Raw genomic sequence first — 72,089 nt, 5'->3', positions numbered from 1 at the left:
GGGCCAAAGGTAGACCAAAACAGATGATAATTTATCAGACCCTATTTGCAGACCCTATGTGTCAAGACATTTAGCTTTTTTCAATAGCTTCATCATATCATTTTAAACTTTGCTTTTAAGTGTTCTGCAACTTCCCGTATCTTAAGGAAAACACACTTTTCACCCAATTGTTTTCTCTTCAATTAATAATTTAAAAATCAAATACAATTATCTTATTTTTATTTGATTTATTGAGATTATTTAATCACTTTTTTCAAGTTTTAAAGTAATCTAGTATATCTACTAGAAACCCTCTATTTTTGACTATCTTTGCTCTCCTTCTTAAGTTATATGGACTTTTCTAAGCATATCTCTTTCATTAGTTCCTTGGCCTTTGCTGTTTTTCTCACAGTCCCTGTAGTTCAACTGTGAATATCTCTACTCACCATTTCTCTTGTTACTATTGTTTTTAAAGATTTTATTTATTCATGAGAGACACACACACAGAGAGGCAGAGACACAGGCAGAGGGAGAAGCAAGTTCCATGCAGGGAGCCCGACATGGGACTCCATCCCGGGACTCCAGGATCAGGCCCTGGGCCGAAGGCAGGCGCTAAACCGCTGAGCCAGCCAGGGATCCCCACCATTTCTCTTGTTATATGAAAGTATAGACTGTGTATGATTTTTACCCTCTTCAATAACTCTAGGAACGAGATCTAGTAATCTGCAGTACTCCTCACTCCATGAGTATATGTGTTAGATATTGACTCTAACTCACATAGTTATAAATAAAATCTACCAAAGCCAAATAATTTCCTCCCAAGTATCCTTTCCCAATTTAATTGCAATATTAATCTTTTTTTTGGTATTTATCCTAAATTGTATAGCTATAAAGCAGGGATGGCAAATACTTGGCAATAGCCTCTTGTCTATTATAGTACTTTTATAAGACTCAAGAAAATCCTGCAGCTTCTTCCCTACCTTTCAATAAACCTTCAACTTACTTCTCAGAAGTCAAAGTTCAGATCTTTAAGTTGTTCCTTCTGATATTTACCTTTGTATTTTTAAATAATACATGCTAGCTGATAGTAGTTTTTAGCTGTGATGATTTAGCTCTCAAACATCTCCTCAGGCATGCACATACTCTTCCTCCCCTCCACCATGCTGTGGTTATATCATAATGTGTGGTTATATCAATGATGAGTACTTAACTCTTAGGAGCATACAATTTTAATTCATAGCTAAGCCATATATTTCTCTATAGCTGTACTTTTTTTGTTCAGCTTTTTGTATTTTTTTACAATTAATATTGATCCTCTTTTTCATTTGCTTATTTTTAAAAATATTTTTACTTATTTATGAGAGAGAGATTGAGAGACAGCAAACAGGGGGAGTGGCAGAGGGACAGGGAGAAGCAGACTCCCTACTGAGCAGGGAACCTGATGTGGGGCTGATCCCAGGACCCTGATATCATGACCTGAGCCAAAGGCAGACACTAAACTGACTGAGCCACCCGGGTGCTTAGTTTTTATGCTGTTTGCTTAGTTTTTATGCTGAAAACATCACCAATATACTCCCAAACCCTGTCCACAGGAAAAAAATAATTCCCTATCAATACATTTAAATAGTTGCCTAATCTTTCAATTTTTTCTTCTAATTCAGGTACATCCCTCCTTAAGCCCTCTGTTCTGTGTATATACAGACACATATCGGTCATCTTGAGATTCCATATGCCTATGAGTCTAGGGCTTGTTTTCAATATTTATTTTCAAATACTCTGATTTCTATTTCTTGATTAACTTGTTCATTTTGTTGGACTGTCTTTCGCTAGTTTTTTGAGAAATTATACAAAGATGCTAAGTTTGAAGTCTTGCACATATAAAGAACTCTTTCATCTACCTTCAGACTTGATTGCTAGCTCATGGATCCTAGTGGGAAATCATATTTCCTTAGAATTGTGGAAATATTATATGGCAATGACATGCACTGCTTCATTTTCCTCTGGGCATCTGAATTTAGAATGAGCTGTGCCTGGAAGTAAGTGATATATGCCCTTTTCAGCCCTGGTTCCTTCAAATTCCTAAGGGGTTGCTAGTCTCCCCTTTTTCCCTTGGACTGTGTTGATGGTGTGTGTGTGTGTGTGTGAGGGGGTGTCCAGTGCAGAATTCTGAGTCCCTAAATGACAGCAGAGGTACTACATGATCGGACTTAGATTCTTGAATACTACCACTACAGGTAGGGCTGAGTCAGGAAAGAGAATTCAAAATTCCTCTGTTGAGCTACTGACATGAGAGTTGTTTGTTATAGAAATCAGCCTGTCTTGACTAATACACACATTCTGTTGTCTTCTAACTCCAAGATTTACTTGTAAGAAATCTAGTGCTACTCTGAGACTGATGTTTTGTATAAGACCTAATTAGTTTTCATTTCTTCCTTTGCTACATATTTTTTATGTCTCTTCTATATTCCTTACTCTGGGCAATGTGTGGGCCAGTTCATTTGAAGAATAATATCCTTCAACTTTTATACTTTTTCTTTAATTCTGCTCTCTCACATCTCTTTGTGTATACTATTAATTAGATGTTAGACTTCCTAGAATTATTTTTTTAATCTCTTCTTTGCAATTTTTATATCTCTTAGCTTTTTGTTGATACCTTGCAAGATGACCTCAAATTTATCTTCCACATTTTTTACTGCATTTATGATTTGGTCATGTGTTTAATTTTCCATATATATATATATATATATATTTTTTTTTTTTTTTGCCTCTGAATTTAACTTTTTAAACAACCTCTTCCTCTTATTTCTTAGTCAGGTTTATTTTTTTCAAAACCTGACTCTTTTACTTAGTATAAAAGCCAAATAAATTTTTCTGAAGTCCTTGTAAGACCTCATGCTATCTGACCATTTTCCCTCTCTGATTTCATGTCCCATTGACTTTCCTGTGCTGCCTGCATTTCATCTATACTGCCTTCCTTAGTGTTCCTTAAAACCTCCAGACAGGTTCTGACCTGAGTCCTTTGCATTTGCCATTTCCTCTTCCCCCAGAAATCCACATGACATGCTCCTTCATGTTCATTAGGACTTTCTCAGAGAAGCTTTTCAAAACAAACTAATTTAAAATTATAACCTCCACATCACAGTTGCCCTTCTCTGCTTTATTGTTCTCCATACCACTTGTTAATTTTTACTTATTATCTTATTGTCTTTTGTCCCCAATAGAATGCAAGTGTATTAGATTTATTTTTGTTTTTGTCTTTCTTGTTTTAGCTGCTAGCTCTCTAGTTCACAGAACTTTCTTGGAAAATATTGGTAGTCATCGAATATTTTTTTAAAATATTTTATTTATTTATTCATGAGAGATACACAGAGAGAGAGAGGCAGAGACACAGGTAGAGAGAGAAGCAGGTTCCGTGTGGGGAGCTGATATGGGACTCAATCCTGGGTCTCCAGGATCATGCCCTGAGCCAAAGGAGGCGCTCAACCACTGAGCCACCCAGGCATCCCATTATCAAATATTTTTGAATGGATCTTGAAATCGTATTTGTCTGTAATGCACATTAGGAAAGCTATCAGTTAAAACAAAACAAATAAATAAAAAAAAAGCTGTTTTGCTGAAAAATCTGCAAACCTTAAGGAGAACAATCAGTTTCTCTGTGGTGCTCCTTCAATAGAGATAACACGAATTCTTTACCATAATGGTTTTCTAGCTCTAAAGTTTGTTTATTTTGATCCTTATCTTCCAACACTGACTTTCTGCAGTCATCCTCAAGAATACGGTGTCATTGGACTCAGCATAGCATTCAGTCTTCCTTTGTTGTGGAGATGGCCTATCAAGAGATTAGCAGAACATTAATCACTTTATCCTTTTATTTTTGCTACTCTTTACATCCTTTATTTTTTATTTTTTTAAAAGATTTTATTTATTTATTCACAAGAGACATAGAGAGAGAGGCAGAGACATAGACACTTGACGGGGAGCCCGATGTGGGACTCGATCCCAGAAACCCAGGAGGATCACCACTTGAGCCAAAGGCAGATGCTTGACCACTGATCATCCAGGCATCCCTCTTTATGTCCCTTTAATTATATAATTTTTCCTTTTTCTCTTGCAGTTCTTTCTCAGTTATTCAGTCTCCATTCATGAGTGTTTATTGTTGAACAAATTCTGAGTTAGAATTGTGGAAGGAAGGAATGGAAATACAGAAGCAGCCAAAGAGATGATTTTTATTTTTTTCTTATGTTCCTTTCCTTGTCTAGGTGGTTATTTATTTATTTATTTATTTATTTTTAACAATCAGCCTAACTTCTCTGTGTCTAGAGGAATTTGTGTATTTGATTTCATCTACCTGTTTTGCTATAACGATAGACAATTGAATTAAATATTTCCTTTTACTTGCATGTTGCAAAACATACTTTTTTATTATTTTTTATTATTTTTATTATTATATTTTTTATTAATCATTCATTCCTCTGAGATGTAAAGTAGAACAAAACTGGAACATGTGTAAAGGTCATGTGGTATCAAGGTAATGCACATTTTTGGAATTGAGGGAAGACCCCTGTTGTGGAAACTGTGGTGTGTAACCTTGATCTCCCTCCAAGGGAAATCTTGTCCAGGTTCTGGGAAAACTGTTAGCTGAATGGCTACACCTGTCAGTTCCTTTAGGGATTACCTTGTCTGTAGGAAACCATCTTGACCAAGGCCAAATTCTTTTCCTTGGGTAGCCTGCATCCAATGACTGATGTGTGAGTTTAAAGGTCTGTTCATTTTGGTCCAACTCCAGATAATTCAGAAGGACCATGGAGTCAAGATATACTGGAGGGTCATGGAATCAGTGAAAACTGCCATTGAGCCTGCATGATATTTTGACTTCTCCTGCCCAGTCTCACTTACTTCCCATTCCTTCCACAGTTTTTGACACAAAAACACACAGAAGGCTTCAGAAATATTCAGCTGAGAGATATAAACTGAGAAGCTGGAGGTATATCAGGAAAAGCTTCCATAAGGAAGAGATGCTTCATTTAAATACTTAAGATTTACAATACTAGGCAGATTTCATTAGTCAGAGTAGGTTACACTGTGCTGTGGTGACAAATTAAGTGGCTCGGTACAATAAAGGTGTATTTCTTTTCCATGTTACATTCTGATATGGGGTGATGGCTCTTCAGGACAAATCTCCTCTGAAGAATCTAGTTTCCTTCAATAATGTGTCTTCACCATTTTAGAATCCATCCTTTTTAGCTGTGCAAGTTGGGAAGAACAAGAAAGACGGTGCAGTGTGTTTTCATCTAGACTTGAAAGTTGTATATATCACTTTGACCAAAATTGTTCGTCCTAAACTAGTCATGTGATCCAATCCTAATGCAGAAGAACAGACTGAGAAATATTTAGAAGGAAGAGGAAATGGAATTGAGGAGTGAATAGCCATTCTCAGCAACACAGTGTAAAAGTGAAAAATATTTCCAGTGGAAGGAAAAGCATTTACAAACACACAGTGTTAAGAAACAGCATGGCACAGGTAGCATAAAATGAGGTAAGGAAGGGCAGGGATGAGATCAAATAGACAATATAGATTCATCTCATAAAGGAAGTTGGTATACTAAACCATTTTGACTTTATGCTAGACATAAGATTTTCCATTAAATATTTGAAGCAAGAGATTAGAGTGATCAGAATTTTTGTTAGTAAGATTGCTTTAAGACTTTTGGAGGACAGAATGGGAGAAAACAGGATAGGGCAGCAAGCCTGGGGGCAGGGAAGTTAATAATAGTATACAATATGCTTTCTATCATATGCTTTGTTACCTGATATTAAATATGCAGCTAGATAACTGTTTTTTAACAGATACATTAAGTGGTCCTATAACTTGCATTATGGAGACATGATGTAGAACTACTTTATCTTATCAATTCATAATTTCTCTCATTGGAATGGTTTGTTACATACTGAACTCAATTAACTTGGTTAAGTTCAGCTTCATAAAAAATAATCTTAAGTAACAATGACTTAAGAGATGCCTATTCTGCCTTAGGTGAAATCTGTAAATTATCACAACACTGGCACGATAGTTCTATAGGGACCGGAAATCTGGGACTCCTTCCAGCCCTTTGCTTTCCATATTGGTCCAAAATGGCTATTGAAGCCTTAGCTGTCATGTTTGTTTTCCAAGCAATAGGAAATAAAGCAAGAGTTGAAAAGGGATATCCTTCTTCCATGCTTGTAAGAAGACTTTTTGGAAGTTTTATATCACGTGTTCACTTGTACCTCAGTGACGAAACTTACTCACTTACTCAAACCTAACTGAAAGGGAAGTAGGTCCTTTAGTTGTGCGACAGTGTGCTCAGCAAAACCAAAACTATTTTAATTTGTTAGAGAATTGGAAAAGAATATTTGATTGGCATCTGGAAATCTCTACTACTGCCTTCTCAAGTCACTACCATTACTCGTTCAAGTTTATTTCACTCACTACCCACTATTATAGTGTCTCTTTATAAAAAGTCCTATCCCATTTATTGTTTTACTAGGGAATACTAATTTTAGGAAAGAAACCATCTCCTTGACTTATGCTTCCATATGGAGAGCCCTCCCCACATGGCCTCTCTTCACACCATTCCCACTCTTTGGGGAAGGAATGAATTGCTAATTGTCCAAGTTTCTTTTTTGGACAGTGTTAATCTAAAAAGAAAATGAAAACCCTAGAAATTAGCATTCTTTTCTCTTCTCTCTGCCTGAGACCAATATGAAGCAAGTATCTTATGTGGGTCTGTTTCTTAGATCCTTGATTGGGCTATTTCATAGTCTACCCCATAGTCTACTTGGAGATGGGGTTCATGGTGGTGGGGACATTTGCAATCACATTTGGGCAGACATTTAGGGCCACACCTTTTCATCAGTTTTTGTTAAAGCTAAAGCTGGTATTTCTATCTTTGGTTTCTGGAATTTTTTCTTTCTCAATGGATTATGAGTTCAGGAGGGAATTGGCCCATAATTTACAAGCTCTCCATCATCCTGGAGATTCTCTCTAGAGATTCCAAAAAAGCATACCCATATCAGAGTCAGGTAAAGAACACGATGAATGAAGCTGCTTCACAAAAGAAGATAGACAAACTAGAGAGTCTTACTTATATAAAGAGGGAAACAGTTCCTCAGCTCTCTTCATGATAGCCAGATACCAATTCAGACTTACAGTTGTGGTAGTTTTAGTTTTTGAAGAAAAACTATAAACTGGATTTTCATATTAAATGATCTGTTTTTAAAATATTGGCTAAATTTCATGAACAAAGGAACACTAAGTGAATCATACAAAACCTGTCTACACACCCATGAACTGTCAGTTTATTCTAAAATCCTATCATTATCTGCAAATCCCAGTGTTTTCATTCTAACAGGCATGTTGCTATTCCTCTAGGTTAAAGAGGTTCAAATAACTGGGCCTGGACATGTTACATGAGAACAAAAAATGACTTTAGGGAGAACATCTCCCAGCCATGTGAAAATATTCAGGGCTAAAAGTAAGGGCTACTTAGTGCAGTTTGTATTTAATGCCACATACTAGCTAGAAAGATGATTTGCCCTTGAAGATATTTTGTTTGTTTGGATGTAGTGACTGAATTTTGTAAAATTCAAACTGAGAAAATGTTAATCTTTACAGTCTCTAAGCTTGCTTGCATACTGTGGATATCCAGGAAGTAGAAAAGAGGTAATAAGAATATTCTTACAGATGAAGCAGCCAGCTGGTGTCAGAGGCATAGTAGGACTTTAAAAATAGAAACCAGCTAAGGTATTGTCATAGGGAATATAGCTAAGATTCTGCTGTGCATTGACAACTCATAGAAGCAAAAAGAGGGATTTTTGGCTTTTACTCTCTGTTTTCTCTCTCCTATTTCTTCTAACAGAAAAAGTATATTTCCCAAGAGTCATTGCATAGTTTTTAAATTTCACCACACATTAGTGCATCAATGTCTTTTTATTTTTTTTTTCAACTTCAGGACACAGGGCTAAGTTTATTTTTTCAAATAATAGAGGTCAGGGGTAAGCCATAGAGGTTGCAGACTTGCCCTGGGAGGACTGCTCACATTTCATTACCATGTGACTTCAGTTAACAAAGTACAAAATTTAAGATTTTATATAAAATCTAGAATATTAATTTTACTCTATTTCTTTTTATTTTTTCTATTTCGTACTACATGTAACAATCCTGAAATGTAGAAGTTTTTAAAAAATAAAATGTGAGAATAAATCTGTAGAGTATATAATTGGTGGAATTCTAATCATTTTACCTTGAATTCTATAGAATTGGAACCAAACTTTCATCATTATTTATTAAATTAATTAAATTAAGTCCCTTATATCATTGCTAATACACTTAAAAAAAAAGACTTTCAGTTCATCCAATGTGACCTAATGTTGAAAATACTGTCATCAAGTATGTAACATTGTTTTTTTGTTCCTATTTCACAAATGAGCACTTCGTTTTCAATTATTATTATTCTCAAATTTTATGTAAGACATAGGAACAGTGAAATCTCTTGTTATCTTTAAGATCATTCTATTGTTTTGTTCTTCATCTCACCTGGACAACTAAAGGACAATAACCATTTAATGATTGAAAAGCTTGTCATGTTGAATAAAAAAATAAAGGACTCTATTTTGGTGGGTGGGGGAAGCAGGACATTTTATACTCATACCCTCCTGAGGCATAACATAATGAAGAAATTCAGGCATCTTATGCTGTTAGTGCCAGGCAATGAGGTCAATTTTACTACGAGGTGGACCCTCTCAGCATAGATTTGGGGATTGTTGGACATTTTAAAAGCAGACAGTCATTTATTCATATATCTGGTCAGTACTTATTCCCAGCAGATAGGACTGTCATATTCAGCAGCTCCCAAGAGATATCTACCAGATGGCCTATTAAATTTATCCTGCCTTAGCATGTCAGGACGTCAGGAAAGATCTTCAGGTTCTATTTCTTGCCACCTTTCAGAATTTGCATGCTACCTGAACCAATAAGAACAACTTTTGAAATGACAATTCACTGGACATCTTTCACAACTTCTCCTTCAGCTTGTGATACTGTCTTCTGGGATGTGTTTTGGCATCATATTTATACCTTCTTAGATGGGCCCTCTCTTCCCTATTTATCCATATATGTGCAGGTCTATTTCTAGAATCAATATCCTCTTTTATTTAACTATTTGTCTATCTGTATACCAATAAAATATTATCTTGATTACCATAGTTATATAATAAAGTCTTCCGACAATTTTAATTTTTTTCAAAGTTATGCATTTCATGGCTCAATGCATGTCCATATGTACTTTAGAAGTAGTCAGTCTTTATGTACAGAAAAACTCACTGAGATTTTGATTAGTACTGCATTTAATCTATAGATCAATTTAGGGAGAGTTCATAGCTTAAAAATATTAAGTCTTCCAACCCATAAACATGATATATCTCTGTAGTTATTTATTTATGCTTTCCTTAATTTCCCTCAGCAATGTACAGGTTTTTGGCTCCTTTTGTCACAACATTTTTTTTTTTTAAATATATATCTGGGGATCTCTGGGTGGCTCAGCGGTTTGGTGCCTGCCTTTGGCCCAGGGTGCGATCCTGGAGTCCTGGAATCGAGTCCCACGTCAGGCGTCTGGCATGGAGCCTGCTTCTCCCTCTGCCTGTGTCTCTGCCTCTCTCTCTCTGTCTATCATGAATAAATAAATAAAATCTTTAAAAAATATATATATATATATGCTTTTTTTTTTTTTAAGTAAGCTCTACCCTCAGCATGGGGTGTGAACGCACAACCCTGAGATCAAGAGTCACATGATCTACTGACAGAACCAGTCAGGCGCCTTGTCATAGTTTTTTCTATTTGATATTTTTGATGCTATTGTACATGATGTGTTTCTGTTTCTGACTATCTCTATCTCTCTTCCTCTCAAAGCCTTTGTTTTGAAGGAATCAAACTCTCCCTAGATGGAAGGACCTCTGCAAGATTTGTTGTTTCAGGCCAATAGTCAGTGAGAACTTGAAACTTGACAATATTTACATGAGTGAGCTTAGAAGTAGATTCTCCTTCAGGCAAGAATCAAAATGACTATCCTAATCAACACTTTGATGTAGTCTTGTGAGTGACCCAGAGTTAGAGGCACCCAGCCAAGCCATACCACATTATATGGTCCACAGAAAGTAGGATATAATAAGTATCTATTATTTTAATGCACTAAATTTTAGAGTAACTTGTTATACAATAATGTATATCTAAAGCAATGGTTTGCATTTACACAAATATCACTGTATATTTTCTGTATAACATATTAAGATAAACATACTACTTTTTACTGTTTTAATGCTGATTTAAATTAATTAAAATTAATATTTTAGTCGATCAGTCTCATGTTCCACATTTTAATGAGTCAATCACCACATGTGGCTTGTGGTGATCAGTGTACTAAACAGAGCAGTCTAACAGTGTGTTATGCTAGAAGGCACTAGCACACTGATAGATGGTTAGGTGTGTTGATAGAATTTTTTTAAGATCACAGAGCAAAACAAAGATTCAGAGACTGAAGTCAGATCTCCTTTTTCTTGTCCCATGTTATTATGCATTAATTTACCCAGCTAGTACTGTATTGTGTGTGTATGTGCACGCAGGCACAAATGTGCATGTGTGATCTGATAGTAAACTAAAGCCTCTGCTACATATAGTAAAGAAGAATTTCTAATTCTTCTCAACTGCAAAAAGGCAAACTGCTCAAAGCAAGGCAGGCTCAAAGACAATGATGGGCAGATGTAATTTTCAAGAACCTTCTTGTTTGGAAAGAACATAAGCAGATGTTATAGGGCTCACAAAGGCTAATATTCCATGGCAAAAAGACAATTTGTCTTATTCCTCATGTTCTACACAGCACTTTCTGAGCAAAGATTTCTTGCACAGGTTATGTGTCTCTCTTGTTCAGGTCAGACTTTGTAGTGCTTGTGGCATTAATTTAATAGTAAGAGAACATGCTGGAATTCTCTAATGCTATTCTCCTCTAGAAAAAAAAAAGCAATGCATCACAGTTTAGTGCTTTTATGGTACTGTCTTATTTGGCCAGATAATCATTGTTTAAAGAACACATTGACACTTTTTATGTGAAAGCTGTCAATGTACTCTATTTGGGTCATATCCACATGAGAAATGTGAAGTTTAAAGTTGCACAATTATTTTAAAATTCTAGGACATAATAGATTTTTTCTTTAACTTTAAAAATTTAATCAAAATTGCATCAATGTTTCTTCTTTAATTTCACATCCAAAATACAGGTAAAATTATCTGTGTTTAGAAACAAATGATGTAGAGTCAAATACAAGTGACATGCAGGCACAAAAATGTGAATTTATTTTAATTAACTGAACTGAATTGGCTCATGAAATCCCCCATCGTAATTCAATATTTAGGAATTCAAGATTTAAACCTAGTCACTACCCAATTTAGAAAATAATCTCTTTTAAGTTATTTGAGACCATTACAGGTTTCCCCTATTCAACCCTGTTTTCTTCATGGCTCCCCAACTGTCATGTGAACATGGGATGATGGACAGGTTTCCCTGAGGATTTGGAGACAGATATCTCTGCCCCACTTCTTTCCGCTACATCCTCACAGTGAAATCCTTCCTGGCCTCCCTGATAGATAGTCAGCCTCCCCCTCACTCAAGAATGTTTTGTGGGATTTGCTGTTGATGACCTCCATCTCTCACAGGGTCTCCACCTGCAAGGAGGACACTGTGCGTTCGTTGTCTTGAGAGCACAGCCACCTTGTCACTTTCATCAGTGCTCTCAACACTTTGAAATCCTCTGTAATATCTTTATGAAAATTCTAATCTTCCTTAATGCCATATGACTTTGATGAGGAATTCTGGAGGATGGTAGGTGTGAAGTACGTTTCAGATATTTATCTAATATATCGTGCCACTATTTTTATTCTACTCTCTCCACTCATTTTTTTGGCAAATGACAACCTGCAAGGAATTTTTTTTTCCAGAGTTCCAAACCAGAAGAGTATCACAACTCTCTCTACTTTTGTTAATCACCTCAACTTATTGCAGATTTCTATTATCTTGCTCTTCCCCTGACCTTAGGTTTATAGGAATGAACGCACTAGATCTTTTCTTAGTGACTTCAAGGCATTTGGACTCTAATCTTGTCTATGACATATTAACCCAGTTACTTCCTAATAGGCCAGAAAGGGTTTTATTCCTTCCTAGATTTCAGATTATTTCTAGAGTTGATCTCTTTGTCTTATGTTATCTGTATCTTCAACCTGACAAAACAAGGGTCATTGCTCAAATAAGTAGAAAGCCCCAGGATAAGTAGGCAGTAGGGATAATGTCAAGAAATAAAAAGAATTAAAGAAAAGGGCTCAGAAAAACAAACAAACCAACCAACAAACCAACAAACCTTTATACTAGATCTCCAAAGTAGCTGATTATTTAGAAGTGGAAGGACAGTTATGAGAGTGGATAGTCTTTGAAAAAATGCAAAGTCTTCCAAAAGTGGGAAGTTAGAGAACACAACAGATAAAATCTGGAGAGGTACACAGAAGGGTGCCAAGAGGTCATTAAAGCAATATGACTGAGTATGTTATGGAGACTTGTCTGGAGCCTCTGGGAGGAAGAACTACAAGTATTTTCTAAAGAAACAGGAGAACTTTCATTATACCAGCCAAGAGAGAAATTAATCAAGACAAGAAAGACACATCAAACAGAAGTCAGTGAATATATTCCTTCTCCCATACCACAAAACACATCCACCCAAGAAATTATCCCCTGATGATTAGGGCAGGAAATATGGGAATAAGAAAACACTGTTGAAATTAATACTTAAAGCCAAAGTCTCAGGTTTTTTTTTTTCCTTTAGTTTTTGTTTTTATCTTTGTCTTTATGAGACTTATTCAAAGGAAAAAAAGTTCCTTTTTTTAAGGGCAGGATCTAGTCTTATCATCCCAGCACCCATCAAATGAAATAGAGGCTTTAGAATCTATTGAGGGAAATTATAGAATATAATGTGATAATTGTAAAAAATATAAAGTTGTATGCATTTTACACAGATTTAAAACACCCAAATCTTAGCAAATTAATACAAACTATGGATGCTGCCTAAGTAGTCCTTATATCATATTGTAGAAACACAGTTTCTTATCCTGGAGATACGGGCACCTAAAGATCAATGTTACCATGGCTCCTAGCCTTTTCCTTTTGACTTTTTCGTGATGGATACTATAATTTAAAATAAATATTCTGAGTAAGAGAAAATGTGCACTTTCCCAAGCAAATGAACACTGAAAATAGATAACCAGGTTTGGGGAGCTTTAGAGAGACCCAGAGCTCTTGGTTTAGTATCACTAACTAATCTGAATGCTGGCCTCCACTGAGTTCTTTCACTTGAACTGACTTTCCAATGCTGTTCCCACCTCTGCTTAACAGAGAACCATTTTAGGATCTCGGCTTCTTTTCCTAGATTTTCTCTCCAAAACTCCTTCTCTTACATTAGTTGTGTACATAGAGTGTGTTGAGGATTTGCAGAGGGGGCTTAATCATAAAAATTTCAAACTCCTTAATATTAAATGGCAGACATCTTTGTTCTTAAGCATTCTTTGGATATAAATCACTGGTAATTTTTCACCGGCAAATTTTTCCTGTACTCTAGCCACATAATTTATTATTTTAGTTCCCTTTCACTATTCCCCTCACTTCAATTTTTGTTTCATCTGGTGTTTTGTTTCTGTTGTAACTCATGGCATTCATGATGTATTATAGGATTCTATGACAACTGGATTTTTTGTGCCCTTCCCAGGATGATATTCTTATGGTAGATGTTGAGAGGCCATCAACCCATGACCATTTTGAATTAAATCTTAAATGGCCTTTTCCAGGTCATGTGATTTGTAAAATTTTGAAACCCATACTGAATTCCCAGAAGATACCTTGTTTTTTTTATTCACTCACACGTAAGCCTGAGCCAGGCAGTTTCCCATGTGTCCACCTTTGTGTACAGATAAATTTTCTCATCTATCCTTTTGCTTTTAACACTTTGGCTTTTTATGGTCATCTTTGGACCAATTCCTCACTGTACACAGATCAAAGTTGTGTGTCCTTTTTACATGTATGCCTTTTAAAACCCAAGACTCTGAAGTATAAGAATTGGCAAACTCTGTTAGGGTAGTCACCAGCTTTAGCACTTGCTTTTATGTCTGGATTCAGACTCATTTCATTTTTGTCTTCTGTGGAAATTCCCTTCTTTCTTGCCAGCACAGACATGAATTTAAGAAAATTAAAAATACATATTTCCGCCAATTTTGTTTTGCATTTAATGTTTTGTAGACAGGGAGTTTTCAGGACATCTGGTCTACTATATAACCAGAAGTGCAAAGCTCTTCTTTCTTTGCTCACTCATTACCAATTTCTGTTCATTTCATAAGCAGAGCCATTCATTCGGACCGTTTTGAGGGATCATTTTGTAAATATTTTTTCTGGTCTTACCTTCTTTGCACAAAGAAGCCTAACAAGGTATCATTTTTATTTTATTTTATTTTATTTTATTTTATTTTATTTTATTTTATTTTATTATTTATTTGTGTGACAGAGAGAGCAATGAGCATGTGCAAGCGGGGAGTGGGAGGGAGGAGCCCAGGGAGAGGGACAGAGAGGATCCTAAGCAGGCTCCATGCCCAGCATGAAGCCTGATGCAGGGCTCAATTTCACAACCCTGAGATCATGACCTGAGCCAAAATCCAGTGTCAGTCACTCAACTGACTGAGTCACCCAAGTGCCCCTAACAAGGTAATGTTTTAAGCAGAGATAGCTTTGGCTCTAAAATAAATATCTGTGACATCTATTCAAATGCCATTTCTTTATACTACAATGTTGCATTTACTATACTTATACCTATAAATCATTAACATTGACAAATATTAGTAATTGTGTTGTTTTGTCTTTCATTGGTATGGATTTTTTTAAAAGTATGTTAATGGACCACATTGTATTTGGGCCTTATTATATTTTCAGTGTCAGAGTTCACCAGATTTCGCTGGAGCTTACACTTTGCCCTTTAAATCAGTGTGGCTCAAAGTGTGGCCTGTGGCATGATGAAAACTGCTTATTATTGGTGCACAGAAATGGACTGTTTAGAAACCTTCACAATTTGACATTGCAGAGATATTCAAGCATGTAGTAAATGAACTAAGCTTATTGAGCAGGACATAGTCTGGTTATGCTGATGGCAAATTCATGTGATGTTTTCTGTTTGGGAGACCTGTGTGATAGTTGTGTGATAATTGTACATAGAAGAAATTTATTTCACTCCATGTAAGATGCCAGTGATGAGAGAGGAAGGGACCATTCCTTTGGAAGAGACTGTTTGAAAAGGACTGGTCTAAATAATAATGTGTATTTTATAACTTCAAATACTTAAAAAAATATCTATTCATGAGAGACACAGGGAGAGTGGCAGAGGCAGAGGGAGAAGTAGGTTTCACAGAGGGAGCCTGATGTGGGACTTGATCCTTGGACCAGGAGCATGCCCTGAGCCAAAGGCAGACAATCAACCACTGAGCCATCCAGGCATCACAATAACTTGAAATGAATTCAAATAGTTTTTTCTAGGAGTATATTTTTTGTAATAATAAATTTATTTTTTATTGGTGTTCAATCTGTCAACATACAGAATAATCTAGGAGTATATTTAGTTATCTCAAATATATTACTTATAAGGCCCAATTGTAGATTCTTAATTTTTTTTTCTGAGTAGCCAATGCCTTTAATCTGAAACTGTATACCTACACCTCTTCCATGGGTACCACAAGCCATATGAAGGAATGAACAAAAATTCAAGTTATAAACATAGATGTTTACTTGTGTTGGAGGCAAACTCAAAGTACTTGTACCACCATCAGTTGGTAATAGATGCTATTACACAAGTGAGGGTAGCATAAAGGCTAGAGACCTTGTAGTTTAGGAGTTGAGAATCCAAACCGAAACAAGAGTGACTGGTTTCAGTTCCAAGCTCCACTATTTAGTAGCTTTGTAATATTGGGCAAGTTACTTAAACTTTCTGAGCCTCACTTTTCTTACCTACGAAATTAGGATCATGGCAATGATCCCATATCATAAATTTGTTTTGGAAAAAACTCAGTAAAGATCGTCATCATTATTTTTTGGAACTATTTCATGCACTCAGAGCAGAGAAGAAGCCATGTTTCTATCCAGCACACACATGGTTGTTTTGAGCCCTCCTAGTGGATGAGAAAATGGAAGTATACAGGTTTTAACTGCATTTTTGCTCTTCTCTTAATTTTCCTAACCTAACTAACCTAACAGATTTTTTTTTCTTTTCCTTTTTTTTTTTCTGGCTTCCAACCCTTCTCCAGGCAGCTCTGTATTTTTGTTCACCCCAATTTTCAAATAGTCCCTCTTGTCATCAGTCTTTATACAATAAACATCGACTAAGCATCTTCTATGTACCAGGCAATGTTATTAGCTCTTGGGAAAGGAGAAAGGAATCAAATACTGTTTCTGTTTTTAAGAAGTTTACAATTTCATTTGGGCTACTGCGTATGTAATAAAGAGTATTGTAAATGTTAGGATGAATGAAGTATTTGCTGTGGCCAAAGAAACAATCATGGAAAATATATAATCAATTTGGTAAATATCACAGAGTGAAAGTAAGATGGTTCCTTGGTCAAAGTAGGGTAGCAAAGTGGAGAAACACACCTATTCAGGGAAAGCAGAGAAAAAGTCAATAACTGTTGAACAAGAAAGGCCAGCCCAAGGTCTACAGCAAGCCAGGAAATTGCAGAACATGGGCTCAGATGTGTGAAGTACAGAAGGCAGCCCTGGAATATGATGAGCCAGGGCAGAATTCCTGGACTCAGGAGTTAAATGACATGGAAACGCCAAATTATAGGAATAATTCTTACTGAAATGAATACTCAATGCAGCAAGTTATAAATTAAATATATTTAAATCAATGACTGTTTTCACAACTTAGTTCTGATTTCCTTGCATGTATTCTCAAGAAAAGTAGAAATGTTATAAGCTATAATATCCATCAGTCACTTTATCTTTTCCTAAATTTTAGTCTCTTAAAGAAATACAGACAATAATGTTTTTATTTCTAACCTATTTGCGAAGGCTAAGTGAGGAGAGAAGGAAAAGCTTGTTTACACAAATTAATGAGTTGTTTCCCTTATGTGCTCACTTACTAACATTAACTCACCTTCATATTCAACCCACATATTAACACATGCACAGGTACACATCCCACATATAAGCACTTCAGCACATAGAAAGAGGCTGTTTTAGACACCCTTGAGTAATATACTACAACTAAGTACCTAATTTAAATCTTTTCCAGGAAGTTGGAAAGAGAGGGAAGGGCATATAATGGATTTTAGCCTTAATTTGTAAAAATTTCTCTGCCTGTTGTAAGTCACAGTGGAGAATGGAAAAAGATTCCTCTATGAAAACTGGGTTTTGTGTGACTGACACATCCTGCATTTTTAATAACACAGCCTGAAATGCATTATTCAGAATTCACTGTTGTCCAGCAATTCGGCTCTGCTGTAGATCTTCATACTTCTCGTAAGTCTGTTGTCTGCAAAAATTCAAATTCTTTTTGTGATTAATATGAGTAGCCAATATAGTACTTCTCTACCTGAGTAGAATGTAGTGAACTAGCACAAGAAATTATCCTAACATATTTCAGTGGATCAGGTAATTCTGAATCATTATTTAGTGTGGTATATCTCAATGAATATCTCAAAATATCTAGCCATTTTGATTTTCCTTTGACTGGTGAGAATAGCATCACATTTACACAAAGAAAGCATGGCTTTCAGGAGACGAAACATAGGTATAGATGTTACTTTTTTTTAAAGATTTTATTTATTTATTCATAGACACAGAGAGAGGCAGAGACACAGACAGAGGGAGCAGCAGGCTCCATGCAGGGAGCCCGATGTGGGACTCAATCCCAGGTCTCCAGGATCACACCCCAGGCTGTAGGCGGCGCCAAACCACTGCGCCACCGGGGCTGCCCTAGATGTTACTTCTTAACAACTGCATTAGACTCCTTATAAAGTTTCAGAAATTCTTGAAGTATGGAATGATATATTTAAAGATGATGTTTTTTTATTGTATTCACCTAATAAGGAAAATAGTCTCAACTTTTCAAAAGCCAAGTATACATATTTTATAGTAACCTAAACATATGTTATTAGGAGCTCAGAGTAGAACAGTTCAAGAACTCTTCTGAAATTTGTATATGTACAATAAAACAATCATATAAAACTTGGAGTCAGAAAAATTTTACTCAAGATCCTACTCAGCTACTTGGTACTTACTGAGTGGGTTTCAGTCATGTATTTGATCTGAGCATCATTTTCTTCATCTATGAAAGAGAGGTTATAATAATCCTACTTCAAAGATCCTGAGATTCAAATGAGATACTGTAATACCTATGCTTTGTAAGTGATATTTTAAAGCTTTGTGCAAGGGTAAGTTTTATAATTATTATTATTGCTATGTTTCCATTTTTATCCCAAAATATTTGCTCCTATCACTTTGAAGCATACTTTAAAGGTCAAAGTTTGCAATGATTAACTGATAGTAACTTAGACTTCCATCTGCCTTGTGTTTGATAAGTCATTCAATCTAAATTCATATAGGAACAATGTAGTAACAACAGTTTAAAAATGGTCACCACATTTTTAAAAAAATATTTTACTTATTTATTCATGAGAGACACAGAGAGAGGCAGAGACACAGGCAGAGGGAGAAGCAGGGTCCTTGCAGGGAGCCCAGGACCTCAGGATCATGCCCTGAGCCAAAGGCAGATGCTCAACCACTGAGCCACCCAGGTGCCCCTAATGAGTACAATTTAAGATAAGCTATTTTGTAGAGGCATAGCTCTTCCACTAGGATGATATGATCTGTAAACTTTATGCCTTTGTTTTTGATATTTAGTATTCCTGCTTATTCTTATTCAGGAGTGACCTCTATAAGTTCATGATCTGGAGTAATGTAATTATTCTAATTCACCATAGGATTTTGGTGAAGAATTCATGAAGTAATGTACACAAACTGCTTGGTGCAAACTTCAAGGAATAGTAATAACATGTCTAGAATGTGGGAGTATAATCTCATGAAGTAAATGATCATAGACCAGAACCAAGCAACTGGTTTCAAGAAATACTAGGGAAGAAAGGACTTACAAAGTTCATAGGAATGTTTAAACTGATTGCCAGAGGTCTTATGTATTTTTCTCCTTCATTTGGGACATGCTACAACAAAGAATATATTTTCCAGAGAAATAACTATCTTCAACCATGAGGCAAACCATCTTCTAATTTCTAATTTTATTACTATTAGAAACCAATAGATGAAGATGAGAAAGCAGTCAACATGACAACAGAGGACAAAGACAGATGGGGCAATGAAGAAGCAAAGGGAATAGGACATAATGAGATTAGAAAAAGGGCAGTAATGTTGAGCATGTGGAGACTACATCTCTTCTCACCATCCTCTCCTCCAGGTGTGAAGGATACAAAAACAAGTTTCTCCCAATACCAACCCACTTTTTAAAATGTTTAATTCCTATATATACCAATGCCCATCTCTCAGTCAGTCTATCCTCCAAAGAACACACATGCATTTACACACATACACCCACATTTTCATACACTGGATTAATCTAATCTAATATTTTCAATTCAATTCTATTGAAAATTTATAGCTAAAACTGATGTTCACAGTCATTAATAGATTTCTTTTATTTGAGCAAGCTTATGTGTTTCAGACATAAAGAACTACATGTATTCATTGCAAAGTAAGATATAAACAAAAATATTAAATAACTGTATTCATATATAACTTAGGAAAAATATAATTATTTTTTATTCCAAGTAACTGAAAGATCAAAATGGTTAAAAAAATAAGTTTAAAATGTTGAGGATAAAGGATAGTATTTTTTTTCCAGTAGACATCAGATATTTTCTGAGATTTTTTAACATCTCTTGGCCATTGATGCCTTTTTTTTTTTCCTGGCACATGGCAGGTTTATCCAGCAATTTGGCTTTTCTCTTCACTTCATGGTAGGAAATAAAAATTATGGGATGCTCGAAGTTAAGTAGAGCAGTTACTGGTCCCCGAAATAATCAATATTAAATATATACTGGGCTAAAAGAATGGTATATTATTTGTAAAGTATCAGTTAGAAAATACTGAGATAATTCTTTTTCTCCACCATCATGGTGTCTTCTCACAAGGATTTCTGGATCAAGCAATTCCTGACCAAGAAACAAAAGCAGAATCAATCCACTCCTTAGTGGACTTGGATGAAAACTGGTAATAAAATCAGGCAAAAGTCCAAGAAGGGGCACTGGAAAAGAACCCAGCTGTGTGTATAAAAGATCACACATGAGATGGTATACAGGTTTATTCTGCATTAAGGTCACATGCTTATATCCTATCCCTCTGTAAGCATCACTACTATCTGAACAGTAGACATGTTTTATTAACAAATGATTTTTCTCTGTTACTATGCTTCTGAACCAGTAGGATGGTTCAGTAACAAATATGTGAGATCTTTTATTTGAAAAAAAAGGAAAGAAATAAAATATTGAGATAAATCTTTGTTATTAAAAAAAAAATAGGGAGATAAATTTGTGAGTTAGTTTTTCTGTCCTTTGTAACTCCAAAATAATAGCATACCATTGAATGAAGATGCTTCCTTGGAGTTACTAAATATAAGGTTTTCCCCTGGGAAATTTATTTTTGAAATCTTCCTAGTTCATAATTAATCCTTTAGTTGCATTTTCACAGAAAATAAAAATGTGCCATGCACTATTTCACTAGTGATGTGGAGAGTGTAATTACTTTAGAAAGTTCTCCCAGAGACTTTTTCTACTTAGTTATAATTTCTATTTTCTGTCTCCCACAAATTACTTGGATTAATTTTCCCACTCCACTCTGTAGATCATGACAATAAAATTTGTAAGTTTTAGGCAGAGGGCATGGGAGAAACAAAAACGCTTTCCCATTTATGGTAAATGTTGTATATTATGATATAGTCCTTATTTTTTAACATATAAAAAGAAGGCCAAACAAAAGAATTTTATAATAAATTCATCTGTCCCTGAAAGACATTTAGTTCATTTACATTTAGTGTAATTATTGAGAGTTTTATATTTACTCAATACATTTTTTCCTTGTCTTTTTCTTCATTAATCAGATATATTTTTATTCCATTTCCCAGGATTAATTTGATAGCTACATATTCTCTTTTTTTTAGTGGTCACATAAGAAATTATAATACAAATTTCTGAGTTCTTACAGTCTAATACAAGTTATTTTTATCATGTCTAGGTAATGCTAAAACTTTACAATACTTTCATTTATACTCCTCTCACCTGTTTGCATTATTTTATCTTGCATTTTAATTCTACATATAATAACAATTCCACAAGATAGTCATTATTCACTTCTATTACCCATATGTATATATATATAACATTTCCAGTGTTTTTCATTGCCATTTTAATTTCCATAATTCTATTTGGGATTATTTTTCTTATTACTGAAGAAATACATTTTCTTAGTATGTAAATAATATTTATTGAGATGTAACGTACTACATTAAAATACATAGGTCTTATGTATTTAGTGTTTATTTTGTTAAAGATGTTTTATTTATTTATTCATGAGAGAGAGAGAGAGAGAGAGAGAGAGAGGCAGAGACATAGGCAGAGGGAGAAGCAGGCTCCATGCAAGAAGCCCAATATGGGACTCGATCCCAGGACTCTAGGATCACGCCCTGAGCCAAAGGCAGATGCTCAACCGGTGAGCCACCTAGGCGTCCCATATTTAGTGTTCGTTTAGTGTTTAGCTTACTCAGTGTTTTGTAACTTTTCTCTTTGAAGTAATCATAAATCCCCTGAAAATTTGCATAAATAATGTAGAAATTTCTGTGTACTCTTTGAAAGTTTCCCCAAAAGTTACAATCTATACAACCAAGTACACTATCAGCATCAAGAAATTGACAATGGTATAAAGTATGTGTATTGTTCTGTCATTTATCATACGTATAGATTTATATAACCAGCACCTCAATCAAGATACAGAACTATCCCAGCACCACAGAGATCTCTTTATAGTGACATTCACTTCTCTCCCTAACCTTTAACAACCACTAATCTGTTCTCTCATCTATAATTTTGTCATTTTGAGAATACTGTGTAATGAAATCATTATAAGACTTCTGATATTGGCTTTTTTTCACTCAGATTAATGTTGAGATTTCTTCAAGTTATTGTATGAATCAACAGTTTATTCCTTTTTATTGCTAATATTTCACGCTATGGATTTGTCATAGTTTCTCTAACCATTTTCTTTATTGTAGGTGATTTTGGTTGTTTCTATGCTTGACAATAAAAAATAGTGCTGCCATAAACAATTATGTACACTTTCTTTGGTGTAGACATAAGCTTTTGTATCTCTATGATAATTTTGATTGCTGTGCAATTGCACTGCTGGGGATTTACCCCAAAGATACAGATGCAATGAAACCCCGGGACACCTGCACCCCGATGTTTCTAGCAGCAATGTCCACAATAGTCAAACTGTGGAAGGAGCCTCGGTGTCCATCGAAAGATGAATGGATAAAGAAGATGTGGTCTATGTATACAATGGAATATTACTCAGCCATTAGAAATGACGAATACCCACCATTTGCTTCGACATGGATGGAACCGGAGGGTATTATGCTGAGTGAAGTAAGTCAATCAGAGAAGGACAAACATTGTATGGTCTCATTCATTTGGGGAATATAAAAAATAGTGAAAGGGAATAAAGGGGAAAGGAGGAAAAATGAGTGGGAAATATCAGAAAGGGAGACAGAACATGAGAGACTCCTAACTCTTGGAAACGAACTAGGGGCGTTGGAAGGGGAGGTGGGCGGGAGGTTGGGGTGACTGGGTGACGGGCACTGAGGGAGGCACATGACGGGATGAGCACTGGGTGTTATGCTATATGTTGGCAAATTGAACACCAATAAAAAATAAATTTATTTAAAAATATTTTTATTGCTGTGTTTCATGTAAAGTATATGTTTAGTTCTTTTTTTTTTTTATATGTTTAGTTCTTGAAGAAAGTGCCAAAACTATCTTCCAGAGTGGTTCTAGAATATTGCATTCTCATCAGCGATATGTGACAGATCCAGTTTCTCCATATCCTTCAGCATTTGATATATATTTTTAAGATTTTATTTATTTATCCATGAGAGACAGAGAGAGACAGAAAAACAGAGAGACAGAGAGAGAGAGGCAGAGACACAGGCAGAGGGAGAAGCAGGCTCCATGCAGGGAGCCTGACATGGAATTCGATTCTGGGTCTCCAGGATCAGGCCCTAGGCTGAAGGCGGCACTAAACCACTGAGCCACCAGGCTGCCCAGCATTTGATATTTTGAGATAAAAAAATTTTTAGCTGTCTTAATTAATGCATAATGATAGCTTATCATGGTCTTAATTTGTACTTTCCCAGTGGTTTGTGATGATAAACATATTTTTATGTGTTTATTGGCCTTTGTAAAGATATGTTCACATCTTTCTCCCTTTTCAAATTGGAATTTTTCTTAATACTGAGTTTTTGGAATCCCTTATCACTTAGACATGAGTCTTTTCATAGATATGTTGTTTGCAAATATTTCTCCCAGTCTGTAGATGGTCTTTTAATCCTCTTTATAAGATCTTCCACAGAGAAAAAGGCTTTATTTTGACACGGTCTAATTTTTCAATTTTTTCCTTTACCGGATTTTGTTTTGGTGTCATGTCTAAAATACCTTCACCACACAACCACTATAATAAGCAGGCAGTCTCCCTTGCAAAGTTGTTACATTATATTATTTGAAACTTCTCATTTTCAATAAAAATTATGAGAAATTCAAAGAAAGAAGAAAGTATGGGCCCACATACAAGAGAGAAAAAAATCAACCAATAAAAACTGTCCCCAAGTAAGCTCAAATGACCCAGAAAGCTAAGGTAATATTCAAGAAAAACACAAAGTTAAAAGACTTATAGTATCATATGTCATATCTTACAAAAACAAAAACAAAACACAAAAAACTAGAATAGTTAATATCAACATTGCATTGGTGCAAAGATAGGAAGTTACAAAATGAAATACAGTAATTTAGAAATGAGCCCACAGATAATCATTCGTTGGCATATATCAGCTGATTGAGGAAGGGACCATTTTTCTAAATGATGCTGGGTGAATTAAATATTTGTAAGAGAATAAATGAACCTTGACACTATGTAAATGTACAAAATAAATTTGGGATGGATCATAAAATCACAAATGAAAACTAAGCAATCAAACTTTAAGAAGTCTTTAAGACAGGTAAAGATCACTTAAACCAAAAAAGGAAAGATAGATATTAAAGATTGAGACATGGTGTCTCTGTGTATCAAGGGACACCACTAAGAAAGTGAAAGCATAACACAGACTAATAGAGGTATCTGATATACTTATGTATTCAATAAATGACTCATTCTATTATATGTAAAACACTATAACAACAACAACAAAACCCCAGACGACACCATTAAAAGATCAGCAAGAAAGAACAAATACTTTATGTAAAAAAGGATACAAAAATGGTCAGTTGACATATGTAAAGTTGCTCCACATTATGACTCACAAATAATTGCAAATTTAATTTGCAGACCATAAAGGCTAACATTAAAAAGACTGACAATATTAAGTTTTGACAATGACATAAAGCAATTGCAGCTATAGTCTATTGCTAATCTGAGCATAAATTTATTCAGTAACTTAGAAAAATATTTTGGCATTTCTTAATGAAAGTAAACTAGCATATACCTCATGACTCAGCATTTTTGCTCGTGGATATATAATACCACAGAATGAGTTCTTATAATCACAAAGGACACATTTAGATAAAGTTATAATATCTTTACTTATAGTAGCTTGAGAGAGCAAAATGTAAGAATACATAAATATGTTATGATTCATTCATACAATGGGCATCAGAAAGCATGGAAAAGATACTACTGAAATGTGCAAAACTGTGATCATCTTACAGACATAATGATAAGTGAATTAAGTCAGGAATAAAATATTTCATACAATATAACTTTCTTTGTAGAAATAAAAGTAATCTATGGTAATAAAGGCCAGAATAGTAGGTAACATGAGGGGATTACTGGCAGAAGAAACAGAGGATTCTTGAAAATCCATATTTTGGGTTATAGTTATATAGGTGTATACCTATGTAAAAATATAATTGATCTGTGCAATTTAGATTTATTCAAGTTACTGTATGTATTGTAGCTTAATAAAAATGAACACAAAAATTTTTTTAAATGTCAAGCAGAAAGGATTTGGTAATAAATTGAATTGAGAGTTATGAGAAATAAAGATTATTTTATAGTGTTTTCTTTAGTGAATGGAAAAATGGAGTCACCACTTATGAAATGGAGAATATTGAAGGAGGAGCAGATTGAATTTGGAAAGAGAGATTTAACCACATTCATTTAGAGATATCTACTACATACTCAGTTTACAGACAAGTTAGTAGCTAAGATATGTAAGTCTGGGATTTGTCAAGAAGTCCAGACTTAACGATAAAATTTTAGGAGACATCACTGTATTAGGGTTCTCCAGTGAATCAGAACCAACAGAATATGGTGTGTGTATCTTATGTATGTATTTGAGAGATTTATTGTAAAGAATTGGCTCACATGATTTTGGAGGCTGAGAAGTCCCAACATCTTAAGTCAGCAAACTAGAGACCTAGAAGAGTCAATACATAGCTTCCAGTCCAAGTCCAGAGGCCCAAGATCCAGGGGAGCCAATGATATAAATTCCAGTCTGGATTGAGACTAGGGACAAAGTGGGCAGACTTGAAACAAAGGAAGAGCCAATGTTTTAATCCAAATCCAAAATCCAGAAAAGACCACCATTCCAGCTTAAACAATTTTGCAGGAGGCCTAACTAACCTTTTTACTCAGCCTATGGTTCTATTCAGGCTGGTCTTCAGCTGACTGGGCTAGGGCTACACACACATTAAGGAAGGTAATATGCTTTATTCAATCTATAGATTCAAATATTAATCTGAAACAAAAACACTTTCACAGATGCACCCATAATAATATTTGACCAAATATCTGGGTTCCTTGTGGCTCAGTCAAGTTGATGCATAAAATTAACTGTCATAATCACCAAAGATTTAAAGCCATGTTGGAAGACATCTCCAAAGCAGTGATAAAAGAACTAAACTCTGGAAGTTTAATGTTTGAAAGCTCTAAGTATTAGTGATACCCAACTAAAGAGGATTAGAATGTGTCCAGTAAAGCAGGGGGAAACCAAGAGGCAGTGGTGTCCAAAAGGCCAAGTGAAGTATTTCACAAAGTTAGATTTAGCAACTGTGTCAAAAACAGTGAAATACAATGAGGGCAGACACTTACCACTCAGGAAATTGAGATTTGTTTCAAGAGAGAATTGAAGTTCTTTTGCTTCTGACAACTAAAAACCTGGATATAATATATTAAACAATTGTTTTCAAAAATTGAGCAACAAGTATCACAGGGCTGTAATTCTTGAGAAAAGAGAAATATACCAGATCAGCTCTGCAATTCCATTGGCTTTCTGTCTTGAGACAATTTTTAAACAGAAGTGCAAGGATGGAAAATCCAAACAGAGGTGGGAGCAGTGAGATTCAGAAAGATAGGTGCAGCTGGGACTATGGAGCAAATAACAGAGAGAAAGATACTGCACAGAGGAAGATCAAAAATTCTAAAAAGGATTGACTCTGTCGCTGAATATGAAGCTATACCTAAGTAGTAGCAGTGAAGAATTATCAGACAACCAGAATTGAAACATTTACCCAGAGACTACACAAAGTTTGTAATTTTGGGGTCACAGCTAGCCAGAATGAAGTCTTCATTGAACACCTAGAGGATTTAATATAGATCTCAGATGTGTATATTCTTAGCAGGAGAACTAAATTAGTCACTACTGTGAATACATGTTAACAAAGATTATGCACAAACCCTGAAAGGACAGGTTAATTTTTAAGTTACCTAGTTTGCTTCCAGAATCTAAACAGATGGAGATATACTATGTTCATGCATTTGAGGACTCAACACTGTTGTCTTTGAGGAAGGCATAAGCTTTCTAGTATATTAATCTAGCATTCTATTTGACATCCATATTGAAGCAGGTCATGGATTTGGGGGTATTGGGGAGAATCAGATGGGATTTATACAATTCATTGGAATATATACTGTAGGGAAAAAATTAGAAATATTTGGAACCTGAGTAGATAGGGACTACAAGTGTACAAGCTTTATTCTTGTTTGTGACTGGCCTGGGTATAACAGATATACCATTGGAGACATAGCATACCTATATCCTAAGACCCTTCTCTTGAATGTTGTGCCATGTACAGCTCTCCTCAGTCTATCATATGGTTATGTACTAGAATTCAATCAGAAAAATAAACCCATTTTAGGTATTATAAGAATAAAGGATCAGGACACCTGGGTGGCTCAGTGAGTATGCCTTAGGCTCAGGGCATGATTCTGGGGTCCTGGGATGGAGACCCACATCAGGTTCCCGGCAGGAAGCCTGCCTCCCCCTCTGCCTATGTTTCTACATCTCTCTGTGTGTCTCTCATGAATAAATAAATTAATTAAAACTTAAAAAATAAAGGATCTAGAGTAAGAATCTGAATCCACATGAATGTGAAAGAAATAGGGAAAATAAAGGTCTGGAAGGGGAGTTTAAGTACTGGAGATATAGTTACTAACAACATCAATTTAGTGTGGTTGGAAAGAATAGAGATTTGGTGACCAGGCAGGAAGTGGGACCCTCTAGTGTGAGATTATGGCAGAACTATGGACACTATGTGGTTTATGTATACAATAGAATATTAATCAGCCATTAGAAATGACAAATGCCCACCATTTGCTTCGATGTGGATGGAACTGGAGGGTATTATGCTGGGTGAAATAAGTCAACCGGAGAAGGACAAACATTATATGGCCTCATTCATTTGGGGAATATAAATAATAGTGAAAGGGAATAGAAGGGAAGGGAGAAGAAATGGGTAGGAAATATCAGAAAGGGAGACAGAACATGAAGACTCCTAACTCTGGGAAACGAACTAGGAGTGGTGGAAGGGGAGGAGGGCAGGGGGTGGGGGTGAATGGGTGATGAGCACTGAGGGGGGCACTTGATGGGATGAGCACTGGGTGTTATTCTGTATGTTGGCAAATTGAACACCAATAAAAAATAACTTTATTATTAAAAAATAATAATAAAATAAATGTAAAAAAAAAAAACTATGGACACTATTACTTGTGTGGAAGCTGTTGCCTTTGAAGAACCTGCTGCTTGTGCCCTTGAGTAAACATGGATGGTGGGCTTAGGGTACCATTGGTTGTCAAGGCTGCCTACCCAGAAGATAAACTGGATGAGGAGTAGAGGGAGAGCAGAAAACAGGGAGATAAGAGAAAATGAGATCCTGCTGGACACATCTGGGCCTTTTGGTTATATCTGTGACTACTCAAACCTCTGACAATAATGGCTTCTGCTCCCCTTCCACCTTCCATATCTCCTGTGAATTGTTCTCTTGGCCAACTCTAACCTAAAGCTGTAGCATTCAACTTTAGACAGGAGCAGTGGTGTCAAACTTATACCACAATTCAGCACAAATGGCCAGAAGACCTTTGAGTGATATGAAATTCTTTGATGGTGTATTTAGCAGAAGGAAGAACCATAATGCTGAGTATATATGGAAATAACATGAAATAAAACTGGGGAAGGGTTTTATCTATAGAAAATCTTATGTTACTTATATAAGACCACTGACATTGCTACATGTGAATTGGGCTTTTGTCTGTTTTGAAAGAGTGACAAAATCATAGAAAAAAGTTAACATGATAATGATCAATTCGTTTTTTATATTTACTACACACTAGGCATTTCAAACACATTATGTCTATTGACTTAAGTCTAACAACAAACTATAAATTGAGTATTGCCATTCCTGTTACACCCAAAGACATGGAAACATTAAGTAAGTTACTGAAAATCACATAGTTAACAAATGACTAAGCCAGAATTTGAATCCAGGTAGTACAGTGTTATAATTTATGTGATAACAGTGATAATAATCTGGTGGAAAAAGGCAAAGGATATTGCAAAAGAAGAAACTCTGTGGGGTATTAGCTCAGATGTAAGCAGCCAGCAGAATAATAAGCAGACTGGTTTTGATTCATATAGAGGAGTTCATAGACAACTTGAAGATAAATAGGGAATTCCTATAAAATTTTGAAAAGGGGTTAAGCACACATGGATTTTTGAGCTTAAAATGTGTTTCTTAGGACACCTGGGTGGCTCAGTTGGTTGAGTCCAGCTCTTGATTTCTGCTCAGGTCATGATCTCAGGATCCTGGGATCAAACCCTGTGTTGGGCTCTGCACTCAGTGCAGAATCTGCTTGTCCCTCTTCCTCTACTCTGCCCCTGCTCTCTCTCTCTCTCTCTCTCCCTCTCTCTAAAATAAATGAATAAAATCTTTTTAAAAAAGATTTCTCATGATGAAATTATAGGAATTAACTGTGATGCAAAGAAATAGAAAAACTTAGAAAATGTCATAAGTCCATGTAAAATTCAGCAAGAAGAACATTAAAATGTATTCTTTAGGAAGAAGTAACAATACTTGATTACCTATTAAAAACCTAGGACCTTTCCTATCTTTAAATCTTTGAAAATGTATGTGCATTCTGATCCTAACTAGAACCCGCCTTATGCCTGAACTCAAAATCAACCTCAAATACGAACTCCTTCATGAAATTTTTCCTTTCTCCATTCAGTAAACTCAGGTATTCTTTCCCCTGGGTTTTCACCGAAAGTACTTTGTTCACACTTCTAACTTAGTGGGTATCATCATATTGACATTATCTGTAAATGTGTGCAATGGATTCTGTATTGCACTGTTTGGACATCCCTTCAGGACTGAGACATTTGTTCTTCTAGCTGGGGGAAGGTTTGGCTGTTGACAATTTATAACTGTGTCCCTCTCCAAGAATTGCTCTCAGCTGAATGAAATTCGCTCAGCCTCTTCGCCAAGGAATCTCACATTTAATAACTATTTGATTCAAAAGTACAAGGGCCTGGCCCATTTGCTCCAATCGGGGATAACTCTGAAAGGGCATGGAAGCTTTAGGACTCTGGGGACTGACTGAGTTTGCTGTTGCAACTGCACTATAGTGAGTTCACCCTCTGCCCAATGCTGCTTCCTAGTTATTGCAACCAGAAGACCCCTCTACAAATCTGATGCATACAAACATCTTGTTTCCTGGAGAAAAAAACTTAACCATGTGTCTGTCTGTGCCAGTAGACTCCGTATTTTTCAGAGAGAAAAGACAATTTCCTTTTTTCTATGTAATAACTCATATGTAGCTAACATTTTGGGTTCCTGCTATGGGTCAGGCACTATGATCTATTATTCATATTGAAATTCTTGAGATGGGTGGCACCCTATTTCACTGATGCTAAGACCCACTGATTATAAGATTCTTCATCAACTTGTAATAGTTACTAAGGATGAAACAAGATCATATAATAGATTACAGCATATAATAGCTCTATAAATTACATAAAGATATGCACTTTTATTTTTTAATTTTGATTTTTAAAATTTGAATCCTTTATTCTCTGTATAAAAGATCTTATGAATGTGTTCAACTCTTAGGAATCATCAGTACACGCTAATTTTCATAATTCAGTTATATGATTTTGACAGATTTAGTACCTTGCAGATTAACAACAAATTCATAAGCATATCTAAAAGTACAAGAAGTTTTACTGCCTTTTTTATGTCGTAAGACTCATACAATTGGTTCTTAATAGAAATTGTGCTTTCCTGAAATTTAACATTGCATTGAGAAAGTCAGATTACTTATATTGGATCAATGAATGAATAAGTGAATGACTGAATCAATTAATATGAAACTAAGGGATTCAAGACAAAATGCCCTGCAAACATATTTTAGACTAGGGTATGTGATTCCTAAATTCAAATCTTTTTTTTAAGATTTTATTTATCCGTTCATGAGAGACACAGAGAGAGAGGCAGAGAAACAGGCAGAAGGAGAAGCTAGGTCCATGCAGGTAACCCGAAGTAGGACTCGATCCCGGGTCCCCAGGATCACATCCTGGGCTGAAGCCGGCACTAAACCTCTGAGCCCCACGTGCTGCCCCAAAATCTCTATGATGTTAAAAGAAAAATAAAGTCATGGATTGCTAGAAAAGTGATACTCATCTGGTGATAAAAAGAAAAAAAAACAAAGGATGATAATTTAAATGTAGTTTTTGAAGCACTGAGAAATACGGGCTGAATCAAGAACAACTTGGTGGACTAAACAGAATTGTGTGGACTAAAGAATTTTGAGATTCTCTTTCAAGTCTATGTATATTAAATTCAAAACTATGAAAATTAGCATATTCACTTGGAAACTTTGTAGGTCAGGGAACTTCCATATCTTAAAAATGCATTGGTCATACATGAAAGAAAAAACAAATGACCATCAGACACTTGTATAGCTTCACATCTGGGGATTAAAAAGTTAGCTATTCCAGCAAGAAATGCATGGACAAGGGTCCTTAGGCAATGACTTGTTTCAAACTGTGACAGATTATATTGCTGGCATTAATCAGGCATATGTATCGTGATGCCTTGCACATGGCTTAAGGCCATGAAGCTTTATTGAGAAAATATAAATGTATATTTGTTGGTATATTTATTTTTTACTTGTTTCAAATACTTACAATTAAATGGACATGGTCTCCTAGTGGAATAATTTTACTATTTTAACATGAATTTTAGTAATGATTTTTTAAACATAAATTTTAGTAATGATTTTTTGAAGATGATTTTATGATTCCTGGTACTTCCGTGAAAATTGCCTTGTAATCTTGTCCAAACCTATTCATAAAGATTAGATTCAAAATCAATCTAGACATTTCCTAGGTAAGAATACTTGATAATAGGGATCCCTGGGTGGTTCGGCGGTTTGGTACCTGCCTTTGGTCCAGGGTGTGATCCTGGTGTCCCTGGATCGAGTGCCACATTGGGCTTCCTGCATGGAGCCTGCTTCTCCCTCTGCCTGTGTCTCTGCCTCTCTCTCTCTCTCTCTCTCTCTCTCTGTCTCTCATGAATAAATAAACTCTCATGAATAAATAATAAAATCTTAAAAAAAAGAGTACTTGATAATATTTATCAGAAATCTTTGCATGGTCAGGAATAGAGCACAAGAACCATGTGTGTCCTGGTATGAGAAATGATGTTGTAAAAAAAAAAAAAGGAATTATCTAGAGATTATTATTTACCATTATTCACATCTTTAATTTAAATAAATTAAAATATGAACTCATAGAAAATAGAAATATTTTTATATCATTACATATGAAGTAATTCAGCAAAGTATAAAGTAACCTAATCAATAAAACATCATTTCTAACTTTTAGCAGGATACATACTCTAGGTAAAGTATGAGAGTTTATATGAGTTCAATCTGTATTTCTGAAACTATCTACTAGATTTTAAGAGATAGTTTAGTGAACAGACAGGTGCAAGCTAGTGGACAAGTGAAGCAAAATGACATTCAACTCCAGCTAGATTTGGATAAGAAGGAATGACTATCTTATTTTACGGTTTTAAGTCATGTTTAATTTTTCCCCAAAACTTTCTTGGGTTTTATATATAACATATATAATATATATATTATATAAATATATATAATTTATATATATATATATATATTATATAAAAGGGACCCTGAACAAACATAAACTTGAATAAATTATTTCCCTAGAAATAATGGGAGTGGGACTCACTGCAGGACATATAGGGATCCTGCTATCCACATACGTCCCTTTAGAGAGGAGGAAAAAGCATTCTGCTTTGTATGCTTAATCATTATGCCATACAAGTAAGGAAAATTTCATCATCACATCATCATCAACAGTGACAATGTAGCAAAAAATCACTCCATAAATAATTCCTAAAAAGATATGGGTCTATTCTTAAAATCAACTAATAATTACCAGGGCTCAAGAATACATCTTGAATCTTTCAACTTTATTCTCCATAATGCTGACTTACAGACATGAGAAGAGTCTTCTCCAATATTGTCTAGTGACCATAAATAACCTCACTTCCCAGGAGAATCTCAAGGATATTGTAGGACTCAAATGCAAGAGCACTATGTGAGAAAGCACTGTCATGATGATAACTGGACAGAGATACCTGGTGGCTCAGTCTGTTAAGTATCCAACTCATGATTTTAGCTCAGGTCATGATCTCAGAGTTGTGAGATTGAGCCCCATCTCAGGCTCTATGCTGGGCATGGAGCCTGCTTCAAATTGTCTCTCTCCCTCTCCTTTCCCTTCCCCCCTCCAAAATGACAACTGGATAATCATAAACTGTCTGTGTATTAACTATTACATTTCTATATAATTCATTGCCCCCTAAAATTGAAACAGAAATTAGATATCTTCATTAAACTTTCTATTTTGAAATAATTGTAGATTCATAAGCAGTTGCAAGAAATAAAATAGAGGAATCTCATGTATCCTTTACTCAGTTTATCCCAATGGTAACATTTTGCAAATCAGAATATTGACATTGATACAATCAAGATATAATTTATTTCTCTGAAAGGGCCCCTTAGATTGGCCTTTTAAAACTAAGCCTACTTCTGTCCTATCCCTAAACCCCTCATTAACCCTTAGCAAGTAATAATTTGGTTTTTAAAAATTCCTGTAATTTTGTCATTTTAAAAATGTTGCATAAATTAAATCATATAATCTGCAGTGCTTTGAGATTGGGTTCTGCCCCCTGCCCCAGTCTAATCTCTTAAAATGCATCCAGGTTGTTATATATATAAATAGTTTGTATTTAGTATTCCATGGAATACTAAATGGATAGACCACATTTGGTCTCTCTTAAAATCAAATAATAATTTGATTATTATACTCTTAAATACTCTTATAATACTCTTAAAATCAAATAATAATTACCAGGGCTCAAGAATACATCTTGAATCTTTCAACTTTATTCTCCATAATGCTGACTTACAGACATGAGAAGAGTCTTCTCCAATATTGTCTAGTGACCATAAGTAACCTCACTTCCCAGGAGAATCTCAAGGATATTGTAGGACTCAAATGCAAGAGCACCATGTGAGAAAGCACTGTCATGATGATAACTGGACAGGGGTACCTGGGAAGAAAAATCTCTTTTTTTCTTCCATTTTTTGCAATTATGAATAAAAGTGCTATTAAACATTCATGTACTGGTATTTGTATAAATATAAGTTTTTATTTCCCTAGGATAAATACCCAAGAGCACAGCTGCTGAGCTGTATGGTAGTTAATTGCTTTAAGAAAGTATAAAAGTGTTTACAGAACTACTATCATTTTTATTCCCACCAGAAATGTATGAGTGATCAAACTTCTCCACATCTTCACTAGCATTTGGTATTGTCACTGCTTTTTATTGTAGTCATTTATAGGCATGTAGTGATAGCATACTTTTTAATTTATTCTTATAGACTTTATTTTCATTTTTTGTAATGGTTAATGATGTTGATTTTTTTTTTCTTTTAAGAAGTCTGGACACTCACTGTGGAACATGGAGTCCACACTCTGTGGAGCCCGATGCAGGACCTCAACTCAAAACCCTGAGATCAAGACCTGAGCTGAGATCAAGAGTCTGACAGATGAGCCACTCAGGCCACCCCAGTGTTGAATAACTTTTTGTGTGATATCTGAATATTCTCTCTTTAAAAAAATATATTTATTTATTCGAGAGGGAGGGATAGAGAGGTGGGGGAGGGACAGAGGGAGAGAGAATCCTGAAGTAGACTCCCTGCTGAGTATGGAGCCAGATGTGGGCCTGGATCTCATCACCCTGAGAGAGCTTATCTTTTCTTCTTAATACGGTCTCAGAGTGAAAGTTTTTTATTTTGATGAGATCCAGTTATTCAATATTTTCCTTTTGGATTGTGTTTTTCATGTATAAAGAGTAACTGTATACTGGAGAAATCTGATAAATATTATTTCAGCCACCTTATCAAAGTCAACATCAACAATGGTAAGACATGTTGATAGTATGTACCTTTGATAATCATGTGATTAAAATGATACTTTATTTCTGTGGTTCCTCGCCTCAAAAAAAAAAACCACCCCCAAAAAAAAAAAAAAAAAAAAAAACCACCCAAGTCTTATCATGAGAAAAATAGCTGACAAATCCCACTTGAGAAAAAGTCTAAGAGATTGTCACAACCAAAGGAACCCCGAAGAAACATGACTACTGAATGTATGGCATCCTGGATAGAATTATGGAACAGAAAAAGTGCATTAGGTAAAAATGAAGAAATACGAATAAATTTTAAAAAAACATGGAATTTTGTTAATTATAATTGATCAATATTGGTGCATCAGCTGTAGCAAATGTACCTACTAAAGTAAGATATTCATAATAGAAAATTTTAGGTGTGGGTTGTGAGAGCGCACTGTATCGTCTTCACAATAGATCTGTAAATCTAAAACTTTCTAAAATAAAAACATTATTTAAAAGAATACACAGGGGATCCCTGGGTGGTTCAGCGATTTAGCGCCTGCCTTTGGCCCAGGGCGCGATCCTGGAGTCCCGGGATCGAGTCCCGCGTCGGGCTCCCGGAGTGGAGCCTGCTTCTCCCTCTGCCTGTGTCTCTGCCTCTCTCTCTCTCTCTCTCTCTCTCTCTCTCTCTGTCTATCATGAATAAATAAATAAATCTTTAAAAAAAGAAAAAAAGTAAAAGAATACACATTTTTCCCTAGCTTTGTCCACTGAAAATGGTTAGAAGCAACGAACAACCCAATAATAAGAATCACCATAGTGCCCAGTGCCGTAGAGGTTACAGATTTTAAAAAGCTGGCTGTGTTTTGTTTTGTTTTGTTTTGTTGACTGTTTTTTGATAATTCTTAAAGTTGTATGATGACTAAATCAAATTATTTTTGTTATTTTCCCATTTTATATGTGTTTGAAAACTGCAAATTTAAGAATTCCTTAAAATAGCAATATTGCTTAATGAGTAATGTCTTTTATGACCTGAGATTAGTTATAACTGGGCATAGATGAACCCATATCATCTGCACATTAAACAGGTATATCCACTAACCCACTAGCAACCACACATTCCCAAGGTTATAGGAGAAACCAACCAGGCTTTTTTAGGGACAATGAATTGTGAATCAAATTTATTTTAGCTAATGAAATATCATAATCACAAGAATTTTCAAGAAAAGTACTATACTCATAGAGGTACTAAAGCCTATATATCCTATCAGATGGTTTTGATTGATGCTGAGTAATATTGATCATCACCCTGATGCTGAGTGATGTTGAGCAGAATGGCTAAATGAACAAGTCAGGAAATGACAAAGATTGTCGAGGATGTGGAGAAAGGGGAACCTTCATACACTGTTGGTGGGGATGCAAGCTGGTGCAGCTACTCTGGAAAACAGCATAGAGGTTTCACAAAGAGTTAAAATAGAGCTACCCTATGACCCAGCAATTGCACTGCTAGGCATTTACTCCAAAGATACAAATGTAGTGATCTGAAGGGACACCTGCACCCTAATGTTCATAGCAGCAATTTTCACAATAGGCAAAGTATGGAAAGAACTCAGGCATCCGTAGATGAATGAATGGATAAAGAAGATGTGATATATATATATATATATATATATATATATATATATATATCAACAACAGCCAACAAAAAAAATGAAATCTTAATTTCTCTTTCTTCTATCTCATTGTTAGTGTATATAAATGTCATTGATTTCTGTGCATTGATTTTATATCCTGCCACTTTGCTGATTTCCTGTATGAGTTCTTTAGGGTTTTCCACATAGAGTCTTTTGGATTTTCCACATAGAGTATCATGTCATCTGCAAAGAGCCATTACACACTTTTAAATGCTATTCTTTTAAGGAAGTACCACGGTGAAAAAAAAAAAAAATCCTGTTTGTTATTTTGCATTTTTGTCATGCTGTCTCTGTTAGGTTTCCTACGTAGTGCTTTCCGTTTTTTAGTATTTATGCTCAAAATGCAATTTTCAAAAAAAAAAAAAAAGCAAACAAAATTACAAATAAATTTAAAAAAATAGCTGACAAGAATACAAACAAATCTCTCCACCTCAACCATCACATGCTTTCAATGTCAGATATGCCTTTTGCATGAGGTTCTTCATATGTAAAGAAGGCCTATGAGGTCAGATAGTACAGATTTTCTATTTTTCACATCACTGAACTAACAAAACTGTATATTCCCATTTCATTAACATGTTAGAGAAAAAACACCCACTCTTTCCTGTTCATTGTATTTTCATAAGGATTGCCTTTTCTTTTGTATTTCACTGAAATATAAAAACCGTGTTTCTGCACCAAGCTACTATACTGCAGCATACAAGCACACAAACCCTAGTATAGTGTGAAATGGAATGATGAAAATGAGTTATAATCCCCTCATTGTCATGCGAACCTATAAATGAAGATTACACAAACAAAACCTAGCAAATTTGTAGAATAAGAGTAGTTTGGCAAAGTTATATGTATTTCTACATATTTTTTTTTACTTACATGCCTGATGATTTTCCCCCATATATTTTGACTAAAGTATTTTATGCGTACAAAATTATTAGGCATCTATTATTCCAAATCATGTCTTTGGAATGGAAATATTCAATTCCATGTAATGCTGTCATTTCTTAAAATATAAATAATGTATGTGTCAAAATTCACAAACAGTGGCCCCACTGAATTGGAAGTTGAAATTGAAAATTAGCCATTGGGAGTCCCTCAGGGCACCAAATCATCAGGCAGAGAAAGGGATGCTGTAACCGGTTGGGGAAAGTTTTTCTAATTACCAAGGAGAAATTTTTTTAAAGATTAATATTTACTTATTCATAAAAGACACACAGAGAGAGAGGCAGAGACATAGACAGGGAGAAGCAGGCTCCCTGTGGGAAGCCCAATGAGGGACTCAATCCCAGGATCCCGGAATCACAACCTGAGCTGAAGGCGACACTCAACCATTGAGCCACATAGGTGACCCCCAAGGAGAAATTTGATTGAGGCTGTCTGATATGGATTTGGAGAAATCTGTCCATCTTTTCAGAATCCAGGAGTCTTTTTAGGGCAACTCTTAGATTTTCATTTTATAGTAAAAAATTTCATGACAAGTCTTCCAAAGATGTAGGTTTGAGGGTTCACTAACCAGGTAAAAAATTCCAACCAAATCCAGGTGAAAGGAAAGGGAACATGGGATTAATGGTGGAAACAGAGCTTTTTAAAGACCAATGTGGCCTCATAACCAGTTCCAGAAATGATGGTTATAGCAGTAACAGATATTTTTTTTCCGTATTATCATATACACACACACATACATTAACCATGACCTCATCCATTTCTCTTCAATATTACTTTTTTGGGGTGAACAACTTTAAAACTTAGTTTTTCTACTATATAAGGTTAATACTGAATTGTGATTGAACTAAAACAAATGTTACTATCACAAACATGACTTTTGGGATTTTGTGCCTTCAGTGAATGTCTTCATTTATATTGAAATTGGCTGCACTTTATCACCAAATTGTTGTTGTCGTTATCAGGAAATAATTGTTATCTATTTTTATTATTCTTAAGCTCAAATGTGAAATAGTGTATCTTGACCTCTGAGGTGTCACATGGCTAAGTACCAGCTTCATGAAGACTTCTCTCAGATGTCTACATGCTATCCACATGGCCTGTTTTCTCTACTTTCCTCAGTGCCAGGAATGCTAACTCCCCATAATGACTTATCTAGGAGTTTCTTCAGCATCCATTTATGGTTCTTTCACCTTCCAACACTGTGTTAACCAATTTTCTATATTAAATCCCTTGTGTTTAAAATTAATGGCTGGTTTCTATTTTCCTAACTAGTCCCTGACAAATACACCCACATTGTTGAAAATTCTCTCTACAATGTTTTAGTGAAATTCCCTGCCCTTAACTATATCCCTAGGCATATTGATAAATTCTAGTCTTAACAATATCAGATACAAATGTATTAAATGAATATTTATCTTCTAGTCATTCAATTATACTAAAATTGCTAAGTATTCTGAGAAGATCCTTACCTGGAATTTCCCCTAGAATAACTCCTGGAATTACAAAATACCATTAGTTCCTTTATGTCATAGACAAGGTATTAGCCAAAAATTATGTTACCCAATTCATTTATCTTCCTTTATTCACTAAACTTGACTGCAAATCAGTTTTGTTATTTTATCCATCCCCAAAATATCTGTCTGCAAAGGATAAAGGACGAAATAATTTAATAGCATACCCAAGTTTCCATTTTTAAGAGAACACAATGTGCATTTGTGTGTGTGTATGCATCTCTATGCTCTTTCTCACTTATAAGTGTAAATTCAAGTTGGAATTTAAAGTCTAAATATATTATTTATTACTTTCGTTATTAGAGAGCCTTGCTGTGAACATCCCCTTATATCCACACAAAAAGATCTTCAAAACGTTAAGACAACTTATGTAACTCTTCCTCAGATTAAGCATTTTTTTACTTCCTTTTTTAATAAAGGTTTTTTTTTTATTGTGGCAAAAACATATACCATAAAATGTGGCATTTTGACCATCTTAAGTATACAATTCAATGGCACTAATTACATTTACAATATTGTGAAACCATCACCACTATTTCCAAAACATTTTCTTCACACTAAAAAGTAACTGCAATAATAAAGCAATAATTCTCCATTTTCTCCTCTTTCCAGATCTTGGTAATCTCTCTAATTTACTTTCCTTCTTATCTACCTCAAATCTACCCCCTGCCTCTATGAGTCTGCCTATGTTAGATACTTCATTTAAGCGGAATGATACAATATTTATCCTTTTCTCTCTGGCTAATTTCATTTTGCATAATGTTACCAAGGTTTATCCATTTTGTGACATGTATCAGTGTACTTCATACATTTTAAGGCTGAAAAATATTCTATTCTATGTATATATCATACTTTGTTCATCCATTCATGTGTTAATGGACCTTCAGCTGTTTCTATCTTGTGATTAGTGTGAATGGTGCCTCATTAGACATTGATACACAAGAATCTTTTGAGTTTTTATTTTCAGTTCTTTCAAGTATATACCTAGAAGTAGAATTTCTGGGTCATATAGTAATGATACGTTTAGCTTTCTTAGGAACTTCAAACTTTTCTACAGTGGCCAGATGATTTTACATTCCTCCTACTATCAATGTATGAGGGTTCTAATTTCTAAGATCATTATTTTTTAAATACAAATGGATTAAAAACCACAATTAAAAAACAAAGGATGCAATGGCCACAATAGCCAAACTGTGGAAGGAGCCTCGGTGTCCATCGAAAGATGAATGGATAAAGAAGATGTGGTTTATGTATACAATGGAATATTACTCAGCAATTAGAAACGACAAATACCCACCATTTGCTTCAACGTGGATGGAACTGGAGGGTATTATGCTGAGTGAAATAAGTCAATCGGAGAAGGACAAACAGTGTATGTTCTCATTCATTTGGGGAATATGAATAATAGTGAAAGGGAATATAAAGGAAGGGAAAAGAAATGTTGGGAAATATCAGGAAGGGAGACAGAACATAAAGACTCCTAACTCGGGGAAACGAACTAGGGGTGGTGGAAGGGGAGGAGGGCGGGTGTTGGAGGGGAATGGGTGACGGGCACTGAGGTGGACACTTGACGGGATGAGCACTGGGTGTTTTTCTGTATGTTGGTAAATTAAACACCAATTAAAGTTAATTAAAAAAAAAAAAAAAAGAAAATAGCCATCTATGAACCAAGAAGAGGGTTCTCACCAGACACTAAAAACTCCTGGGGCTTCCTGATCTTGGACTTGCAGCCTCCAGAACTGTGAGAAATAAATTTCTGTTGTTTATAATCCAAAAAAAAAAAAAAAAAAAAAAAAAAAAAAAAAAAAAACAAAGGATGTCAGAATGGATTGAAATACATTTATGATAATTATGAGATTCTAATTAAATTAGTCTAAACAGAATGACAACCAAAGATGAAAACATTTATGTTTCATATAAACATCAAAAGAAAGATTGTTTAGATATATTATTATGAGAAAAGTAAATGTCAAAGCAAAAAAAATTACATAAAGACAGATGCTAAACATTTTTAAAGTTAAAATTCACCAGAAAGATGTAAGAATTCGAAATTTGTACAACCCAATAACACAGTCTTTAAAAATGTTTAAATCAATATGACAAAGCTAAAAGGAAAAATAGCCAAATCTACCATCATAGTGGGGGTTTTACCTAACTTTCAATGATATTGAGAATCTTTTTACATAACTTAATAAGCATTGAATCTTAATTGCTTTGGGTTTTGTATTACATTTAACAATATTAAGTCTTCTGTTCTATGAACATGGGATGCCTTTGCATTCACTTGGGTTTCCTCTAATTTCTTTTAGCAGTATTTTGTTCTGTTCAGTGTAGCATTCAATCTCTCACTTCCTTGGTTGATTATTATTATTAGGCATTTTATTATTTTAAATGGTGTTGTAAATAAAATAAATTTCTTAAAAAGATTTATTTATTTATTTATTTTAGAGAGAAAGAGTGTGTGAGCATGGGTGGGGGGTAGAGCAGGGAGAAAGAGAATCTCAAGCAGACATGCTGCTGAGCACAGAGCTTAATCCCATACCTCAAGATTATGACCTCAGATGAAATCAAGAATTGGATGCTCAATGGACTGAGCCATACGGCACCCCTAAATAAAATAGTTTTTAAAATTTTCTTCTGGGACACTTGAGTGGCTCAGTGGTTGAGCGTCTGCCTTTGGCTCAGGGCGTGGTCCCGGAGTTCAGGGATCAAGTCCCACATCGGGCTTTCTGCATGGAGCTTGCTTCTCCTTCTGCCTGTGTCTGTCTGTCTGCCTCTGTGTGTGTGTGTGTCTCTCATGAATAAATAAATAAAAATCTTTGAAAAAAGTAAAGTAAAATAAAATTTTCTTCTGATTGTTTGTTGCCAGTGAATAGAAACAGACTTTTTACGTGTTGATCTTTTAACTTGCAACTTTGCTGAACTACTTTTGTCCGTTCTATTAGCTTTGTTGGTGAATTACTTGGAATTTTCTCTGTTTAGGATCAAGTCATCTTTGAATAGAGAGGGTGTGACTTCTTCATTTCCAATTTGGACACCTTTTATTTCTTTTTCTTGTTCAAGTATTCTGGCTAGAACTTCCAGGACACTGTTGAATAGCAGTGGTGAATGCAAACTATTTTCTTGCTCCAGAATTTAAAAGAAAGCATTCAATCTGTCACCATTTAGGATAACATTAACTATGGATTGTTCATAAAGGCCCTATATTTATAATTTTGAGAAAATTCCCTTCTACCCCAGTGTTCTGAGTATTTTTTAGCATTATGAGTACTGTTTTTTCTATTATCTGAGATCATTATGCAGTTTTTTTTCTTATGTACTACTACTAATATATATTACATTGATTTTCTTCTGTCAAAATATCTTACATTCTTAAGATAAATCCCACCTAATGATAGTATATAATCCTTTGGTTTCAGTTTGCTTGTATTTTGTTTAGAAATTTTAAATCTATATTCACAAGAGATATTTCTTTGTATTTTCTTTACTTGTGGTGTCTTTGTCTAGCTTTAGTATCAGGGTAATAGCAGTCTCATAGAATGGAGTATAAAGTGCTCCTAATCCCCTATATTTTTTGAAAGAATTTGAGCATTCATGTCAATTTTTATATAATTTTTTTTTTTTAATTTTTTTTTAATTTTTATTTATTTGTGATAGTCACAGAGAGAGAGAGAGAGAGAGAGGCAGAGACACAGGCAGAGGGAGAAGCAGGCTCCATGCACCGGGAGCCCGACGTGGGATTCGATCCTGGGTCTCCAGGATCGCGCCCCGGGCCAAAGGCAGGCGCCAAACCGCTGCGCCACCCAGGGATCCCAATTTTTATATAATTTTTGGTAGAATTTACCAGTGACACAATCTGGTTCTGGACTTTTCTTCTTTGGGAGATTTTTGATTATTAATTCAGCATTCTTAGTTGTCATAGGATGCTTCAGATTTTCTATCTCCTAGTCATTCAGTTTTGGTATTTGTGTGTTTCTAGGAATTTGCCCATTTTATCTAAATTCTCTAATAAGTTGCTGTGCAAGTGGTCATAGCATTTCCTCATAGCCTTTATTTAATTTCTGAGGGTAAGGTCAGTAATAATCTCCACACATTCATTTATAACATGAGTTATTTATGTCTCCTCTCCTCTTTTTCTTTTTTACTTTACTGTCATTACATTTATTTATTATTTATTTATTTGATGGAGAGAAAGAAAGCACAAGCAGGGGGAGCCACAGGCAGAGGGAGAGAAAGAAGTAGGAGTCCCACTGAGTGGGGAGCCTGATGAAGGGCTCCATCCCGGGACCCTGGGATCAGGACCTAAGCCAAAGGCAGATGCTTAACCAACTAAGCCATCCAAGTGCCCCTCTTCTTAGTCATTTTAGCTACAGATGTGTGGATTTGGCTGATATTTTCAAAGAATCAACTTTTAGTGTTGTCGATTCTCTTTATTGTTTTTCTGTTCTCTGTTTTGTTTGTCTCAGCTCAAATCTTTAATTATTCTCATCTCTATGTTAGTTATGGACTGATTTGCTCTTCTTTTTCTAATTTCTTAATATATACCATTAGATTATTGACTTGAGATTTTCCTTCTTTGGTAATGTAAACATTTATGTCTCTAAATTTCATTTTGAGCACTGTCTTTGGGGAAATCTATAAATTTCGGTATGTTGTGTTTTCATTTCATTTGTCCTGAAGTATTTTATAAGTTTCTTATTATTTCTTCTTGAACCCTTGGTTGTTTAATGTTTTAATTTCCACATATTTATGAATTTCCCAGTTTTACTTCTCTTATGGATTTCTATTTTCATTGCATTTTTACTAAAGAAGACACTTTGTATTATTTCAGTACTGTAATATCTATTGAAACTTATCTTATGGCCTAGGCTATTTGTCCTAGAAAATGCTTATTGTTCATTTGAGAAAAATCTGTGGCCTCCTCTTATGCCAAGTGTTCTATATGGGTGTGTTAGTTCTATTTGGTTTATAGTGTAGTTCAAATTCTTTATTTCCTCATTGCTTTTCTGTCTAAATATTCTATTATTGAAAGTGATACACTGAAGCCTCAAACATTCTCTAGATATGTCTGTTTTTTATTTCAATCCTCTAAATGTTCGATTCATATATTTTGGGACTAGTTTTGTGCATAAATGTTCATAATTACATCTTAATAAATTGACCTTTTTAACATATAATGCCTTTTTCATCTCTTGTAAAAATTTGTGACTTAAGAAATATTTTGTCTGATAGTCCAACTGCGTTCTCTTTTGATTACTTTTTGCAGAGTATATTTTTCTACCCTTTCTAATGTGACTTTGTTGTAGATAGCATAGAATTAGATTATGCTTATATGTATTTTTATTTTTTTATTCTCTGCCTTTTTGATAGTGGAGTCTAAGTCTAATCCATTTAAATTTAAATAATTACTGATAAGGAAGTACTTACTTCTGTCATTTTGCTATTTTTTTCTGTATGCCTTATTGTTATTTTTTTTGTTCTTAATTTCTCCCATCCTCAGTTTGTTTTGTGTTTGTTTTGTTTTTATTATGATAAACAACATATAACAAAAGTTGCCATCTTAACTATATTTAAATGTAGGGTTCAGTAGTGATAAGTATATTCATACTGTTGTGAAATATATTTCCAGAACTTTCCATCTTACAAATCTGAAACTGTACCCATTACACAAAATTCCTTTTTGCTTCTCCCCCCTCATGCCTGCTAACCAGCATTCTACTTTCTGTTTCTATGAATTGATTACTTTAGATACCTCAAGTGAAATCATACAATATTTGTCTTTTTGTGACTGAATTATTTCACATAGCATAATGTCTGAAAAATTATCCATATGAAAGCTTTTTTAAAGCTGAATAGTATTTCACTATATATATACCACATTTTGTTTATCCATGCATCTGTCGGTGGACATTTGGGTGCTTTCACCTCTTGGCTAGTATGAACTATATAAACTTAGTTCACAAGTGTGAACTTGGCTAGTGGCCAAGTTGGCTAGTGGCTCCCATGAACATGAGTATTAATTGATTTTTTTTTGTACTCTATCATTTCCTTTTGTTCATACTTTTTATAATTATTGAGTTTTTTGTATTTATCTTTTAAAATTATAAGAAATAGAGTTATAAACTAAAATTGTGAGGATCCTGGCTTTTGTGTTTACCTCTTTTGTTGTCTTTACCAGAATTTTATATTTCTTCATGTGGCTTCAAGTAATTGTCTAGTGTTCTTTCATTCCAACCTGAAGAATTCCCTTTAGCAATTTTTGTCAGGACAATAGCAACAAACTTCTTCAGCTTTTAGTTTATCTGAGAATGTCTTATTTCCAACTTATTTACAAAGAATAGTTTTACCAGATATAGAATTCCTGATGGGCCTTTTTTAAATCTTTTCTGTACTTTAAAAATATTACTCTACTCCCTTTTGATCTGTACTATTTATAATGAGAAGTCTGCTGTTTTTCTATTAAGAATACCTTGTACATGACAAGTCACTTCTCCACTGCTGCTTTCAATATTATTTTTGTGTTTGGCTTTTGACATTGATTACAATGTGTTTTGTTGTGAAATTCTTAGAGGGTATCTTTTTTGGAGTTTGTTGAACTCCTTGAATATGTAGATTTGTGTCTTTTATCAACATTGGGAAGATTGCCAGTATTTCTTTGAGTATTCTTTCTGCCCCTTAGTCTCCTCTCCTTCTGAGATTCCTCTTATGCATATATGTCCCAAAGGTCCCTCAGGCTCTGCTGTTTCTTTCCATTCTTTTTTCCTTCTAGCTCACAGAGTGAATAATTTCAGTCGACCTATCTTCAAGTTTGCTAATTTGTTTTTCTGCCTGTTCAAATCTTCTATTTAAATTCTCTAGTGAGTTTTTAATTTATTGTACCTTGTGCAAAAGCACAAGAATTTCTATTTAGTTTCCTTTTTAAATTTCTTTCTCTTTATTCTCTGTATTTTCTACTCATTTTACTTTACCCATGGTTTCCTTTAACTCTTCGACAATCTTTAAGATAGCTCACTTTAGTTTTTGTTCAGTGAATCCAATGTCTGTGCTTTCTCAGGTACATTTATCTGTGAATAGCTTATACTTTTTTTCTTTGTATAGTGTATAACTTTTTTTTTTGAAAATGGAGCAGGCTTGAGAATTATAATGAAGGTAACTCTGAAAATCAGATTGTTCCCCTCCTTAGAGTTTGTTTTTGTTGTCTACTATGTGCTGTAGCTGCTTATTTCGTGTTTAGTGTTTTTTAAATGACTTTTGTAAAGCCCACATTTTTTAAATTTAAATTCAATTAGCCAACATATAGTAGTACATCATTAGTTTCAGACGTAGTGTTCAATAATTTATTAGTTTCAGGTAACACCCAGTGCTCATCACATCATGTGCCCTCCTTAATGCCCATAACTCATTTACCCCATCACCTCACCCTACCTTCCCTACAGCAACCCCCATATTGTTTTATGTATGGTCTCTAAAGACTTTGTTTCTTCTACTTGTGTTCTGCTTATGTTTTCACATAGCTCTATTTCATCTCCAGAGAGAGAGAAAAAAAAATAAGGAAATAAAGAAAAGGAAAAAACCTTTCCTAGTCTTAGTGTATTGGCTCTGTGCTGGGTCAGTCCTTCAGTGCTTAGACTCACTCTACAACTCTGCTTTAGCCTTCACTTCCTGCCTACAGATAAGCCAGAGGGAAGGCTTGGGGCCTCCTCAGTGCTATTCTGAGCATTCATTCTGCCCTGGGCATATACATTGTCTTCTGTGTCTCTCAATATATGCAGGCACTTTTGAATGCACTAATTTACCAAAGAAAGCCTTGCCCTAGCTTTTCTTCCCAAGATTTCAGCATTCTATTGTTTACCACAATAGTCATATTTTGCTTCAGGCAGCTGCTGAATATTTATTTGCCTTACGTTGTTTTTGAAGAATGCTATTGCTTTTCTGCTCTTATTGAGTTCTGAGTTAAGGAAGAAAAAAAAAAAGGTAAGTGCCTTGCATCAGTCCTTCATGTAGTCTTCATTCAAGTTAGAAAGGATAAACACAGTTCTTTGGGGGAAAGACCAGTTCTACTCCTTCTGGAATCAGGTACCAGGGTTACACATGGTAACATGGTTTGCCATCTTTAAGCCTGCCACAGTACCTTGGAGAGGATGGGAAAAGGACACCTAGAAATGTCACAAAGTTTCCTAATGTTTTTAAGTTGTCTCTTTCTTGATTAAGCATTTTCTTGGTTGCTATAACTTTTGACTGTTTTCCAGAATTCTGGCAAGGTTGATTCTGACAGTTATTTTACTGGATTTTAAAACTTTTTTCTGTGGAGAGATGGGCCCTTAGAGCTACCTACTCTGCCATAGGTGATGTGATGTCTAAGTTATATATTTTAAAAATGTATGTTATATTTGTAGTGAGTCTGAAGTTTGTTATACAAATTCTCTCATCAGGACATTATTTCCCAACTTCCAGGAATAGCTAAATCCCCCCCCCCCGATATTTTGTCAGCTGAAAGATGTCTTAATATAATACCTCTCTGGGAGTAGCTCATATCCACTGACTGGTGAATAAGAAGGAACAAGGGCCTGACCCTTTTGTTAGGACATCTGATCATTCAGGATAACTCTGAAAATTCACCATGCCTTAAAATCCTTATGGAATTGCTGAGCTTTTCTCACACACCTAATTGACATGATTCATTCCCAATAATCTCCGTACACAGACTCTAAGGAATAGGAAATAAAATAATGCTTAAATTGAAATGTTAAAGTTCAAAAAATGAACCTGAAGAAAATTAATTTAGATTATGACAACTTGCACCCTTCCTTGCTTCTGGTTGTTACTAATTATTTTCCTAATTTCTTACAAATAATATCTAATGTTTTTATTAAAACTTCCTAGTTATCAAGTTCTGTAGTTTATGCTACTCTCTCTTTTTGAAAATAAGGAAAAATTACCAGTATTTGTTTTTTATAAATTTATCTCAAAATTCCTCAATGGTTATTGATACATGGAAGTCACCTAATTTCTGCCTTCTTTCAGGCCCTGGTAACTAACTGGTCACTAGATGAGATTTAACTTTTTCAGAGTTAGGGATTGCAAAGTTGCATTGAAATTGTCCTATGTTCCCCTCAATAAAATCTATGCCAAGCCTCACTATATGAGAAAACAAGAAAAACAAATTATTAGCATCATTTTATTTTTAAAGTCCACATCATTTTCTCATCCTGTAGGCAACTGATGCAAAACATAAAGCTACTTTGATTAATACAAACAATGAAGTAGGAACTTATTGGTGACAGTGGTAGACTTATTTTAGCCTGAGCATTCAATTTATTTCAACACTGCACAAACAAAACCAAAGCATTGAAATAAAATATATCTTTCAACACAGAATATTTAGCTAAAAAAATAAAATTAGATTTATATTTTTCTGATTCTGTTTCTAGATTTCATGGCAAGAGCCAGATAGCATTTTTACCAAGTTGAAAGATCTCATTGTGATGATCTAACTCAGTGGTCAGCAAACTATGGCAAGTGGATTGAGGGATCCATCTGCTTTGGTAAGTAGAAATGTACTGTAATGACACAGTTGAATAGTAGTGACAGAGGCCACATGGCCCCTAAAGCCAAATATATTTATTTTCTGTTGCTTTATAGAAAATGTTTCTCAACATTTGATCTAACTTAAAATATGGAGTATGAAATGTATGCAAAATTTGCTTCAGAGAAACATAGAGGATACTTCAAAATAATACACAGATATACCCAGACCAGGTGAAATTGAGGTACAAAAGAAGAATGTATTATTGTCATCCAGGGGAAAGATTCCACATTAAAAGAAAAAAAAAGGAAGAAAGAAAGAAGTGTTTTAGTAAAAAGATCATGAAAATCCCAAATCAAAACTTACAAATATTTCAAACTGAAACATATTTGGGTCAAGCTGCTTTTCACTTGGGAAAATCCATGTGCTAATAGAAAAATTGTATTAATTATTATATAATGATTTTATTTAATATGTAATGGGATAAGAGGAGAAGAGTAAATAAGAAAAGTATAAAAGAGATGACCCAAAATATACACTAAGATTTTGACCAGATGGCGAAATAGAATAGTGAACATGAACTTGGGTTCTGGAGGCAAACTGCTTGGGTTTATATTATACTTCACTATTTATATATAACTTAAGACAGTGCCTAGTACAAAGTAAGCAGTCATAAATGATTGCTGCTGCTATGATTTTCAACACGATGTACAATTTAATTGATAATTTGCCTTTGTATAAGTATTATCCCATGATGTATCAAAATCTTGTGACTTCCCCTCATCTAGTAGTTAATTGAATGCATAAAATTGTAGTCCATGCTAAATTTACATGAACTAATGCATCTATATTTAGATTTTAAAATTATGATATATGTCATGTTTCATAGCCTAGACCTCATCACTACAAATTCTGCAACACTTTATCCCTTTCTGAAGATAGCATCCAATTTTTCCATCTCACTCCACACTCCCACAACCCGTGTTACTTTAAAATTAACTTTTGATGTTAAAACAGTTTTAAATTTACTGAAAAATCTTGAAGGTAGTACAAAAAGCTATCATATACCATAAACCAGTTTTACCTGCTTTAATGTAATTACATTACTAGAGTATATATGTGACAACTCTTGAAATAATCTATTAACTAAAGTTCATATTTTATGCAGAATTTTATAGCTTCCTCCCAATATCCTTTCCTGTTCCAGGATCCCAACCAAGATACCATATTATATTTAGTCATTATGTCTCCTTAGGTCCCTCTGGCCTGAGACAGCTTCTCAGACTTTCCTTGTTTTTGATGACTTTGACAGTTGTGAGTAGTACTAGACAGGTATTTTGTAGAATGTCTCTTGTGGGATTTGTCTGATGTTTTCCTTATGGTTTAGATGGGGACTATGTGGTTTTAGAGGAAAGACCACAGAATTGAAGTGCCAGTCTCATCACTTTATATCAAGGGTACATGCTGTAAACATGTCGTATCACTGTTGATGTTAACTTTGATCACCTAGCTTGAGATAGTGTCTGTCAGGCTTCTCCACTATAAAGTTATCCATTTTCCCCCCCTTTCCATATTGTACTCTTTAAAAGGAAATCACTATTTACAGCCTGCATTTAAGGAGGGAAAAGCTATGTGTCAAGGGTGAAATATCCACACCAAGTATTTGAAATTCTTCATGAGACATTTGTTAATTTTCTTCCTACTCATTTAATAGGGGAATTTTTGCTTTCTATCTATGAATAGTGGTCCATGAATTTATTCTAGACTTCAAGTTATGATTTCATTTATTTTGTTATGCAATTTTTTTTTCAGTTTTAGCCATTGAGATCTTGTTCAATTGTTTTATGTATCTCTTTGACATACTCATCATTGTGGGCTTTTTGGAATTTTTTTCAAATTTATTGGCATTGTACAATTATCTAGGCTCATTGTGTATATTTCCTCTGACGGTCCTAGAATCAGCATTTCCCCATGGAATTTTAGTTCCTTTTATTGGGGAATGGTATTAGAAACTGAGTTCTGAGCTCTAGGTGTGCTTGATGTTACTAAGGTTTTGTTGCTTCTAGCCCTCTCTGTGAACAGAACAAGGAGAAGATATATGTGAATACTAACTCTGGAAAATGGGGGATTTTGTTGAATCTGTAGATGGCTTTAGGTAGTATGTTTATTCTAGTAATATTAATTCTTTAGATTCGTGAACATGGCTTATCTTTCCATTTTTGTGTGTCTTCCTCAATTTCTGTCAACAAAGGTATATAGTTTTTACTATACAGATATTTAACTTCCTTGGTTAAATTTATTCCTGAGTATTTTATTATTTTTGATAATAAATTGTGAACAAAGTGGTTTTATTTCTTTTTCATATGCTTATCATTATGTAAGGAATCCAACTGATTTCTGTAGTTGATTTTGTAGCTTTCAGTATGTCAGTGATGCTCTGAAATCATTGATTAATTTCAACTTTTGTTTGATTCTTTGGAATATTCTATATGTAGGATCATATCATCTGCAAATAATGACAATTTTACTCTTCATTTCTGATCTGAATGCCTTTATTTCTTTATTTTGCCTAATTGCTCTAGTTAGGACTTCCAGTACTATGTTGAATAGGAGTAGTAAGAGTGGGTATCTTTGCCGTTTTCCTGATCCTAGGGGAAACACTTTCAATTTCTCTTCACTGAGTATAATGTTAGCTGTGGATTTGTCATATATGGTCTTTATTATGAAGTATATTGGGTGTATATTATGTGGGAGTATCTTTCCATATCTATCCTGTTAAGGATTTTTATTATGAAAGCATGCTGTAATTTGTCAAATACTTTCTCTGTGTCTGTTGAGATGATCATGTGATTTTTATATTTCATCTTATTTATGTAAAATATTATATTCATTGATTTGCATGTGTTGGACCATTATTGCATCCCAGAGATAAATCTCACTTGGTCATAGCATATAATCCTTTTGTTGTATTCTTGAATTTGGTTTGCTAATACTTTGTTGAAAATTTTTGCATCTATATTCATTAGGGATACTGGTCTATAAGTTTTCTTTTTTTGTGTGGTATCTTTATCTGGTTTGGGTATTAAAGTGATACTGGCTGAGTAGAATGTTTGAAAGTACTCTCTCCTCAATATTTTGGAAGAGTTTGAGGAGGATTGGTATTAATTGTTTCAATGTTTAGTAGAATTATCTAGTGAAGTCATCTGGTCCTGAAGTTTTCTGTGCTGGGATTTTTTTTTTTTTTTTGATTACCGATTCATCTCCTTATTTGTTATTGGTTTACTCAGATGTTCTATTTCTTCCTCATTCTGTCATGGAAGGTTGTGTGTTTCTAGAAATTTATCCATTTTTTTAGGTTATGTAATTGTTTTAGCATATAATTGTTTTTCAAGTCTATTATAATTCTATGTATTCCTATAGTATTGATTGCAATGTCTCCTCTTTTTAATTTTATTTATTTATGTTCTCTAGGGTTTTTTTCTTAGTATACCTAAATATTTATCAATTTTATCTTTTCAAAGAACCAACTCTTATTTACATTTATCCTTTCTATTTTTTTCTGATGTCTATTTCATTTTTCCCCATTCTAATACTTATTATTTCCTTCCTTTTTCTATCTTTGGACTTAATTTTTTTTCTTCTTTTTCTTATTCCTTGAGAGTACAAAGGTAGATTGTTTATTTGAGATCTTCCAAATTCCTCAATTATATGCATTTATTGCTATAAACTCTTTAATGGTGTCAGATGGTTCTTATAGGGTATTTTTCACTTTTTAAAAATCTTATTTCTATGGACAGCCCAGGTGGCTCAGCGGTTTAGTACCGCCTTCAGCCCAGGGCCTGATCCTGGAGACCTGGGATGGAGTCCCACATCGGGCTTCCTGCAAGGAGCCTGCTTCTCCCTCTGCCTTTCTCTCTGTGTGTCTCTCATGAATAAATAAAATCTTAAAAAAAAAATCTTAGTTCTGTCTCCTTTTCCACATGAATCCTAACTATATGTCTATTCTCCAGCTTGTTACTTCTCTCTTTTATGCAATCTGTTTGATTTCTAATGAACTCTCATGCATTCTTCATCTCATTTATTGAGTTCTTTAGCTCGAGAACTTTTGTTTGATGGAAATAGCTGCTGCATTTGAAGTAGCAAAAGCTTTTCATATTTAGGTGATGTTTTACTTAGTTTGATTCTAATAATTCAATAGCTTGGTAGTTAGAAGTCTTCCTTTTGTTTTCCAGAAGGTAGCACTATAGGACAAATTTTTGTTGCTAGGCCTGGAGGTTGATCTAAGGTTGGAAGTTGTTACTAAGGCTGAGAACATGCACATTAAAACAAATGAACAAAAACAAAGATAGGAGGAAGAAGGGAAATATGTACTTAGCACTAGAGGGCTTTGGGTGTCCCCATGGCCCAGTAAGAGAATCCTCAAGAGAGAGAGGTTCCTAGTGGTCTTCTTGCCTCCAGACGCAGACAGCAGGAGACACATTGCTTCAGACCTCTTTGTCTGCCTACTTCTCTTTCTTTCCCTGCCTCTCCTCCCCGCCCCCTCCCCCCAGTCACTGTGGGCTTTCTTCAAAGACAGCAACTGATCTTTCTGCCTGCAGCACATGTGGCCAGGCAGATGCTCACTTGCTGCCTCATTTCCACCTCCTCTGCCGGAAAGGTCATGCTGGCTCTCTGCTGGACTAATTTCTCTGCCATCACAATCTCTGCTGATGCAAGCTCCACCACAATTTCCCTCATTCTGCCACCTTCTCCATGGCACAGTCTATCCACTTTTAGGTCCACAAACTGATGGATCTCTCAGGTGTCCTGGTATGCTGTGCAGAGGCATACCCCCAAGCTTCATTTTGATTATAGATGTCCAACTAGTTGTAAATCAAAGGGGAGAGATATAGGGAGTGACTCACCCTACCGTGATGCTGACATTACCTTTTATCCAATAAGCTTTTTATCGCCTTAATAAATGCCATTATTCCCTTGTTATTCATCAGTTGATTATATTTGTATAAGTCTACTTCTGGCTGCTCTATTCTGTTTCATTGACCTATGTATCTATTCTTTCACCAATACAATGCTGTATTGATTATTGTAACCTTATAATAAGTCTTGAAATTGGGTTATGTAAGACTTCCAACTTTGTTTTTTTTTCTTCCATATTGCATTGGCCATTTTAGGCCTATTGCTTTTCCATGTTGAGGGTTTTAAAAAATATTTTATTTTTATTTATTCATAAGAGACACAAGGAGAGGGAGAAGCAGGCTCCATACAGGGGAGCTTGATGTGGGACTCCATCCCAGGACCCCGGGATCATGCCTGGAGCCAAAGGCAGACACTCAATCGCTGAGTCACCCAGGTGCCCACCATATTAAGTTTATAATTGTTACATTGATATCTGCAAAATAGCTTGCTGGCATTCTGGGCAGGCTTGTGTTAAATCTTTATTTCAAATTAGAAGAATTGACATTTGAACACTATTGAATCATCCAATGCACAAATACAGAATATCTCTTCATTTATTTAGAACTTTTAAATTTACTTCATTAGTATTGTATAGTTTTCCACATTTAGATTCTGTACAAACTTTATTAGACTTATACTTAGGTATTCACTATTTGGGGCATTATGCTAACTTGTATTTTTTTAAGTTTTAAGTACTTATTATTGGTATATAAGAGAGCAATTCATTTTTATGTACTAATTTTTTACCCTGTGGCCTTGATATACTCATGTGTTAGTTCCAGGAGATTTTTTTTTTTGGTCAATTTTTAAAAATATTTCTACGTAGACAATTATGTCATTGTGAATAGGAATAATTTTATTTATTTATTTATTCCCAATCTTTATACTTTTTTTCCCTTTGTCTTGTCTTATTGCATTAGCTAGGACTGCCGGTATGATGTTAAATGAGAGTGATGAGAGAGACCATTCTTGCCTTGGTCCCAATTTTAGTTGGAAAGGGTCCAGTTTTCCAACATTAAATATCCACTATTTAAGGCTATTGAGTTTCTCCAGCCTCCAGAACTCTCTATGTTTCTTGTTTAATTTTTCTTCATAAAAATTAACCAGCATAATATGTATTTTATTTCATTTAGTGTCTGTGTTCTTGAAGTAGAGTGTAAGCTCCACAAAGAGAGGATATTTTTAAGGAATATTTGTTTACTATACCCAGTGCACTTATGGGTATTTAATATTTGTTGAATAAATGAACAAGTGAAAAAGTAAAGATAAATATCCACAGATACATTGAGTTTAAATATATGCAAAGATATGGAAAATCATTATTTATTTTAAACTTTGCTCATATACATACATATATTTACATATATAGAGGGAAATGGATTATCAAGGTCAGCAGGTCAGCAATTTTGATATCTTTCAGTCATATTCTACACAGATTAAATTAGTTCCAATAATGATAATCCACATTCATGTAGCAGTTTATGACTTTTAAAGCACTTTATATAGTAGTTCATATGATCTTCATCCCCACTGTTGTTATTACTGTAAGTCCTCTTTTCATATAAAGAAACTGAAACCCAGTTTCTTGCCAAAGGGTATGCATCAAATGAGTGTCAAAGTCTAAAATTAACTCCAGGTCTTATTATTTCAAGTCTATTTTCCTTCCTTTCACACAGTGCCTTGTGTTTTTCATTATTTATAATGATGATAATTATACAGCACATTTCTATCAATTGCATAGGGTTAGTTGAAACCTGTCATATACAGAAATGCAAAATGATCAGTGGGTGAATATAATTGGCATGATTAATAACTAAAAGTTTTCAACAATTAAAAAGCTAAAAGAACCTTTATACACTTAAAAACTCTATCAGTGCCCTTAGGAGGAGCTTTGTTCGATGTCCTTAAGACTAAAAGCAGAGTAAATGATGCTGCATATCTCCTCACTACACAGATTTTCATTATTTCTAAATGTGACTGTGTTTGCTTTTTTTGTTGTTGGCATTGGTTTCCAGCAAAATAAGATACCTGAGAAATGTACTTAATTTCTTCTCCTAGCCTCACCTCTATAACCAATTAATGATCAAATTCTGTTAATTTTACTTAGCAAATATATCTGGAATATGTGTGGTTTCCACTTCTCCTTTCACTACAGTAGTTTAGGCTCTCACCATCCTTCACCTGACCTCCAGAGACAGCACCTTAACTTTTCCCCCCTAAACAATCTTAGACAAGTCTTCAATATATCCTCTGCATAATGGTATTTCTCTATCCCAACCCCACGTATCATCTTCTGTAAAGGGACAAATAACAAATATTTTAGGCTTTAGGGCATATGGTCTTTGTTGCAACTACTAAATTCTGTTATTGTAGTGCAAAAGTCGATAGAAGCAACATATAATTGAGCAGCTGTGTTTCAAAAAATTCTTTTTTTTTTTTTTTAAGATTTTATTTATTCCTGAGAGACAGATGGAGAGAAAGTGGCAGAGACATAGGCAGAGGGAGAAGCAGGCTCCATGTAGGGAGCTGACATGGGACTTGATCCCGGGTCTCCAGGATCATGCCTTGGGCTGAAGGCAGGTGCTAAACTGCTGACCCACCCAGGCTGCCTGTTTCAAAAAATTCTTATTATAAAAACAGACTATGAGTAAAGGTTTAGCCCATGAGCATTAGTTACCAAATTCTGTTCCTAGAGAATAGGGCCTTTGTTATCATCTAGGAGCATCTAGGTGCTCAACACGTAGTAGAAGCTAAATAAAAATTGATTGCAAAATAAATGAATGATTCCAAAAAGGAATAGATAGTGGGTCACCAAAAGTCACACATTCACCCCAAAAGATTTTAGGTATAAAATGGGGAACTGATTTAGTCACTTAGCAATTGTCCTTGAGGGAAAAAATATATAGTCTTCCATTGTATATAATTAGTTCAAGGTTTCCATAAGTTAGCAAATATATTTGGTTGTTTCTGGGCTGGAAGTGGAAGTTTTGCAGGTAGTAGCATAGCAGTAGCATTTACAGTCATTGCTATTAGGGAACTGAATGATAAAGAAGAACCAAGGGCACAGCTAGGGAGTCCAAGGACATAAGTAAGGAGAACATCAACTTTCAAAGAGCTAATAGTGATAGTAGATTCTACACAGAGAGGTCTGAGATATAGCCAACACGAAGGAAACAATCCTGGAGATGACACTTTCACAAGTCAGGTGAGAAGAGTTTAAAAAGTAAAGAAGGAGGCAACAGTGGTGAATGCCACCAAGATATCCAGGAAAGTTTATCTCTGAAAAACTTTCATGACTTCAAAATTAAAAGTCCCAAATCACCTTAGCAATTTTAGAGCAGAAGGGTAAAAGCCAAAGCCTGATGGGTGTACTAGTGAATGCGATATACGAAAGTGAAGATGACTTAGTGACTTTATTTTTTTTATTTTATTTATTTATTTATTTATTTATTTATTTATTTATTTATTTTAAGGATTTTATTTATTTATTCATGAAAGACACATAAAGAGAGATAGGCAGAGAGGGAAGCAGGCTCCATGCAGAGAGCCTGATGTGGGACTCGATCATGGGAGTCCAGGATCACGCCCTGGGACGAAGGCAGGTGCTCAAACACTAAGCCACCCAGAGATTCCCCCCAAGTTAGTGATTTTAAAACAAACAAGCAGGGACACCTGGGTGGCTCAGTCAGTTAAGTTTTGGATTTTTGGTTTCAGCTCAGGTCATGATCTGGGGTAATGAAATTGAGCCCTGCATCAGGCTCTGTGATCAGTGCAGAATCTGCTTGAGATTCATTCCTCCTCCTTATCCCTCCCAATCTGCTCTTCCCCTTGCTCTCTCTCTCTCTCTCTCTCTCTCCTATAAATAAAAAAAATAATTAATTAATTAATTAATTAATCCTTAAAAAAAGAAAACACTGTATTGAGTATGCCATATCATGGGACAGTTCATTTTATGTTTATCTTGCTTTTTGAGTTTCTGTAAGATGGAAAGCATGTGTATATCTAAATGAATAAATGGAATCAGTACATAAGATTATATTGAAGATTCATGAAAAACTCAAGAGAAATAATGGACAAAGTTCTTAAAAGAGAAAAATGAGAACAATAGCTAGAAAGAGTTGGCCTATGGGTGCAGAAGAGACACATCTTCATCTGAAAGTATTGGAAGAAGTTAAGGATAGAAGCAAATAGAAACATTGTAGGCAGAGAGGAAGCTGAGAGTCAAAAAAAAGAAAAAAAGAAAAGAAAAGAAAAGAAAAGAAGAAAAGAAAAGAAAGAAAAGAAAAGAAAAGAAAAGAAAAGAAAAGAAAAGAAAAGAAAAGAAATCAACAGTTGATTTTTTTCATATGGAAAAAAAATATAATAAAGTAAGTCCAATAGCTGAGAGACAGAAAGAAAGAATTGAGAGCTTAAGGAAGTTTCAAAAAGTTTTTGAGGGAAATGGGAGATATTGATCATTACGTACATGTAAAAGGATTCTAGGATAGTATGGGGGGGCACAGCTATGAGTAAATCTTGAATCTCTAATGGCACAAATATGCACCATTAGATTTTTTTGTTTTGCAATATTCAGCAGCATGGTGTAAGTGCTGAGAAATGAGTTGCTGAAATTATCTGTTATTGGGCATTTGGATAATCTGTGAAGTCAAAGAGCAATGCAGTAAAGGAAGGAGGGTGTTACCAATAAATAGTAATTGAAATGATGTCCCATAAATTGCCATGTTATAATGATAAGATCAAAGCTACAAGGGACCTGGTAGAAATGGATATCTGGGACTTCAGATCACTATGAAGTTAGGAGTATCTTCTGGAAATGAGTGAGAATACCGGAAACATAAGAAATTCTGTTCAGAAATGAGATACTGGAATTTATACCTCAAAAGAAGAAAAGTTCTGGGTAATGAAAAGAACTAAATTGTAGCTACAATTATTGGAGGCTGATGTAGAGTGCAAATAAAGGTAAATAGAACTCATGACATCAGGGAATGTGAGGTGAGGATCTTGTAATTGCTATCCACTGGAGCCAACACTGCAATGCCCTGCTCCACTCCTTCATCTGTATCAATTACCAGCCTTACATCTTCTTGCCCATCCCCATGCTTTTAACATTTTTTCCCCTAAGGGTTTCCCTAGCTCTTGAAGCCTGCTTTGCTATCTCTGAGATAGAATGGAAATGCTGGAAAATTAATGTCCTCCCTTCTCCCTAAAGCTCTTAACTAATGATGGACCAGCTCTCTCACCCTTTGGATGGGATAACACTGAGTGTGTGTTTTGCACTTGCTCAAAGAATTCCCCCAGTGGAAATAAGTTCCACTATTTAGTGGTAGCTAGTTTGAAAACAGAGTCTTTACTGGTTCTATTCTCTTCCTTATCTAACTTGTTACTTTAAACTCAAATTCTCAGGGCACCTGGGTGGCTCAGTGGTTAAGCGTTTGCCTTTGGCTCAGGTCGTGATCCCAGGGTCCTGGGATGAAGTCCCACATCAGGATCCCCGCAGGGAGCCTGTTTCTCCTTCTTCCTATGTCTCTGCTTTTCTCTCTCTCATGAATACATAAATAAAATCTTTAAAAAAAAACCCTCAAATTCTTAACTTAGGATTCTTTTTCCACCCACACCATGTCATTTACATAGATCCTGAAGTTCCTTACAATGATGTGGAGAGCAGAGGGTGGGAGCAGCCGATAAAACAAGAGTCAGAGGTGACTTCAATAAGAAGGGTTAAATAATATGTATTTATACACATGTATTGAAACAGAAAATTCTAACACAGTGTAAAATAATGACTAAAATGTACATTATATGTTGTTGGCACAAATATAAAACATACTTTCAGGTCTATAGAGGTCAGAAGAGACTTTGTGAAAGTGATGACTTCTGAACTTAGTTTTAAAATTAAGCAGATGTTTGGGCACTTGGCTAGCTTAGATGGTAGAGTATGTGACTCAATCTCAGGGTTATGAGTTTGAGCCCCATGTTGGGTGTAGAGATTACTTTAAATTTTTTTAAAAAATAAAATTAAGTAGATGCTAATAAGCAAAGTAGAGGTAAAGAGGTTGGGTATCTTAGGAAGAGGGGATGATCAATGTTATAGAGGTAAAAAAAATAGCATGTTATGAGTTAGAAATTACAAGAAGCTTAGTGTTTTGTTGCTAAAAAGGAAAAAAAAGTGTTGGAGAGCCAGGCAAGGGACAGATCACTACTTGTATGTTGGCTTTTGGAAATTTATTCTTTCTTTTTAAGATTTTATTTATTTATTCATGATAGACATAGAGACAGAGAGAGAGAGAGAGGCAGAGACACAGGCAGAGGGAGAAGCAGGCTCCATGCAGGGAGCCTGACGTGGGACTCGATCCCGGGACTCCAGAATCACACCCTGGACCAAAGGCAGGTGCCAAACTGCTGAGCCACCCAGGGATCCCTGGAAATCTATTCTTACACAATGAAATATCATTGAGGAATGTTCAGGAAGTGAGTTTGCCAACATTTGTACAAGAAATAGAAGTGTGCGTGTGTGTGTGTGTGTGTGTGTGTGTGTACGGTGAGACTGAGAGAAGTTAATTAACACAAAAATAAATTCAAAATCAGAAAAAAATCACCTATTGGTAGAGAATTTATCTTTGATGATGTAATAATTCATGGATAATTTCTGTAGGTGCACTAGCTTAGTAAACCATCTCTGAAAAAGCAGAATTTATGGTGAGATTTAAATAATAAGGAGCCAGCTATGTGAAGACAGAGTAGGGCATACAGTCAGGGAAAGCAGCCTGGAAAGTGCATGGTGGATTTGGTTTGCCCTGCCTGAGAATAGAATATTCAGGCTGGGATAGTAGTATGAAGAGAGTAATTAAAGATGGATCTGGAGATAGTAAGAAAAGCCAAATAAAGTAGAGTTTTAGGAACCAAAATAAAAACTTTCTGTTTTATTCTAATCTGATGCTGTGAAACAGAATAATAGACTGCCAAAGAGATCCACATTCTAATCCCTGGAACCTGTGAATATGTTACATTACATGGTGAAAAGAATTAAGTTTGCAGACAGAATTAAAGTTTCTAATCAGCTGACCCACAATAAGGAAATTATTATCATTATCTGGGTTAATCACAATCATCCTTGAAATGGGAGATGAGGGACACCTGGATGGCTCAGCGGTTGAGCTTCTGCCTTTGGCTCAGATAATGATCCGGGAGTCCCAGGAACAAGTCTCGCATTGGACTCCCTGCATGGAGCCTGCTTCTCCCTCTGCCTATCTCTCTCTCTCCATCTCTCATGAGTAAATAAATCTAAAAAAAAAAAAAATAAGAGAGAGAGAAAAAGAAAAAGAAAATGGAAGATGAAACAGAAGGGAAGAGTTAGAGGTAGATATGGCTATGAAAGAAAAGCACAAAGAGATACAATGTTGATGGCTCTGAAGATGGACAAACGGGCCTTGAGCCCCAGAATGTGAATGCCCCCTAGAAGCTAGAAAGGGCAAGAAATGGAGCTCTTTAAGATCCTCCAGAAGAAGTAGGCCTGCCGAAATTTTTATTTTTAGTTCTGGGGGGCTCCTATTGGGCTCCTCACCCAGGACTGTAAAATAATATATTTGTATTGTTTTAATCCACTCATTTTTGATAATTTATTATAGCAATAGTAGAAAACTAATAGTATAAAAGTAATAGTAGAAAAGTAATAGTAGAAAACTAATAGTAGAAAGCTATGAGACAGAGGGGGTTGGCAAACAAGGGGAGTGCAATAACTGCATATGATTTTAAAACTTTTTGTCATTATTGTATGGATAGTGGATTATGGAACAAGAACAACAAAAATGAGAAAGTCAGTTATGACTTGGTGGTAGTAAGTTAAGTGAAAGATGATGATGGGATGGACACAAGTATTAATGGTAAATATAAAGAGAAGTGAATGGGTTTGGGATATGTTTTTGAATTAGAATTGAGAGAAGCTGCTCATTGATTGGATTTAGGGAGTGAATTAAAGTAGCTATCAAGGAAAATACATACATGCACATCAGGCTGATTGTAGCACTACTCAAAGAGCAGGAGAAGAACAGTGCAAAGGCAACTTAGTGAAGTAAATGAGGATTTTGGAGACCACAATGCTATGTTATATTCCTGCAGTTATGTCAGGTAATCAGTGAGATGAATAAGTCTGAGTTTTCTGGGGAAGGTCAGACATGTATGTTTAGATTTGGGGGAATCATAAGCATGGAAGTGCTCTTTAAAACCATGGGTCTAGATTCCATCATCAAGGGAGAATAGATGATAGATAGATAGATAGATAGATAGATAGATAGATGATAGACAGATGATAGATAGATAGATATAGATATTGATATATCAAGATATACATATATATATCAAGAGAAAAAGAAATGAGAGACACAGCAATAGTGGCCTGCAAAAATTAAGGGTAAAACAGAATACAAGAAAATGAACTTAGAAAGAGTAGTCAGGGACATAGGAAGACATCAGAGCTCCATGAGATCACAAAAGCCAAGGGAACAACATGTTTCTAGAACAGGTCTCAGGTACTGCTGAGAAATTAGTAAGATGAATTAAAACAAAACAAAAAAAAGATGAATTAAAACCATTAGATTTCACAACATGGGGGTAAGTAGAAATCTTGACTAAGTCTCAGTGAAGTGCCAGTTGGAGCCCAACTGAAATAAGTTGAGGTTAGATGGAAAGACCAAAAAGCATAGGCATGATTTCATGGTAATCCTTTCAATAAACTTTTCTGTAAAGGGAAGCATCAAGATTGGTTAGTGATTATAGTTAGGTGTTTTCATTGTCAGCATAAATTTCCAATAAATTTACAAAAAGTAAATTTTTTACACATCATTTTTCTTCCTCTTATCTCATCCTGAAGCACAACCTTTAACTTTCCACTTCAAGTACACTTATTATTTAGTCATTTATTTCCTCATTAATTCTCAATAAATGCGTATTGAGCACCATTTTCATATTGTAAAAGTATATAGATTAGTTGTCCAAAACTATTGTCATGAACTATTCATGGCTTTATCCAAAATAGCCTATAGTCTTTAAAACCATTGCTTTTATAATGGACTATTATGCCACTTTCAATACATACTTCGTATTTTTATATCTCAGCGCTCCATATTTTCCTTAAAATACTTTCTGTGTCAGGTCCGCTCATAGAAATAGTAGCCATAGAAACTGAGGACTTACTCAATATTTTACAACTTCCAAAAGTCTTCAGAAAAATCGACTCTCCAGCCATGGAGATCTTTTTGCTGTAAAGTATTGTATCAGTGTCGTACGTACTGTGCATATGGATTTATCATAGTGCTTTAATTTGCCTGTGGGAAAGGGGCTCTTACCTTACTTTCATTGTGTTATCAAAAATATCTTTCCAAAGTGCTTAAACTTAGTAACTCGTAATGAATATACGTTGAATAGGTATCCTGCAGTGCTTCATGAAATAATTAAGGGGAAACAACACAAAACTGAGCTCTCAACATGCTAAAATGATTGATTCAGCCCGTATTCTAGCTGCTATATTTACTAGTGGCTACATACAAGCAAATCCCTCCAAATCTAGCTTAATGAAACAAGATCCTACAAATTCTCTAAGGCATTTATTATTGATGTGTTATTCTGTGAATGTTACCTGCTTCTCTTTGGTATTCATTTGATAAAAGAAATAGTGAGTTCATTTCATAATGAATTCAGATAGTCCCATTCAAACCTTCCTTTAACCTCATTACAGTCAAAAGGCATGTCAGATACTGAATGCCGAACTTAAATTTTGAGAACTTATGTTAAATAGATGAATGCTTAGTCAGCAGGGCCTTTCATCAGCAATTGATTATTTTAGGCACTGAACTATAAAAATTACTCTTGAAAGTTAAGAAGGAAAAAAGATACACCCCCCCCCCCAATGATTTAAATTGAAATAATTCTGTGTTTCATTTTGGAGAAAATCGTAAAAGATTAGACTTTTCCCATAGGAATTATAGTACTTCCAAGTTTGGGCTTAAGTTATAAATATCTCAGAAACTGCCTTACTCATGGTGTTTCAAATTATTCCCAGCTGTGTCTCTTACTGAACCCAAGATGCATGACTATACCTGTATATAGTGGAGGGGAAAAAAAAAAAGTTCCAATTCTTTGAAAAGGTTACATCTAGTTCAAATTTGGATCTGGCCTTTCCAGGAGCTAAACCAGTTTTTCAATAATTACAAAAAGAAAAGGAGTCTATGATACCCTTGCCTAGTGTGTGCATTTTATTTCATCTGAAACTCATCTCACAAGTTCTGGGCTTTTGGGGCGGTATCCATCCAAAGTATGGATGAAAGTGTCATTAATATGAATAGCAAATATCTCTCCATTTTAGAATCTATCAAAAGTCCAAATCACGTTGTGACATTTTATTAAACTAAATTTTCTCTGTATTCTCTCATATGATATGGAAACCTATTAGTTATTTCTCATTTTTAAATCTTTAAGTTGTACATTACATTATATTGTATATTATGCATTAATAAAAGCAGGAAGTCAAATAAGAGGATGAGATGACAGAAGTCAAACAATGATAGTCACAGAATAAAGGGAGAAAATATGGAATTTCCAAATAGTCTTTGAAAGAACCATAACAAAGAAGCTGCATTTCATAATAAATAGGCAACATGTTTGTAACCCCACAGGCGTAGTCTCTGAGCTTTTGCAAAAGCTTTAGAGAGATGTCAGAAAAAAATAAAACAGCTTTATTTTATTTTTTAAGCATTAAAAAATCAAAATTTTAAATATTCAGACTCTATAAATTCTGAGTCTCCTGTTTGCATAACTATTCATTGTTTCATTTCTTGATTTACAAACTGAAACATATCTGTTTCCTTCTCCAGACTCCTACTGAAGTTATAACAAATAATTTCAAATGTAAGTCATCAAAAATTGTACATCTTGGGGGACACCTGATGGTTCAATCTTTTCAGTGGCTGCCTTTAGTTCAGGTCATGATCCCAGGGTCCTGAGATTGAGTCCCACATCCAGTTCCTTGCTCAACAGGGACTCTGTTTCTCCTTCTCCCTCTGCCCCGCCACCCACTTGTATGTCTCTCTCTCAAATAAATAAATAAAATCTTTTAAAAAATTATGTATCTTAGAATGAGGAATAGGTATTGAACATTTTCTTTTAAAGTCCAGCCTGAGAAATATCAGAAAGTGTTAGCTGCACTCAATCCCACTGGTAGTTATATAGCAATTAACAGTTGGTCTATTCCTAATTCCCTATAAATATTTAAGAATCTAAGTATTAAGGAAGAAATTTGAGAAGTGAGATGATTTTAAAGACACTGAATGAGTTGAACCCAAAGAGAAATTTTATGTTCCTAATTCACAGATTGTTACTATAACTTCTGGTACTTCCTTCCAGCAGTAATTCACACATGCTACAACATAGATGAACCTTGAAAATATAATGGCCCAGAGTTTAACTAAGCTACTCCATGGTATTGCTGCCTCGACATCCATTTTGTGTGACCCAGTGGCCTGCAGGGGCCTGAAGGTGACACTAGCCCCTCACGAGTGCAAACCTCACTTAACAATCTGCTGAGTCACACACAAATCTAAGTTTCTGGTGAGCAACAGTTCTGCCTCTAGGGTCTTCTCCTTATTCACCACTTAGGAAAGCCCTACTTGGGCCTCATCAAGGTTTGAATTGAATTGATCAATTCAATTTCAGTCCAAGAACCCCCACACCCCCACAACCACACCAGACACTCTCTGGACCCTAATAAAGGCATGGACGGCGGCAGGGGGGGGGTCCTCCTTTACTCTCTGTCTGAACAGAGAGGCTCCTTGAGGCCTGCCAGGGACTTCCTCCAAGACTGAGTAGTAAACTTCTCTATTTCAATTTCTCTTGTCTTTTGTTGAATCATGGCTCACCATCTGGCATCTGTGCTCCACTTATCAAGTATGAATTTGATAGATTCCTAACAATAATGCTGGGTGAAAGGAACTAGTCACAAAAGAGCACATGTTGTATGATTCCACTTACATGAAATGTCTAGAACAGGTAAATCCTTACAGACAAAAAGTAGACAAGTAGTTGCCAATGGGGAATGGCAAATGATGGCTAATGAGAATGGAATTTCATTTGGGGAATGAAAACTTTCTAAAAGAAGACAATGATGATGGTAGCACAATTCTGTGCCTATGCTAAAAGGGAAAAAAGGATTGTACACTAAAAAAGGGGTGAGTTTTATGAGATGTAAATCATATCTTAATAAAACTGTTATAAAAATCAGTGTGGCAAATTTGGGGTATACGGTTGATTTAAATATTGTCTTTAATTGGCAAAAGAGATCATACATATTTAATACCATCATATATTTTAAAAACTGTCTACTTTTATACAGTACTTTACAGAATATATATAACTTTTATATACATTATCTTTATTAAACTCACAATAACTGTTACTGAAATAACAGTTCTCATTTTAAGGAAGAAGACTTTAAGTTTTGAAGAAATGGAATGATTTGTCCAGTGTTAACAGATCTAGTGAGCTACATATTTAGGACTCCTCTCAGGTCAAGCCTCACCATCTTTCCTGACATTACAGATGACTCCTTGAAGATTTACTGAGAGCAACACATGAATGGATAGGAATGAAATGGGAGAGTCTAGATTTCAGAGAGGACTGCTTTAGTCATAACCACTCTCTCTAGAGAAAATGCGGATGGTGCAGAGTGGGAAGTCAGCAGCAATTTATTGTTTGATTTCCATGTTCCCAGCACTAACGTAAAAAAAAAAAACCACTGAATGTGGGGTTATGGTTAGACAGGGGATGCAGTTTTATGGGACATTGAAAATAGAAATGATTCAGTAAAATTTAAAAGTAAGCACATGGAAATACCTGTGAAGAAACCGAGCAGAATATTTCTAGAAAAATTATTATTATTCAAAATATGAAAAAAAGTTATTCGTAATCATCAAATATCCTTTTACTTCTTTACAAGGGCCATTTGACTAGTTCTGGTAAAGGAAACGAAACGTGAACAGAAGTGAAGAATGTCCTATCTACACAGAATAAGTGAAAAACCCATGTATCCCCTTCATCTCACGCTCTTTCCGGTTGAGCTGTCATACTCCAGACTGCATAACCACAAGATGGACTTACATAATGACTCACATTAGACCATGAGGTAAGAGAGAGAAAACGATTCCCCCCCCCTTCCTTTTAAGCTACCGAAACTGCAAGGTTTGTTTGTTCTTGCAGATAAGCCTATCCTGTCTTTGCTGACTTGAAGTGGAATTCTGTCTCTCTTTTTTTTTTAATATGTGGTGGCACTGATAAAGTAGGGGGAAAAAACAATTTTGTGGAAGTTCAAAAGTTACCAATCTACATTATGCCCAGACCAAATAATAAAACATTTCCTGAGGTAATGTGGGAGGCAGACTGCTTTGTGTGTTTACTATTCACTGTGCTTGGCAAAGTACTCAAAATAAAGAAACATCATTAAGAAAGAATTAACCAAGTTGTAAAGCAGAGATAGAAAGAAATACAGTCATTTAAGCCCGGAGGCTCGACCAAGTGGAAAATACATCTAAAAATAGGATGAAAGAGCATTTGAGCAATAAAGACCTCCTAGGCTTTCTTTTCTCAGTTGATGTAGACCAAGGACCCAGGTGAGGGTGTTTTTGTTTTTTTTGTTTTTTTGTTTTTTTCTTCAGAGCAGCCATCGTTAAAGAGGTGGGAGTTTGAGGATGAGAGAGTGAGAGAAAACAAAGACAGCAGATCCGAAATAGATGTCTCAAAAAGATTTAAGGTATGGATATTGATGTATTGAACTGACTGGAAGAAAAATAGATTCAAACCTTCATATTTGAAGAAAATGGTATTGATAAAATGAATTTAAGTATGTAAGACTTAAAACAAGCGCTAGGCCTTTAATGTTTCTTAAGTGGATATTGGACTTAAAAGCTCTCTGTTCCCCAAGCAGAGCATATTCACCATCTCCAACCTTCAGATGGAGTCAAGGATGATAATGGAAAGGAAGAAAGCTTTCCTAGGAGTGAAGGAAAACTGTGGACACAATCTTTCCTAGATAGCAGAATTACAGACTAATAAAATATCTCCTCTACTGCCAGGGTTAGGGCCTTCACAGTGTTTGCTGTCTCCCATTATCTTGTGTTCTGATTAAGAGCTTTATTGTGGTGATGTCTTTGCCTTCCTTTTTTTTTTCACACGTGTTTGCTTTTTAATTCATATCACACTATGCCAATAGGAAATACATTCGGATCTAATGTGTAGGGCCCTGTGGACAAGCTTCCTCAATTTTCTTGCTATAAAAGTAGAGGACATTGGACATTGGGAAGTAAATTGTAGCACCATCCAATTGTGTAACACCAATAAATTCACCCTGGCAGCAGTACCCAAGAAAATCATTCACTTATTTGTTATTTCATACTGAATTTAATATAAGCAAAAAAATAGTAAGGGGATAAAATCCATATCATGCCTTTTAACAAAACAGATATTTATATATTTCTATTTATATACTGTCCTTTTATTGTTTTTTTTTTCTTATTAAGAGAGTATATATGCAAGTGGAGAACTCTAACATTGTATAAAGACACATTTTCTCTCTTTCAGCTCTGTTTAGATTATATGCATTATTTTTATTTATAAACATCCCTTCTCTCCATCTTCTGGAGACCTCGCCTCCATGGCTGTTTGTGGGCAAATCATCCAAACAATGCCAATGTGATTTAAATTCCTTAATCACAATGACTACTTCAGAGGCTGAGCACATGGCCCTATACCTTACATTTTGTATGACTTTAGTCAGTGGTCGTAAGTTCACAAGGTAGTAAACTCAAATCTATAGGTGATAATGTTACCCTGCCTCTGGATAAAGTGGATTTAATATAATTATGTTAATATAGAGAGAATGTCAGATTTTTTTTAAAAGACAGACAGAAGAAATTCTGGGTTCCTTTGAGTCTCTGTGATTTCAAACACTTTTGGGCCTATTGCCACATTTGCCTTTTCTACTGATAGATTTATACATTTTTCAAAAAGATTTTATTTATTCATGAGAAATACAGAGAAAGGCAGAGATAGAGGGAGAAGCAGTTTCCACACAGGGAGTGATGTGGCACTCTATCCCAGAACCCTGGGATCATGACCTGAGCTGAAGGCAGACACTCAACCACTGAGCCACCCAGGTGCCCCCTGATAGATTTATACATTAATGGGGACAACATTCCTCTTTCATTTAGCTGAAGGTTGGCTTAGCTTTTTGTCAAAGTAATTTAATGACTTCTAATTGATAAACTTCTAGTCATACCCATAAGTGGTAAATAGAACATTTCCTTGTGTATCGTCCCAGTAAATGTCCATCCTTATGTATATTTGACTATCTAGGTATAGCATGCTTCACACACTGTTTTAAACAACTTTATTTTCACTAGGGGCTAAATCATTATTCCATTAGACTTTTTTGTTTATTTATTCCAAATTTAATGTGGTGCCAATCAAGTTGAGTACAGTAGACAAACTAGAAAACATTATTCTACTCAAGTAACTAAGATTATAAAATGCTGTTTTGGGGTGGTCTGGAAATGAAAGATCTAGCCCTAGGGATATCAGGAGAAGTGCATTTGGAATGGTCAGTATGAAGGTCTAAGTTGAGTATCCTGGGGTACTGGAGGATGACTGCCACCGAGTAAACAGATAGAAAGTAATAAATTAGAGTCCCAGAGGTTGTGGATGTACTTGTAGGTTAGGGGAAGGCCCTAGAGTATTTTGAGTGGAGAACTGAAATGATCTAATTTGGGTATTAAACCTGGGAGTGTCTGAGTGGCTCAGTCCCTTTTAGCATCCCACTCTTGGTCTCCACTCAGGTCATGATCTCACACTGGTGGGATGGAGCCCAGTATGGTATTCCCCACAAAGTTTGCTTCAGATTCTTTCTCCCTCTCTCTCCTCCTCTGCATTCCTCTTCCCCTCCCCCCACACCTGCACTTGCCTATGCACTGTCTCTCTAAAATAGATAAATAAAATCTTAAAAAAAGAATAACACTCAGGAAATTTAAAGAAAACAGACCAGAAGAGAGCTACGTGCAATATGGATGCCAACTGGGAAGCTATCTCCATAGTCAAGGCAGGAGATGATGGGGGCAGTGTTGAGAGAGGGTTAAGTTTTGAATGTATGTTTAAAGAAGATGCAAGAAAATTAGCTGATGAAAGACTATGGAGAAAAAGAGATACCCGACTCCCAGATTATTGACCCAAGAATTAAAATAATGGATTTACCACTTACTGAGAAAGAAAAGGAGGAGGAGAAGCAGGATTGTGCAGGATAGTGGGCAGCAATCAAAAAAGTCAGTTTTGGAAATATGCATTTTGAGATATTTAGAAAGTATAGAGTATTGGGGATCTGGTTGCAGAAGTGAATTTTAGAATTGTAAAATGTGATTCCCTAGATAATAACCACAGGGAGAAAAAGGAAGATGTCCAAGAACTGAAATCAGGAAAATATCAATATCAGAGGATGGGAGGAAAAAAGGAGACAGAGAAGGAATATCATTTTGGATGGAGTGGAAATCCTGGAAAATAAATTAAACAAGTGTTTCAAGAAAAAAGTGATCAAGAGCACCAAATACTACTAATAGTTTGAGTATGATCCAGAGTGAAACTGACTTTAGGATTTGATAAGTGGAAGTCATGGATGATCTTGTCATGAACAGTTTTAGTGAAAAGACATAAGTAAAAGGTTGACTGGAGTAAAATCCACTGGAGTGGATTCAAGAGTCAAAAGAATGAGAGGAAGTGGGACCATGAAGTATGGACAAAATTTTTCAAGATTTTTTCATATTTAGAAAAAAGTAAACGGAAAAAGAAAGCATGCTGTGGAGCAATGAAATTCTTAAATAACTTTTTTTTTTTTTAAAGATTGAGTATAGGGGTAATGATTTGTTTTAAATGGGAAAACTGAGAATACAGAAGACAGAAAGGAGGACAAATATCTTTGGTAACCAAAGACAGTGTAATCCATTGTATAAATAAATGAAGATTTTGGCATAAAAAAGGATCGAAGTCTTGGAAGGAAGAATAACATGGGTACAGAGGCAGGTAGCTGTGGATATTTGTGTTGCTGTATGGGTATTGTATTCCTCTTAAGATTGTTATCACTTTTCAAGAAAAATAAGAAGGATATCATCCAAGAAAAAAGAAGAAGGATGTTGGAGGTTTGGGAAGCAAGGAGAGAACAGATACAGTAGTTGAGAGTGTAGGAGAAAAAAATGGACAAGGAACATCCAGCAGCAGTAACAGTCCATCCCAGTTTTGTGATAATGAACACAAAGAATGATAAGTTAGGATAATGGATTTGAATACTGTTTTAGATTCATTGAGGATTACAGGTGCTAGGTGAATAGGATATTGGATTTCCCGCGATTTAAGGTTTTTCTAGCTAAGTGCTCTGGGGAAAAAAAAAGTGTCAGGGGAATAAAGGATGAAAACAAAGGAGCATTTCTAATGACAGATCTTGAAATTTAGGCTGGGAAATTATGGAAAGAACACATGAAAGGGGTGAAGGACAGAAAAAATGTAGCAGGTCAGTGGAAGAGAGATTCTGGTGATGCAATTTTTTTTGAAGTTTGAGGATTAAGGAATTGATAGAGAAGACTAGGAAATCTGAAAGTGAGAAGCTTGAAATTATAAGTGCAAATGGTCATGAGGCGATTGGAAATGTAGGTCTAAGGATGATAAGAAAAAGTTAATGAAATGGGAGACCAAGTTACAGTAGGGACCATCTCTGCGGATATTGAAATTATCAAGAATTATGATAGAAGTATGGCAGAGAGAGAGAGAGAGAGAGAGAGAGAGAAGCAGAGAGGACAAAGGCTGGGAGGAAAGGAAGAGAGGAGGGAAAGAGAGAGACTCCTGTGTTAAAATTTTGAAGGGACATACAGGTCAAACAAATTGGGTAACTGGCTGCTATAAGTAGAGAGAGTTCATGACAGTGTATGAGGACAGATTAGTTTCAAGACCTCTTCCTCTTTCTTTGGTAATGGCTGTATAGAATACATTGTATAAATATATAACAATTTATGTTGTTAATACCTGAATGAAACAGGCAAAGTCATTCTAATTCAAAGTATGTGTTTCTTTGGACTTAACTAATATTTTTTTCAAATTGATCTCCCAAGTTTTTTGAATACTGCCTTTTTCACCATAGCTTTAAGAGATTTTCTAAAATGAATTGATCTTTGTCAATCTGATATGTAAGGGAAAAAAATCTCATTTCTTAAACACATTGA

The sequence above is a fragment of the Vulpes lagopus genome, chromosome 6, assembly GCF_018345385.1.
Source record: "Vulpes lagopus strain Blue_001 chromosome 6, ASM1834538v1, whole genome shotgun sequence".
NCBI lineage: Eukaryota > Metazoa > Chordata > Mammalia > Carnivora > Canidae > Vulpes > Vulpes lagopus.
This window is presented reverse-complemented; position numbering follows the sequence as displayed.